The sequence below is a fragment of the Dryas octopetala genome, chromosome 1 (genome assembly GCF_963921425.1).
Source record: "Dryas octopetala chromosome 1, drDryOcto1.1, whole genome shotgun sequence".
Taxonomy (NCBI): Eukaryota; Viridiplantae; Streptophyta; class Magnoliopsida; order Rosales; family Rosaceae; genus Dryas; species Dryas octopetala.
In genome coordinates, this window is record NC_141366.1 from 12,129,514 (window position 1) to 12,200,705 (window position 71,192).

The window sequence follows — 71,192 nt, forward strand, 5'->3', positions numbered from 1 at the left end:
ACACTTCTAAAGTCATACCCTAGAGTTTCTCAAGTCGTGTCTTAGGGCATCTCAAGTCGTTCATTGAGAATTTCAATTCATAGCTCGAGACATTTTAAATGTTTATACCCTTGATGCATTTCAAATTGTACCTAATGACATTTCAAGTCATGTTTTGACACTTTTAAAGTTTTACCCTAGGGTTTCTCAAGTCATGCCTTAGGCTATCTCAAGTCGTTCCTTCAGGCATTCTAAGTCATTTCTTGAGAATTTCAGTTCATAACTTGAGGCATTTTAAATATTTATGCCCTTGATGCATTTCAAATTGTACTAGTGACATCTCAAGTTATGTTTCGACACTTCTAAAGTCTTACCCTAGAATTTCTCAAGTCGTGCCTTAGGACATCTCAAGTCGTTGCTTAGGGCATCTCAAGTCGTTCCTAGAGAATTTCAGTTCATAGCTTGAAGCATTTTAAATGTTTATACCCTTAATGCATTTCAAATTGTACTCAGTCACATCTCAAGTCATGTTTCGACACTTCTAAAGTCTTACTATAGAATTTCTCAAGTCATGTCTTAGGGCATCTCAAGTCGTTGCTTAAGGCATCTCAAGTCATTCATAGAGAATTTCAGTTCATAGCTCGAAGCATTTTAAATGTTTATACCCTTGATGTATTTCAAATTATACCCAGTCACATGCCAAGTCAGGTTTCGACACTTCTAAAGTCTTACCATAGAATTTCTCAAGTCGTGCTTTAGGGCATCTCAAGTCGTTGCTTAGGGCATCTCAAGTCGTTCCTAAAGAATTTCAGTTCATACCTCGAACCATTTTAAATGTTTATACCTTTGATGCATTTCAAATTATACCTACTCACATGCCAAGTCATGTTTTGACACTTCTAAAGTCATACCCTAGAGTTTCTCAAGTCGTGCCTTAGGGCATCTCAAGTCGTTCCTCAAAGCATCACAAGTCATTCTTTGAGAATTTCAGTTCATAGCTCGAGTCATTTTAAATGTTTATACGCTTGATGCATTTCAAATTTTACCTAGTGACATTTCAAGTCATGTTTTTACACATCTAAAGTCGTACCCTAGATTTTCTCAAGTTATGCCTTAAGGAATCTCAAGTCGTTCCTTGAGAATTTCAGTTCATAACTCGAGGCATTTTAAATGTTTATACCCTTGATGCATTTCAAATTGTACCTAGTGACATCCCAAGTCATGTTTTGACATTTCTAAAGTCTTACCCTAGAGTTTCTCAAGTCGCGCCTTAGGGCATCTCAAGTAGTTCTTTAGGGCATCCCAAGTCGTTTCTTGAGAATTTTAGTTTGTAGTTCGAGGCATTTTAAATGTTTATACCCTTGATATATTTCAAATTGTATTTAGTGATATCTCAAGTCATGTTTTGACACTTCTAAAGTCGTACCCTATTGTTTCTCAAGTCGTGCATTATGGCATCTCAAGTCGTTCCTTAGGGCATCCTAAGTCGTTCCTTGAGAATTTTTGTTTTTAGCTCGAGACATTTTAAATGTTTATACCTTTGATGCATTTCAAATTGTACCTAGTGACATCCAAAGTTATGTTTTGACACTTCTAAAGCCCTACCATAAAGTTTCTCAAGTCGTGTCTTAGGGCATCTCAAGTCGTTGTGTAGGGCATCTCACGTCGTTCTTTATGAATTTTAAATGTTTATACCCTTTATGCATTTTAAATTGTATTTAGTGACATCCGAAGTCATGTTTTGACAGTTCTAAAGTCATACCCATGAGTTTCTCAAGTCGTGCCTTATGACATTTTAAGTCGTTCCTTAGGGCATCCCAAGTCGTTCATTGAGAATTTCAGTTCATAGCTCGAAGCATTTTAAATGTTTATACAATTGATGCATTTTAAATTGTACCTAGTGACTTCCCAAGTCATGTTTTGACACTTCTAAATTCATACCCTAGAGTTTCTCAAGTCGTGCCTTGAGGCGTTTCAAACGGTTTTTTAAGGCATCCTTAGTGGTTTCTTGAGAATTTTAGTTCTTAACTGGAGACATTTTAAATGTTTATACCCTTTATGCATTTTAAATTGTACCTAGTGACATCTCAAGTCATGTTTTGACACTTCTAACGTCATATCCTAGAGTTTTTCAACTCGTGCCTTAGGGCATCTGAAGTCGTTCCTTGAGAATTTCAGTTCATACCTCGAGACATTTTAAATGTTTATACCCTTGATGCATTTTAAATTATACATACTAACATCTAAAGTCGTGTTTTGACACTTCTAAAGTCATATCCTAGAGTTTCTCAGGTCGTGTCTTAAGGCATCATAAGTCGTTCATTGAGAATTTCAGTTCGCAGCTCAAGACATTTTAAATGTTTATACCCTTGATGCATTTCAAATTGTAATTAGTGACATGTCAAGTCATGTTTTAACACTTCAAAAGTCATACCTTAGAGTTTCTCAAGTCGTGCCTTAGGGCATCTCAAGTCGTTTCTTAGAGTATTCCAAATCATTCCTTAAGAATTTTAGTTCATGCATAACTCGAGTCATTTTAAATGTTTATACCCTTGATGCATTTAAAATTGTACCTAGTAAAATCTCAAGTCAAGTTTTAATACTTCTAAAGTCATATCCTAGAGTTTCTCAAGTCGTTCCTTAGGGCATCTAAAGTCGTTCTTTAAGGCATCTCAAGTCGTTCATTAAAAATTTCAGTTCGTACCTCGAGACATTTTAAATGTTTATACCCTTGATGCATTTCAAATTATACCTAGTGACATCCCAAGTCATGTTTTGACACTTCTAAAGTCATATTCTAGAGTTTCAAGTCGTGCCTTAGAGCATCTAAAGTCGTTCCTTAGGGCATCTCACGTCGTTCCTTGAGAATTTCAGTTCATAGCTCGAGGCGTTTTAAATGTTTATACCCTTGATGCATTTCAATTTGCATTTAGTGACATCCCAAGTCACTTTTTGACACTTCTAAAGTCATACCATAGAATTTCTCAAGTCCTGTCTTAGAGCATCTCAAGTCGTTCCTTAGGGCATCCCAAGTCATTCCTTGAAAACTTCAGTTCATAACTCGAGACATTTTAAATGTGTATACCCTTGATGCATTTCAAATTGTAGCTAGTGACATCCCAAGTTATGTTTTGACACTTCTAAAGTCATATTCTAAAGTTTCTCAAGTCGTGCCTTAGGGCATCTCAAGTCGTTCCTTAGAACATCTAATATCATTTCTTGAGAATTTCAGTTTGTAGCTCGAGTCATTTTAAATGTTTATACCATTGATACATTTTAAATTGTATCTAGTGACATCACAAGTCATGTTTTGATATTTCTAAAATCATACCTTAGTTTTGGCCACTCTCTGGTGCCAAATTGAGTGCCCCCATTACTCGATCAATAGTGTTTTGAAATGAATGACTGAAATGTTTCAGCCACAGCCCGTGGCCAGCTGAGTTGGTGTATTATTAATGTTTTGGGGGTAGGGGTTATCCACCTATCCCTATAGTGAACCATCCTTTGCATTTGTGTAAGTAGTGTTGTATTTTTATTTCTTCTGGAGGCACTTCTTTGCTGTTAATTTTGATTGGTGTAGGCTAAAGATTCTGTCAATAATTCCTAGTGGCATGTGATGGGAAGGATTAAGGTTTGAACTTAATTAAAAAATATATTTTTTTATGGGAAAGGATTTTGTGCCCTAATCTGATAGTGGCGAAATTATTTACACAAGTCACTATATATTTTTCACATCATAATAATATTGTTATTATTAAAAGACAATCTTGCCCAACCTAATTTTAATTTCAAGGCAAAAACCCTAAGGTAGTTGTCTTATCTAAAATCCAAAACAAACCCAATTCAAAACCTCAAATCTTCTAAAACTCAATTCAATCACAGTGGTAGTGATATAGATTGCTTCGTCTCAACCATTTAATTGAGGGTCATACTCATCTTCCTTCTTATTTCTTTTGTTAATGGTTTTGGTTTTTTTATTACATCTATTGCGATTAGGGTACGTATAATTCTTAATTGAAATTTTTACATTTCTAATGTTTAGATCCTATATCCTTCAGGTCAACCTTGTTATTACCACTGATCAAATGAGATGATCAATCTTGTGCTATTAGGTTGAGTTTTACTGATGATATTGACAGCAAACCCATCTTTGTAAACATGGGTTTCTCTTGGTTCTTTTAGTAATGAATAGCTATGACATATATTGGAGAACAATTGCTAGACTCAAAAATATTTTTAAGATTGGGGATATTTTATTTTTTTTATTTTAAGAGCTGATGTGCTTAATTTGGTAGTGAAATATTTTTTAATTTAATTTTTATAATTTTAGGAAAGGTTAAATGAGTCTTTTAAAGCTTATATGAAAAAATGAATTATAAGATGTATTTAGCAATATTAAATACCCTAGTTGACATAGAAATTTCATGTCATTAGGGCACTCTAGCATTGCCCTGTAAATTTGCGTCAAAAGTTGATCAGTGTTAATAATTTGATTTTATTATAGTTTGTCAGCGCAATTTATATTATTTAATTTGTTAATTGGCTTTTACAAAAAGTTCATTACCCCTCGTAAAATTAGTATGCTTTGTGAAGGTAACAAAGGAAAACACAACCTAAAGTTTAGCAAAAGTAGGGTAACACAGTGCTGGTCCTGAAGGGGGGCACCGAGTGCGATCACCTAGGGCCCACCTTCAAAGGGGGCCCACAATTTTTTATATTATGTATATATTAAAAAAATAGTTGTTGGGTTTATTTATAATGTCTTCGCTGTAATTAGGTCATTCTACTTATTGTGTCAAACCTGTAGTTATCTAGTTTCTTTTTTTGGGATTAGGCCCCCCTTTGTAAAAAAAAAAAAAAAACCAAGCCCTTCTAAGATATAAAGTTTAAGTTCTGCAACCTATTTGTCCTTGATTATTAGTTGAAAACTACATTTTTATTTCCTTAATTTGTGTTTGGCCAATTTGCTTCATTTTTTTTTTTTTGGCTTCTCACGTGAATCACAAGAGAAGCAAGCCAACATCCTCATCTCCATGGCAGTGAGTCATTTTGCCCTTGGGTTTACACTTTTTTTTTTTTAATCAAAAGTATATGCCTTCTTTCTGGAAAGTTGGATTCAAAGAGCATATTTGCTTTAAATTGGCAAAGACGGATCTCTGCCTCTCCATATGGTCTTGTAAAAAACTGGTTTTTTTTTTTTTGTGTGTGTTCTCCACAGGCTCTTTTAATCTGAAAGAAATTAGAGAGGTTCCATTAAGGCAATAAGGTAATTAATATTTGAGTGTGTGTTTTTCCCTTTTAATTTTTCTCTTATATTCCTATAAATTATTTTTTTTTTCAATTATTTTCTTAATGTTTAACCAAAAATTTCTTAATTAATTTTTTATTAATTGTAAATTATTTTGCAAAAAATTTTATTAGAGCCCAATTTAAATTTCGGCCTTGCTTCCAAAAGTCAGGGCCGGCCCCGGTAACACAGACTGCGCATAACTTTGTGACACTACCTGCCACAACCTACAAAACTGCAAATATTTACAAAAAGTACTTGTTCACAAAGCATGCTAATTTATTTTACGAGCTAGGACTTGAGGGCATAGCATGGGGAAGAAAGTGAAGGGGAAGAAGAAAGTCAAAAAGAAGAAAGTGACGGAGAAGAAGAATGGCTCTGGCTTTGAGAAGCAAGGCAAGGGCACGGAGAAGGATGCCGGGCAAGCAAGCTGGAATGATAATGATAAGAGATGTCTATACATATGTACCATTGAGATCAAGGCATATAAGGTTGCATACGTTATACACGCCATCAAATTGAGCGATTTGTTATCATCATGCACCTCCAAATTGAGTGGATTAAGCCAAGTGGCTTATATGGACGGCGAGGATCTTTGCGGCCATGTGGGTTGCGGTCTGTTCGGCTCCAAAATTCTTTTCGCCGGTGGCTTGGAACCCAACAGGGAACCAGATGACGCCCCAAATCTTTATCCTGGGCGATTCTTACCAGGTCGTCGGAGCAGTAAAATTTATGCTTTTGACACCACCGAATCCGATATGAAGCCCCAAATGTTTGAGAATTTCCAAGGAGGGAAATGTGAACCCCTGCTGGTAGAGCTGCAAGGCAAACTCTATGCACTCGCCGGTATGCCCGAGGAGTTGAGAGCGGACCCATCTTTCGAGGTATTCGACCCAACAGTGGGTAAATGGTCGACCCTAGCCGATCCTCCGTTTCTCGATGACCAAGAATTCTCTGACTATTGGGCTCGATACTTCTCTTATGCAATCTTTAGCAACACCATCGTTGTCTCCACTCCAAACAAGCACTACATCTTCTGCTTTGACGTCACCACCACTCACCAAGAATGGGGAATAGTAGCTCCTTTTATGTTCCAAGGCGGTCCATTTCCCTTTCATGGCAGAGCTTTAGTTGTGGAGGATGATGATGATGATGATCAAGCTCATCGTGCTCTAATGTTTACCTATCAATATACTGCGCCTGAGCCTATAGTAGTCTACGTGGTGTACTTCAATAAAATGGAAACTATCAAATCTCTGGAGATGCCAGATGGCTTGCCTCCTGAATTTCAGGACCCGCCATACAGCTACAGGTTTGCCTATCTAGGAGATAAAAAAGTCTGCCTTGTTATCACTCAATTCATGTTCCCATCCATTTCTGCTTCCAAGGATCAGTATGAGAAGATGCGTGTTCTTGTCCTCACCTTACAATTCTCCAAAACAAAGGGCCCCAATTCGGTAAGGGACGTCCAATTTTTGGGTTCTCCTTGCATCTTTGAGTACGACACCAGGCGGTCTGAACCTGAAAAATGTCGCACCGTTGATTCAAAACTACTTGGTTGCTTTGTCCGGTAAGTTTTGTTCAATAATTGATTTGATTTCTATGGTTCATGTTGGTGGCAAAACCTTCATATCACAGTTTGATGTTTATGATCGATTAGAGTTTAATTTCCAAGTAACAGAGCATAAGGTTGAGGTTGTTGGGCAATCTTGAATATTAACTAGAATTCTAAAGCCTGTTGATGGAAAGGGTACATCTGGTTTCTTTGTCCTAATAATATTGATGGTTAAATGATGCTTCATTGAGTGTTCATTGAGTTTGATGCTTGGACTGATCAGCTGGTTGGATAGGATCTATAAACATTGCTTTGAATATGCAATCCCGACCTTTAAGTATTCATAGATATTGATATATAGACTTAGAAAATGGGCAGCTCTAATCATCGAATTACAATATAGAGTGCATCACACAAGTGATATACTTGTATGAGGTTTTGATATATTACAATATACACAAGTGCTCCAATTACAATATACCTCATTATGGTTCAAATGAGATTTGGCACCTGTTGTCCACTTGTATGCCAGGTTTTGATTTATGATTCCTTATTTTAATCTTGCTATTGTTTTACTGGGCTCTAATGTTTTTTTTTTTCTTATATCTTTTTGTTTTTGTTTTTTTGGTTATATGTTTATAATGGAGGATTTGATCAAGTTTTTTATTTGTTTTTAACCTTTTGGAACAGGTAAGTTCTCAAGCGAACATCATACTTGCGAGGACCTTGCAGTGAAGAAGAATTGTTCGTCTTATGCCTCTTTTTGCGACCTATTTAAGACTTCGGGTTGTACTTGTTGTTCTTGCTTATTTAGATATTTAGTTCTTGCTTATTTAGACATTTATCTATATTTATGGAGGACCTTATAGTGAAGAAGAATGCTCTGTCTTATGCCTCCTTTTGTGACCTAGTTAGGACTTGGCTGTACTCAATGATATATTATTTTCCTTGGCCTGATTTGTTGCATTGTATGATAATGCAAGTACCCGATTGCACCAAATGAATCAAACTTTGTTTTATGGAGGACCTTATAGTGAAGAAGAATGCTCTGTCTTATGCCTCCTTTTGTGACCTAGTTAGGACTTGGCTGTACTCAATGATATATTATTTTCCTTGGCCTGATTTGTTGCATTGTATGATAATGCAAGTACCCGATTGCACCAAATGAATCAAACTTTGCAGTCAAAACTAACTCAAAAGAATGGTCTGCTTCGTGCTTCCTTTGTAATCTAGTTACGATTTCTCTGTACAGTTGGTTGGTCCAACTCGTTCAAATATTTGTCGACTGGTTCATCATATTGTTGTCAAAAGGCAATAAGTGAGAAGTAACCTGGCTTGGCTTGGGAAGTTATTTTAAGAAAAAAGCTAATAGAGATTCATCCGCAGACAATATTATTCATTCATAACCCTGTTTCTAGTAAGAATGCAGGATAAAGAAACCAGAAAGGTCTGCTGCAAAAACAAGTGAGCAAGAAGATAAGGCACAACCACTGTAACGCAACTTCTTTTCCGTTTGATACCTAATGACATTTTCCATTTTGGTGCTTCAGATTAACATTAGACCGAGTATTCAAAATGGTTCAGAACATTAACTACAATTTACAATGCATAACACTAGCTCATTACAATGTACAAACTACAAAGACAGCAAGCACATGAATTCAGCCTCCCAACTTTGACTTCAACAATCCTAACCAAGCGTTGGCAGTTCAAATTAACCTCACACTTGTCTCCAGTCAAAGTTAAAATGACAGCTATGTCAACTGTGGAGAAGATTAAGAAAAGAAAAACAAAAAAGAAAACTAACATATCATTTCGAAGTGGAAATGACGAGAAGTAGTTTTCACTTGTGCATTCGTACAAATATGTTCATAGAACTCCACATTAATATACCCCATTCGAAGGACTCTGATTTGCAGCAGTAAGATGAACCACTTTGGATGGTTCCTCTACACGAATTATAGAACCATAAACTTCTCAAAAACTGTGTCAAGAATTGTGATAAAACTTGAATTAGATGTCTTCATAATTCATGCAGAATAAATTAGTGAATGACTGAATATCACATGCATGCACAGGATCATTCAATGACTTACACCTTACACCTGAGATTTAAGCAACTGCTGTGAGCTTGTGGCCCCACGTCAGAAAAAACATGTGAGGAAAAAGAAAATTGGTGTTGCTTGGTGGAAGTTGATTGGTTGGAAAGAAGAGAAGAGAGGTTGTTGACGGTGTGGCTCCTACAAGAGAGAGAATTAAACTTCGTATGGATGTTGAAGTCAATATTTTATACACATGGCTTATCCTCATTGGGTGAACACAAAATTTTAACTTTTGTAACATTGGAGCAAAAACCACAGAAGCTATAACAAAAAGCTAAAATATAGTATTTAGCATAGCTATTAGCAAGGAATAAAATTTCGGGTTTCGAGAAAATTTCGATTAAAATTTCGACGGAAATTTCGACAAAAGACCAATTCACACAGTCCCATCTCTCTCTCTCTCTGGCTCGATCATAAACTCCCACCCTGGCCAACATTGAAGCTCCCAGCCTCCCTCCCCCCCCCCCCCCCCCCCTTATTCACCCGACCCACCCATCATTGAAGGCTTGAAGCTCGCAGCTCACGCATGGTACTAAAAAGGCTAAACCAAAAAGGCTACCCATCTTTTTCTCTGCCACCACCACTTGAGAAAAATCCCAGTCGGGTACCCATCTTTCAGTTCAACACCCAAAAGACTAAAAAGCTGTATTTCCCTATCTCAATCTATAACAAGAAGATCAAGAAAAAGTGGGTTTGTTTGGTTCGATCGATCTGAACACAAGACAAAAGAGCAGGATCGAATTTAGCGAAGAGAAGAAGAAGAGCATGGGATCAAATGCAATAAAGCAAAGAAGACAAACTAGCTATTGGGATTAATATCGGCGTGAGCTGAGAGCTGGTGGTCGGTGCGGAGGAAACTGGCACGACAGCATGGTCGGGCGCGAGCTGGGCAGAGGCACGGGCTTGAGAGAGAGAGAGAGAGAGAGAGAGAGAGAGAGAGAGAGAGAGAGAGAGAGAGAAGGCTGGGTGGGTCACATGAAGGGGTAGGTGGTCTGGTGAGGGAGGGGGGGAGGTGGTCTGGTAATTGAGAGGGGGTGTGCATGAGAAAATTCAATTGTGGGAAGAGTGGGGGTGTGAAGTGAGAAAAAGTGAGAAAAGCGTATACAAATAATAGCACTCTTTGAAAATATGTAACCAATCTTAGGCTTCATTTGGGTAGTTACAGAGTAACGACTTGTTCTATAGCCATTGGAATCTTATTTTGTTATCGTTTCCATATTTATTATTGATTTATTTTCTTTATATTTTAATTGCACCAAGGTCAAATACACATAAATGTTATCAAATGTTTAAAATCAACCACAACAAATACCATCAAAATAAAATTAACCAAAATATAGTCCAATATAATATATTAACCTCAATATAAACCACGAAACAAAAAAGAATAGGGAAGTAAATACTATAATAATTAAATTCAATACACATGAAGAATAATCTCTTACCATTAGGTCTACACCAGCCTGTAGGTAATCCGTGGGCACAGGAGAAGCTTTTAAAGCCATAATTTTTTCTTTAAATGCTTCATCGATCGAAGACCCTGGAACTTCCTATAACATATAAAAAAAATTAGGAAATTCATTTCCGAAATTATTACATAAATTTTTGTATTAAAAATAGTAAGAAGTAAAATAAAGATGAAGGCAGTGCAAATAATATAGATAAAAAAATGTATCTAAAGTAACGGGACTGAGTATGTGATTGTAGTGAAAAACACCTTTCCCGTGACCTTGTCTTAGATGCATTCTAGAGTTAGAACAATTAGCAAACAATCAAAATAGCAGCAAAAATAAAACACAAAGAACACCAAGATTTGTTCTCGAGGTTCGGCTAACTTTGTCTACGTCCACGTGTGATCCTTTGGGAATCACAGCTGCACTATGATTAGAAAGAGTTACAAGATCTTATTGAAAACCCTAGAACTAACCCAACCCGCAGCCACTTTTTCTCTCTACTTGATCATAAAGCTCTCTCCCTTTTTTCCGGTGCTCTCTATGTAAATTACAAGGCTTGCCGCAGCCAACAAACTTATTTATAGGCTGCAGCATACAATAGGATACGGCTAGGAATCCTATTCCTACTAGAATTAGGTAATAGGCCTAATTAACTAATTCTAACCTTGTACACTTAGGAAAACTTAGAACTTCCTTCCTTAACTAGGAAAGCTTTGCGCAAGCCTTCTAGACTTCCTAAGAAAACTGTACACAGCCAGGAATTATCCAAAACTGCTACTTTCCTATTTTAATCACTTTCCAGAAATATTCCAGCGAGCCAAACACAACAGTGATGACTCATGGTCAATTAAAAATTATGATACATGATGTATGCCGTCAAACATACAATAAAGTAAATAATTTGTGTTTACCTCTATAGTCGCCTTCAAGATTGATATAGCTTCTTTTGCGTCTTCTTCAGAGAGCTAGACAAAGTACAACTCATGGAAGGAATAAGCACAAATACTGCAAAAAGGTATCTTTACATAAAGAATGCATGGAAAAAAATCGCACCTTGTCCCAAAATTGCCCTAGAAGATCCCTAATTTTGGCAGAATCCTATAAGACATAAACAATATCAAGCACTATGAGCATTTAATACAAAGGACATATAACTAGCATACTACAAAGAAAACTATGCAAATTTCAAAAGTCAAAATGATAGGAGACTTAAATTAAGAAAATAAAAAAATATTGTAAAATGGTAAGGAAAGCAATTACGTCATCATGCTTTTTGGACGGATGAGGCACACGTTTATGCCTTCTGTAGTTGATGGTTGAACAAAATGTTCGAGAACATTTGTTACACCCCCACATTTTCATTTTTTCTTGCTCCATAATGGAAGAATGGAAGGGCCAACCTGGAAGTTTTGTCAAAAGCAGCAACTGTGTAATCAAAGCTTCCAACCAAAGTACTTTTGATTGTACAAATCAAGCATCATCAAATAAACAAAGCATATAGCAAATCTAAATTTTTCGGAAACACCCTAATGATTTTACATGCATGGTCGCATAGAGACACCGTAGTCCTCATTTTTCTAATACTCTTATTCTTTAAATTATTAGCCTATTCTTTTTGTTCAAATTAGTACTCTATTTTCCTATTTTTTAATGTCACTTCTTAAAGTAAAATACTTTTCGTCGTCGATAACCAAAGATTCATTCTTCTTAAGCAAGTCAAAAGCTCAACCAAAATCAACTGAGAGGTAGCTTGTGATTCATCATTTTAGTCAACAACCAATTCTTATAAAGTGTCAACACAGAAAAGCCAGCAACAAAGGCTTAAGTAATGTTTCAGGAGTCGGAGACAAGTTAGAAAAGGTGGTTAGCTAGTTAGTGTGCTGTCAGTTCATCAATTGTGATGTTATAAAGCTTGTAAAAGAAGCTTGTGCAGAACAAAAGAAAAAAACCTAAAGGAAGAGAGAGACTTCCCAACCTGGAAAAGAAAATTTTCAATGCTAGGAAGAGCTGTAGAGAGAACTCCAACATTGAAATGAAAGCTACAAAAATCTCCAGATATTAAAAACCCTCTCAGTAGAATTATTCTGATGAAGAGAGAATGGAGAGGGTTGACGTCTTTTAAATTCTTAAGATTTCCCAATTTTCTCCTCAAACCCCAAAACCCTCATAATGCCACCATTTACCCATCATACATACATAGATACATATAAGAAAACACATACATACACTGATGATACACATACACATATAGCACAGCTAAACAGAGAAAGCGTCAAAGGGCATGTTAATCCTAACTCCAATTCCAGATGCAGGCAGCAATAGATTGAAGAGGGTAGATGTAGAACCGAGTCAACTCACCTGGCTGCAGGAACTTAGAAGTTTATCAGAATGGTTGGGACTTTCGGTAAACTTAATTACAGCTTCTACCTTATGATGGTGTGCACATAACTGCAGATTAACAGATCTCTCCCTCTGTCCTAAGGAAAATTTCTTAGCTCTGTTTTTATGTTATTCGATGCAGCATTTCCCCGGCCAAAAAAAATAAGATGCAGCATTTTATTTATTTAGGTGGGCCGAGCCATCTTATGACCCAATTTGGAAAAAGGATGAGCTGGACCCAAAGTACGGAGCCCTTAACAAATATCAGTTTTGGCCTTTTGGGCCTTTGGGATTTGAGCCTATTCTCTGTTTGTTTGTTTTTTTGGGGCTTCTATTCGTAACACATGCTCACTACACCCCAACTTACTTTCAAATTCTTGACATTTGCTCACAGACCCACATCTCAACTTCCAAAATTATACAAATAGGAAAATTTTAGCTACTTGAACTTTAATTGTATTGTGGTTTAATATATGAATTTTGTTTTGTCATTTTGTCCCCATCGCTTTCACTTTGGGTCAACATGGTCCATTTTTTCAGTTTTCTATTCAAAAGTGATCACATACGTGGCACCGGATCACTTTTAAAGCTAAAATTATCAAGCAATAATTAATTTTTAGCTACAGTACCTAAACTTTGATTGTTGTATCATTTCAGATATAGATTATGTTAGGGGTGGGCATCAACTTGTCCGAGCTGACGATCCGATCGGCCGACTGACCAAACCACCCGAAGCTGACCCAACCCGATAGTCGTCAGCTTGGTTTCGGGGTTTCCTTCCACCGCCCGTTGGCACCCGAACCGACCCAAGAGAGTGAAGAATGACATATCCAAGAGAAAGAGTGACAATCCGAGAGAGAGAGAGAGAGAGAGGGTGGCAGCTGCTGCCATTTTTTCCGGCAATAGAGAGTGAATGCTTCTCGGCTTAACCCGAATTCCGATTGCTCCGACCACTATTCTGACTAAGATGAACCCGCTTCGACTGACGGATGTGAGGATGGTGGCGAGTTGAGCCCCAAGCCGCCCGATGCCCACCTCTAGATTTTGTTTTTTATCGTTCCGTCAAAATGCCCTAACTTCTATTTTGTGTCAAAATGTCATATTCCGTCAATTATATCACATTTTCATCCAAAAGTGGTTTACGATCACTTTTTGACGGAATATGTGACATAATATATGGAATTATTCATTTTGACACAAAATAAAAGTTAAGGGGCCAAAAACAAAAATTCATATACTGAATTGGCACAATGAAAAGCTACCGTAACTAAAACTTAATTGTGGCCTAACAATTTAACTCTAAGCGTGGCACATGATTACTTTTAGACAACTAATGGAATGGATCAGCTTGGCACAAAATGCAAGTTCAGGAGGCATAATCATAATTTTTTTTCGGTACAAGAGGCATAATGATATTGATTTTAAAGCAAATTCATTTATAATTTTTCTCATTATATATTTATTTTCTTTTATATGTTTGAAAGCTAAAACCTAATTTCAAACGATTAAAACAAAAACAAATAAGGGCCATCATCAAAGACTGGTCACAGCATCATTCCCTACCCCACCCCTACCAGTCTTGTTGTGGCATCCAGATACACTTCACCTCGGTGCACTGCCATACACCATGAAAGAACTAGGCCTCTCTGCTCTTGTTTACTCCACCGAGCCTGTTTACAGATTGGGACTTCACTTTGTATGATCAATATCTCTCAGGCTAGGTAGGTACAAATTAATTCGTAAAGCATGGGATTATGCTATTTAGAATTGTATGTGTTTGTACAAATTTCTGACTGAGCTTTGTGTTGGCACTTGCAACTGTGGCTCTTCTTTTGCAACTGTGACTTCGACCTCTTTACACTGGATGATATTGATTCTGCTTTCCAAAATGTTACTGGACAAAGAGGATGCTATATATGCTGTGGACTTTAACCATCGCAAAGAAAAGTAACTTTTTACTTTTTTCTTTCAACAACCTGCGGCAGTTCAATTTGTATACTTGTAAAAATAAGGTGATTAGACTAAGGAAAGAAGATTAAACTGCCTATTTCTAAGATTTTCATCTGGCATTTGAATGGAATTAATCAATCATCCTGTGTGCGGCCTGCTGTGCTAATAACATGTTCTCTTTGATGAACATGCTTTTCCATATAAAAGTATTTCTTCTTGTTCACCATCATCACAGCCTGCAACATCTGCTAGTTCTCCAATTGTTTTGTCAATTCCTATGCCTGCTCCAACATCTGGTCCTGTACCACCTCCAGTACATAGTATTTCTATCTCACCAGAAGTTTCTCCTTCATCTTCCGCAACTTCACATGCTACTCAGCCTACCACAGTGTCTCCTGCAGCTTGTTATTCACCTTCTCCAGTAAGTTCTTCTATTCCTATCTCCGATTTACCTGTTGAATTACCAACTGTTTCGTCCTCTCAACCATCATCTATTCCATCCCAAAACAAACACTCCATGCAAACAGGGTCCAAATCTGGCATTGTTAAACCCAAAGCTTTTCTTGCCAAACCTGCTGTTGACTGCACATTGACTGAGCCACCCTCTTTTTCTATTGCCACCAAACTTCCTCAATGGCAGCAAGCCATGCTTGAGGAATATGAAGCTCTACACAAACAAGGCCCTTGGAAACTTGTTCCCATGCCTCCACATAAAAACTTGGTGGGTTGCAAGTGGGTTTATCGAGTTAAAAAGCATCCAGATGGTTCTGTGGCAAGGCACAAAGCCAGGTTAGTTGCCAAAGGGTTTAGTCAGGAAGCAGGGTTGGATTATGCAGAAACCTTTAGCCCTGTGGTCAAGCATGCTACAGTGAGACTTAGCCTAGCCTTATCTGCTCAATATCACTGGCCACTTAAACAACTTGATGTGAAGAATGCTTTTTTGCATGGTGAGCTTCATGAAGAAGTGTACATGTGTCAGCCTCAAGGTTTTATTGATCCAAGATTTCCTGATTATGTTTGCAAGCTGGAAAAGTCCCTCTATGGTTTGAAGCAGGCTCCTCGAGCCTGGAATGAGAAATTTACTAGTCATTTACGAAGTCTTGGGTTTCATTCATCTTATGCTGACTCATATCTCTTTGTTAGACATATTGGTACATCTCTTGTCATTTTATTACTGTATGTAGATGATATAATTCTCACAGGTAATGACTCGGAAGCCATTCAGTTTGTGATTTACTCAATTATCTCAAGACTTTGACATGAAAGATCTGGGATCTCTTGACTATTTTCTTTTGCTTACATATCTCTACATCAGATTCTGGCATTTTTGTGAACCAGCAAAAGTATGCTCAAGATCTTATTTCCAAGGCTGGTATGGTAGACTGCAAACCTTGCTCCTCACCTTGTCTTCCTACTGTCAAACTACTCAAAACAGATGGAGTTCCTCTTCCCAATCCAACTACTTATAGGAGTATAGTGGGAGGTCTGCAATACTTAACTTTTACAAGACCAGACATTGCTTTTGCTGTCAACACAGCCTGTCAGTGTATATCATATGACCCCAAAGCTTGCTTCGCACTAGTGGGTTGACATATTTGTTGCATTATATTGTGCATATCAACAACTCCACAACTCCGTATATATAAATTCGAAAGAAACAAAGAAATACATTTGATCCAGCATTGGGTCCTTGTTTCATTGGGAGAATATATAGGTTGGCATCTTTTTTTGGGGTTTGTTCCTGATAATTATTTTGTGCATCTCTAATGGTGGGTTTTGTATTTTAAAAAGAGGAATGTGAAAATCACCTCCCAAAAACAAAAAAGGAAAACAAAAGAGAACAGTTACACGTGTATTATTTTTTATTCCAATTCACCAATAAATTAGAAGTTATTTATTTGTATTGATGTTCAAATCATCTACACCTACAAGTACAAATATTTACAGAACTTGTTATTGACAAAGCATACTAATTTTTGCCCATTTCGTTGGCAACGATTCAATGCAGCATGACAACATGTAGAGGTTTGCGGGCAGGCTGACACGAGTACGATAGGATTAAAATAGACATGGCATGACACGACATGAGTAAATAGTCAAGACGAAGATCTTAGCCCATCAGTGGCATGACACGAGCACGACCCATGACAAGCATGGCACGAGCACGAAATGTGCTTGAAATGTGCTTGAATTAGGCACAAGTCTTTTAACATTATTTTTTTTTAATGTTTAATCAACTTTTTAACAAAAAAATTCAATTTTTCAAACAAAGAAATGTTAATATTTAATTAATAAAAAAATATATGTTATAAGATTAATTTTTACACCTTAAAAAACAAAAAGAAAAAAAAGTTCGTGGTTGGCTCGTTTAAGGCATTTCCCACAGGCTATGGGCCGTACCAAGCCTAAGTCTTAGTTATATGGTTCGACACGAGCTCGACATGAAAGTACGATGAGCCCAACTTGAACAAACTGGGCAGGACCGGCCGTTTGGCACGTCTATCAGCATATGTGGTAGCCATACAACATATAGATGAACCACTTACAAAGGCATTGTAGTCGGTAATGAGTTTAATGACAAACAAAACAAATGATGGAAAGCTCAATTTTAACAAAGTGATCAAACTATTTCAAACAACTAAAATTATGATAAAAAATGCTAAAATATTATAACAAACTCCCAATGAAGTCACGATAGGATATCACTCAAGTGGGTGAAAACAAATGAATTAGGTAACAAAATTGAAGTAAATAACAAAGACAATATATACAACAGAAAGTCATAATTGAAGGCTGCGAAGTGAGAGAACGGTACGAAGTGAGGGCTGTTTTATTTAGCAATAGAGATGTGGCCCAATGGATATTTAACTGAAGGGTCAAGATTAAAGGACACATTCAGGGCCAGTATTCAAGGCCATGACTAGGGCACAGTTGGTTCAGATCGGTATTGGAGCTTATTAAAACCAAAATAAAAATTTTTAGTACTTTTTCAGTTTTGTATATAGTAATGATAGCTTAGTATAGTATTAGTATTAATAGCAATAATATTAATATTAGTATTTCAAAGAGTATATATACTTGTACTATTAATTTAATAATATATATTAGTACATATCAAATTAATTTAGTATGTATATATACAATAAATATGAATTCTATATATGATATATATAAAGTGCTGCTATTCGCGCACTCTTTTTTTTATTTTTGCACACCCTTATTAACTTATTTTGTGAAATTACTTAATTGACACAAAGAGAAATTACCTTAAAGGACAACTCACAATATTTGGAAAAAAAAAAAAAAAAACTCAACACTCCTAAACCACAACTACACACCCCACCCTCAACCTCATCTCCAACCACAACCAAAACACACCCCACCCGTGACCCCACCTCCATCCCAAAATTGCCCACACCCACCTCCCCCCATCAACCCGCCTTCATCGCCGCCCATGCATCCTCTCTCCACCATAGCCACTGGAAGTTGGAGACATGCCCTAACCTAAAAATTTTGGATTTGAATGTAAATCTAATGTTTGCTTATCTAATTTCAATTGGTTAATTCATCATAATACCTTTCTCGTCTTTTTGTGATGATTTGAAGTAAGTTTTTTTAGAGTGCAAGAGTGAATTTTCTGGTTATTCATTTTTGGATTCGCAGGTCGTTCGGCACTGGTCTGCTAAACATTTTGGTTTCGTTCGGTAGTAAGCTGTCGAATCTTTCAGTTTCGTTCGGTAGTAAGCTGCCGAACGAAACTGAAAAGTTCGACAGCTTAGTACCGAATGAAATCGAAATGTTCAGTAGCTTACTATCGAATGAAACCAAAATATTCGATAGACCAGTGCCGAACAACCTACGAAACCCTATAACTTAAACCCAAAATTTCAATCTTGAAATCCAGAAAACCCGCACTCCAAATTTTCTCAAACATAAAAAAATATGTCTTGAGATAGATTAACCAATTTAAATTTGATAAAAAAAAACCTAGATTTGCATATGAATCAAAATAATTTAACTTAAGGCATAACTATGGTGTTGACAACAATGGCTATGGCTATGTGTTCTTGGCTAGGGTTGGGTGGGCGTGAGGTTGGGGGTGGGGGTGTGTATTATCTGAAAGGGTTGAGTGGGTGTGTATTGTTTGAATAGATTGGGTGGGGTGTGTAAGAGAAATTTAGTAAGATTAATGAGATTGAGATTATTTTGGTAATGAGAGAGGTGTGTTAAGGAGAAATTTTACATTTTAAAAAATGATAGAAGGTGTGTAAGAGAAAAATGTGTGCAAAAAGAAAAAAAAAAGTGTGCAAATAGCAGCTCAATATATATATATATATATATACAAGAATGCTCTAAAACTAACTGGTTAGTAAGTTAATACAAAGCTAACCACCCTGTTGGGCTCACTGCATAATGTAATATCAAAATCTGAACCGTCTATTTTTTAGGCCCTACTTAAAAAAATTATCCGTGTAAAAAATCTCTAAAATCGGAAGCCATTTAGCCATTTGATTATAATAACAACTATTTATATGCTTTTATCGAAAATACTTGTCGTCTATTTATTTGATCTTAATTAGATGACTATATGATTTTCGATTTAGTTAATTTTTTGCAATGATGATCTTTGAAGTAGAGCCTAAATTATTGATGGTTCGGATTATGAAATTAGTTATATGATGGGCCCAAAAACATAGTTAGCTTCGTATTAACTTGCTAACTGGTTAACTTTAGAGCACTCCTATATATATATATATGCATTACTTACCTTACAATGAGGTTCTTATTTTCCTAAAAATGATAACATTTACTTTATTAGATAATGACTCTAGATCTCAAACCACACTTTTGATAATACTAGTATGATTAGGCTTCTTCCATTAAGGGATCCCTCATGATGCTCATTCTATATTGTATTTCAATGACTCGAACCGTCTATTTTGTTAGTGTTTATTCAAAAATCATCTCTACAAAAAATTAAACAAATCGGAAATCATTAAAATATCTAATTTTGATGAAATAAATAGACGAACAAAATGTTTTGGATAAATACTTGAAATTGTGACCATTTAATCAACGGTCAAATGGTTTCCGATTTTCTTAATTTTTACAAAGATAATCCTTCAATGGAAAAAAAAAAAAAAAAACCAAAGATGATTTTGATTATAAAAATACTCTATAGAGTAGGCCCCATGAAGGATTATTTGAATAAGCTTATTTAAAGGATCCCTTAACATAAGCTCCTTGCTAGTATGATAACATTATATATTTATATTTTCTTATAGTTGTTAATAATATTAATAATTTAGTATTTATAGTACTTGTTATGTTTATATTAACATAATATTATATAAGAATATATATAACTAAATTTTGATAATTATTTCGATTTTTTTTGTAATAATCAATTTGGTTTCTTTTTGTAACAAGTTTCGATAATTGGTCGGTTTACCAAATTTTTTTGGTTTTTATAAAAATCAAACCAGTTTTTTTAAAATTTTTTCAGTTTTGAATTTTTAAATTGTAAACTGTAAATTTTGGTTTACTAAACCAAAAAATTTTGATTAGTTCGGTAAAAACCAAACCAATGAGCAGCCTAGGCATGACCAACAAAAATAAGTATTTAGGGCCTGACTCTCAGAGTTAGTCCAATGGGCTCTGTGGCCCAAAAGCGTGTGGCGTATTAAAGATTAGGTAGAACCGTAGAAACCCAGAAATCAATCTAAAGAACCAAGGGTGAAAGAGAAATCGGAAAACCTAGCGATCGAGCTAGGGCTTGGGGGCATAGTATGGGGAAGAAGAAGGTGAAGGGGAAGAAAGGCACGAAGACGAACGGGTTCGAGAAGCAAGGCAAAGGTATGGAGAAGGATGCGGGGCAAGCAAGCTGGAATGCTAATGATAAGAAGAATGGCTGTGGCTTTGAGAAGAAAGGCAAGGGCATGGAGAAGGATGCGGGGCAAGCAAGCTGGAATGATAATGATAAGAGATGCCTATACATATGTACCATTGAGATCAAGGCATATAAGGTTGCATACGTCATACACGCCATCAAATTGAGCGATTTGTTATCATCATGCACCTCCAAATTGAGTGGATTAAGCCAAGTGGCTTATATGGACGGCGAGGATCTTTGCGGCCATGTGGGTTGCGGTCTGTTCGGCTCCAAAATTCTTTTCGCCGGTGGCTTGGAACCCAACAGGGAACCAGATGACGCCCCAAATCTTTATTCTGGGCGATTCTTACCAGATTGTCTGAGCAGTAAAATTTATGCTTTTGACACCACGGAATCCGATATGAAGCCCCAAATGTTTGAGAATTTCCAAGGAGGGAAATGTGAACCCCTGCTGGTAGAGCTGCAAGGCAAACTCTATGCACTCGCCGGTATGCCCGACGAGTTGATAGCGGACCCATTTTTCGAGGTATTCGACCCAACCGTGGGTAAATGGTCGACCCTAGCCGATCCTCCGTTTCTCGATGACCAAGAATTCTCTGACTATTGGGCTCAATACTTCTCTTATGCAACCTTTCGCAACACCATCGCTGTCTCCACTCCAAACAAGCACTACATCTTCTGCTTTGACGTCACCACCACTCACCAAGAATGGGGAATAGTAGCTCCTTTTATGTTCCAAGGCGGTCCATTTCCCTTTCATGGCAGAGCTTTAGTTGTGGATGATGATGATGATCAAGCTCATCGTGCTCACCTAATCTTTACCTATCAATATACTGCGCCTGAGCCTATAGTAGTCTACGTGGTGTACTTCAATAAAATGGAAACTATCAAATCTCTGGAGATGCCAGATGGCTTGCCTCCTGAATTTCAGGACCCGCCATACAGCTATACGTTTGCCTATCTAGGAGATCAAAAAGTCTGCCTTGTTATCACTCAATTCATGTTCCCATCCATTTCTGCTTCCAAGGATCAGTATGAGAAGATGCGTGTTCTTGTCCTCACCTTACAATTCTCCAAAACAAAGGGCCCCAATTCGGAAAGGGACGTCCAGTTTTTGGGTTCTCCTTGCATCTTTGAGTACGACACCAGGCGCTCTGAACCTGAAAAATGTCGCACCGTTGATTCAAAACTACTTGGTTGCTTTGTCCGATAAGTTTTGTTCAATAATTGATTTCATTTCTATGGTTCATGTTGGTGGCAAAACCTTCATATCACAGTTTGATGCTTATGATCGATTAGAGTTTAATTTCCAAGTAGCAGAGCATAAGGTTGAGGTTGTTGGACAATCTTGAATATTAACTAGAATTCTAAAGCCTGTTGATGGAAAGGGTACATCTGTTTTCTTTTTCCTAATAATATTGATGGTTAAATGATGCTTCATTGAGTGTTCATTGAGTTTGATGCTTGGACTGATCAGCTGGTTGGATAGGATCTCTAAACATTGCTTTGAATATGCAATCCCGACCTTAAGTATTCATAGATATTGATATATAGACTTAGAAAATAGGCAGCTCTAATCATCGAATTACAATCGAATTACAATATAGAGTGCATCACACAAGTGATATACTTGTATGAGGTTTTGATATATTACAATATACACAAGTGCTCCGATTACAATATACCTCATTATGGTTCAAATGAGGTTTGGCACCTGTTGTCGACTTGTATGCCAGGTTTTGATTTATGATTCCTTATTTTAATCTTGCTATTGTTTACTGGGCTCTAATGGGTTTTTTTTTTCTTATATCTTTTTGTTTTTGTTTTTGTTTTTCCATTATATGTTTATAATGGAGGATTTGATCAAGTTTTTTATTTGTTTTTAACCTTTTGGAACAGGTAAGTTCTCAAGCGAACATCATACTTGCGAGGACCTTGCAGTGAAGAAGAATTGTTCGTCTTATGCCTCTTGTTGTGACCTATTTAAGACTTCGTTGTACTTGTTGGTCTTGCTTATTTAGATATTTATCTATATTTATGGAGGACCTTATAGTGAAGAAGAATGCTCTGTCTTATGCCTCCTTTTGTGACCTAGTTAGGACTTGGCTGTACTCAATGATATATTATTTTCCTTGGCCTGATTTGTTGCATTGTATGACAATGCAAGTACCGGATTGCACTAAATGAATCAAACTTTGCAGTTAAACCTAACTCAAAAGAATGGTCTTCTTCATGCTTCTTTTGTAACCTAGTTACGATTTCTCTGTACAGTTGGTTGGTCCAATTTGTTCAAATATTTGTCGACTGGTTCATCATATTGTTGTCAAAAGGCAATAAGTGAGAAGTAACCTGGCTTGGTTTGGGAAGTTATTTTAAGAAAAAAGTTTTCATCCACAGACAAAATTATTCATTCATAATCCTGTTTCTAGTAAGAATGCAGTATAAAGAAACCAGAAAGGTCTGCTGCACAAACAAGTCAGCAAGAAGATAAGGCACAACCACTGTAATGCAACTTCTTTTCCGTTTGATACCTAATGACATTTTCCATTTTGGTGCTTCAGATTAACATTAGACCGAGTATTTAAAATGGTTCAGAACATTTAACTACAATTTACAATGCATAACACTAGCTCATTACAATGTACAAAGACAGCAAGCACATGAATTCAGCCTCCCAACTTTGACTTAAACAATCCTAACCAAGTGTTGACAGATCAAATTAACCTCACACTTGTCTCCAGTCAAAGTTAAAATGACAGCTATGTTAACTGTGGAAAAGATTAAGAAAAGAAAAACTAACATATCATTTCGAAGTGGAAATGACGATAAGTAGTTTTCACTTGTGCATTCGTACAAATATGTCAAAGAACTCCACATTAATATACCCCTTCGAAGGACTCTGATTTGCAGCAGTAAGATGAACCACTTTGGATGGTTCCTCTACACGAATTATATGCCAGGCTGAACCATAAACTTCTCAAAAACTGTGTCAAGAATTGTGATAAAACTTGAATTAGATGTCTTCATAATTGATGCAGAATAAATTAGTGAATGACTGAATATCACATGCATGCACAGGACCATTCAATGACTTACACCTTACACCTGAGATTTAAGTAACTGCTGCGAGCTTGTTATGCTTATGAATCTGGATTAATAACATTTCACACAAATTGATAGTAAAGGATAGATACAGAGACGCAAATGCATATTCATTTAAAATCCAGTATCTTAAAAATTGCCACAAAATTAACAGGCTCATAAATATTGGATTTCACTGCATTTCATCAGAAATATTGGGTTTCAGATATGCATTTAAAAGACATACATAGCACACAAGCCATGTTTGAAACAAGCTTACTAGGGAACTTGTGCAATTTGAATGCAGAATTATATGCACTAACTTTTGGAGGCACTGACCATTTTCTAAAAATGAATATTAGAGAGGGGACTCTAAAGTGCTGGTCTCAGACAATCAAGAGTTTTCTTCTGACAGGAATTTCTTCATTTATTTATTGACAAGTAGAGCCATTTATAGGGCTGAGAGCAGCATGTTACTAAGTCACCAGACTAATACATAAAAGGTCAGGATTTTACTTTCTTTCATTTCCTATTTAGGGTTACTGAGATACAAATAGCTCAATTATATTACCATTGCCTTATAAGTGTCTATGTATGGTTCAGAATAAATTCACTAGTGACAGAGTGACTTTGATTCAACCACAAAAAGTTTTATGAAGTCTTCATGGTAATATCAACATGGGTCACATGAGTAATGTATTAAAGAATGTACATTCATTAACCAAGATAATGCTACCTACTTCAACTGAATCAATTCAAGTCCTAGGTGAATGATTTGAATCTGATCCACATCCAGAGGAACTATCATTGTCCGAATCTGCATGGCACATAGCATAATAAATCAATTATTGACGTTCTTAAACAGCACTATGACCTTACACTAGGTAAGAGCAATAATTACCACTTGAAGAGGATCCTGATTCACTGCTAGAGCTACTTGATCCACTCACGTCATCACCTCGCTCTTCTCTTCGAACTGGGGAAGATGCATTGTATATGTTTTCAACTGCTAAAAAGCAACAGGTATTAACTCAAACAGTTGTAAGAAGCAGACTGTCATCAAGATCCAACCTATATCAAAGCGCCACTGATGCTTAACAGTTAAATTTATTACCTGCTTTGGCTTCTTTTGGTGCCTCTGCAGTGGATGGTGCCACATTCTGCAAGAATGAAAAGTTGAAAATCATGCATTAGCTGGAAGAAATTAAAAGTAAGAAACAAAGCAGAAAGCTAAATACAATATAACTTTTTGTCTTACCGTCTCCTGGATATCATCATGGCCAGGTTCTGCTATTGATTGACTATCAAGTTTAGCTTTTCTCTTATTTTTGCTCAAGCTTTTTTTGTAATTAGTCACAAACCTATCAAGTTCCCAAAGGGTTTCAGGATCAACACTAGCAATGTCCACCTCAATCTCATCCTCTTGTTGAGAGAGCGCTGGAGTCCTCTTCCTAATAATCTGGACAATGTAATCTAGTTTTTCAGAAGGCAAACTTTGAAGGTTTGTGCTGAGCCTCTGCTTCTCCTCAAAAGTCATATCCCTTTTGTCAGGGTCCTTAGCCTTTGGTTTCTTCGGAACTGACATCCTACCTGGATGACCAGAACTCACAGGTTTCAACTTGGGATCGACAGGCTTTGTCATAGATTCTGCTCTATCCAGAGTCCTCATCTCCAATGGCGGAGCAGGGGCAGGAGCAAGAGCTTTAACTTTTCTTGAAACAGGTGCTGGCAATTCTGAATTATCACCCAATTCATTTCTCCTCTTGAGATTATACTCGGCCTCTATAGCTGTCCATTTCTCTTCAAATATCTTCAGCAACTGCGCTGCCATTACATACACATCCTGTTCTTTCGGGTTATACAACATGGCATTATGAAATGTAAGTCTCACATCTTCTGCAAACTCCGCCGGAGTCTTGTACCAATTCTTGTCCATCTGAGTCTTCACCGTGCCCAAATCCATCGGCTGCTTTACAATCGTATAGTAATCAAGAAGCCCAAGCCCCTTCACATCTACAGGCTTATTAAACACCCAGCCATGCTTATGCTTCATCAACTTGGCAAGCAAAGTACTACAACTCTTGAACAGCCTACTCGGATTCTTATCCGACCCGAACCAGAGCCCAATTTCATCCTCATCTCTCGTCCTTCCATTAGATTTCAGCTTCTTGTTACTCCCTGAAGGCGGGAACTTCTTTGACGACGACCTCTTCTCCTTCTCCACAATCCCATTACGATTCTCCACCAAATCGCGGGGTCCAACAGAACCCACCTCCGAATTGACCCTCGTTGTAGTTCTAACATTACCCACCACATAATCATCAGCTGAAAACTGTGACTGACCATACCCACCAGTAAGCTCAACCTCCTTAGCTTCAAGACTCTTCACCAAGCACCGAACTTGTTCAAGCTCACTCATCAGCATCCACTTGATCTCTCTGATATCAACCTTGGACCACGAATTCAAGCGAATCCTAACCATGTTCCCGAACTTCGAATACCCACGTGGCCCATTGGCTGGCTCGGCAGGCAAGCCATTGTGGCTCGAGGAATCGTCCGACGCCACCGCTTCTCGGAACTGAGTCAAGCTCTGGGGCTGCGACGAGTGGTGGAGGACATGGTTGGGGTTCTTGTACTCGTTCTGTTGGTTTCGGGTATACACCTTATTACTCGTTTCGTCACCAACCAGTGGACCTGAAACCATACTAGCTAAGAAGCACCCTCAAAAACCCTAAATAGGTGTGATCGAAATCGAATTGGAGCTCGGGCTTTGGGACTAAACCCTAGGTGATTACATGCCTTAAAAACCTTGACTTTCCAACTCTGCTCAAAAACCCTAAAAAGTGGAATCGAATTAGAGCTAGGATTTTGGAGCGAACTCCCTAATTTATTGCATCAGTGTATATAAGAGCTAGGGCTTTGATTGGGGATTTGGGGGAATTGGGTGTCACGTGCCAAGCAAGAGGAGGTGGAATGTGCAGTATAGGAGTGCAGGCTGTGCAGCAGCAGAGTGGAAGACACGGTGGCAATGCTAGTGTTGCCAGTGTGTCGTTTTGTGTCTTAATCATTGTCGTTTTATCAGTTTGCTTTAGCTGTGCTCCTTGTTTTTTTTTTTTTTTTTTTTCTTTGGCATGAAACTTTACACTAAGCTGACAAGTCGTGCAAGTTAAAAATATACTTTGTGCCTTTCAAATATTGAAGCAACCGGAGAGTTTTTTTTTTGGTCAATAACCAAAGAGTTTGATGTCCTTCAATGAACTCAATAATCCTCATTTTCATGGTCACTGTCACAGATTCACACACAGTCATAGTCATAGGTATCTTCAAATAGAAGACAAAAAAGTGGCCATGGTACATTGGTACTGTACTGAAAACTTGGAAAGGGTTTGGGTTATTTTGGGTGTTTCTCAGTACCCAAATGGGTTGAAAGTTGAAAGCAAACTATGGTTGACAACATCTCAAGGGATTAGGCCATGTGCTGAAAATGAAGTTCGATCTATAGAATTTCACAAGTTCGAGGAGATCCGGCATCAATGGCCGAATAGCACTTATTAAAATACCCACACAAGCAAAAGTCTTACTACCATATTCCTTAATATATAATATATTAAGTACCATTCTTGAATGCACTTGTTGAAAACAAAACCAAAAACTTGCTTTGAAACTCTTTAGCAATGGCCTTGAAACACCAAACTTCCAAAAGCTCTTCCTCCAACTTCCTCTCTTTTAGATATTCAACCATTCTCACTCTAATTCTGCTTTGTACATCCTTCTTTCTCTTCCTTGCATCGCTTAGGCACATCCAGGAACCATTGTCTTGGTCTGAGCATACCCAATTCAATGGTGATCTTCGAGATGCTAAGTTCCCATGGAACACACTCTGTTTCGGACCGACATTTGAAAGGCTCAAGCTTGCTGTCTTCTCCAAGGCATGGCCGATTGGTGCAGCCCCAGGTGGCATGGAGCGCCACGCTTTCACTTTGTACCATGCACTTGCTGCAAAGGGTCATGAAATTCATGTTTTCACTGTGCCTTCAGATAAGAGGCCTCTCCAGGACATACATGAAGGTAACCTTCATGTTTATTTTGCAGCAAATGATCATGGCTCGGTCAATTGTTCTTTAGCATTTGATATTTTCAATAAGGTAAACGAAAATGGGGCGTTTGATTATGTGCACACTGAGAGTGTTTCTTTGCCTTATTGGCGTGCCAAAATGGTGCCTAATGTGGCTGTCACTTGGCATGGGATATGGTATGAAATTATGCACTCCAAGTTACTGCAAGAACTTCTTTCAAACCCAAATGGGCAGTTGCCAGAGCCTATGACAGAGCTTCAAGAAGCAATGCCTAGGCTCGTTGACGAAATTCGATTCTTTAAAAGCTATACACAACACATATGTATAAGCAATAGTGCTGGTGAGGTTCTTGTTAACATCTATCAACTCCCCCAAAGAAATGTCCATGTTATACTTAATGGGGTTGATGAAACAGAATTTGCACCGGACCAAGAAGCCGGTGCAAGGTTCCGAGAAAAACATGGAGTGCCTGCCAGTGTGAGCCTTGTGATGGGAGTCGCAGGGCGGTTGGTTAGGGACAAAGGACACCCGCTTCTGTATGAAGCCTTTTCTTCAATTGCCAAACGCCACCCTGGTGTGTTTTTACTTGTAGCAGGGTCAGGTCCTTGGAGAAAAAGGTATGCTGAATTAGGCCCAAATGTGAAGGTCCTAGGAGCATTGGAGCCATTTGAGCTATCTAAATTTTATAATGCGCTTGATGTGTTTGTGAACCCCACATTGAGGCCCCAAGGGCTTGATCTTACACTGATTGAAGCAATGCAAAGTGGGAAGCCAGTTCTAACCCCAAACTATCCAAGCATAGTTGGGACAGTGGTTGTGGATGAAGAATTTGGATACACATTTTCACCCAATGTCATGTCTTTGTTAGAGGCCTTGGAGTTAGCAATAAGAGATGGGCCTAATGAGCTGAAGAGGAAAGGCGTGGCTTGCAAGAACTATGTGCTTTCAATGTTCACTGCAACTAAAATGGCATCAGCTTATGAGCGTTTCTTTCTCTGCATGAAGAACACTAGATACTGTCAGTACCCTCTTCCCACAGATTGTTAGAAGTTAACATTTTGGTATACACTTTTGAATCTTACTTACATATATGATGTACTTATCCGGCCAAATAAATTTTTGTAATTTTAAATGTTTCCTTCACAATTATAAGTTAATATTGTATTGGCACTCATTAGCCTGATAATGATTTACAGATAAATTAATACTATTGGATTTAGAGGTTTAATTTTCAACATACTTCTTAGACAAATTTGTATTGAAAGCAGTGAATCTCAGGAAAACCAGTTCCAGTTAATCCATTGTATTGTATTCATTTGCTTGTTATTGATAAAACGCTTTTACCCATTTGAAAATATCAATAGCTAAAGGTTGCAATTCTGGTTGGCAGTATAAACATTTTCAAATTGCTGTTAAAGCAGAAACTCTGTAATAAGAGAACTGAATGTGTCACTTATAACATTACAGCGTCAAAGCTAATCTATTACCAATCAGATTTAATAGTCAACTAGTAATGGACCTAATGGTTATGCTTGTGATTATTTTGGTAGTTACTGGAACTTCTACATGTGCATTGAGTCCTGTGGAACCAAGCATTGAAATCCTGCTTAGAATTATGTCTGCTATCAAAACAACATAATCAGATTGATCAATTGTATTGGTCAATCTACTTTGAATTTCATCGGTGCATTATTGTGTTTAAGTAAGAAATTTTCATGATATAGACAATCTGGCATTATTAATAGTTACTGAGAGTAAACTCAAAATAATCAATAACTCCTTATTGTAAAAATCAAATGAACACAGCAAGAGCAGATCGTTTGTCCTAGATCTCACACTAACTAAGATCGGATCAATACAACAATGGCCAAATATAGCAGCCTACAAAAGTTAGTATGGAGCAAAAAAGAGACAATTGGAGTGCAATCGGCTGCAAGGTTGCAGCATGATGAATTTGGATTTTCCAGCTCGATCGGTAACTATAAGAGTATGCCTTTTGAAGAAGTATGAGTTTATTCTTCCTGCTAGTTCATACTCGATTACAAATGAGGCCTAAGGCGGCCTAGGGGGAGGAGGACGACGACAAGGACAATAATTGAACTCTGGCCTTGAGGACAGGTAAATGATGTCTACCACACTGGAGTTACAAGCCCTCAAGAACATTCTTTTCATATCTTGGATTGTGCATGCACACAATGAAAGAGCTATCCTCCCTAGCAAAGACATGCACTTAAAAAGTGGCTAATGATGTTGAGGATCTGGTCCTCCGGGTGAGGCTCTCGATATTTCTCTACCCTCCAGAAGAAACCTGCTCTTATAAAACTCAATTTTCGATACAGGATACCCCAGTTTACTCAAGGAAAGGTGGCTATCAGTCTTACTTGGCAGGGTTGAGAACACAAGAGAAAGATGTGCCTCTGAACTCACCACAAGCATTGACAGAATGATTAAGAATGGTACCAACAAGCCTTCCCTTAGAAAACTAGGCATAATGATCATTGAAGGGCTTGAATTAAATGACAAGCAAAGAAAGGAAGCAGCTGTGTAAAGCTTGGATCACCAAAGTGAAGCAATTAAGCAGCTTTGAGCATAACAAGAGGTCCCTAGTATATAACTATATATAGAGTGTCCCTTGTATATATAGAGTGTGACACAGGGCAAGCTGTGATTAGTTCTAAAGCTCTAATGTGTGTAATTGAATAGAGGCTAGCTGTTAATGGAGAATCTTATAAGCAGATAACAACAATTCAGGAAGTAATGCTTGTCTTGCTGATATGGAGTTTTTATATACACTTTCTTAAGTCACTTCCAATCACACAGATGATGTTTCCTATGCTTATTGGTTGTGCTCTTCTCTTACTGACTGTCATGTCTTTGTTTCTTTCCCCACATCTACTCATGTTTCACTGTCCCCTTTATATGTCCTAGCTAGTCTTAGGTATGAGCAAGATTGACCCCAGAAAACACACAAAGACATAAAACCCTTTGCATTAGATTATATTGTTATCAATTGGTTCACTTTTGTTTGTTTAGGCGTTTTGCACCATCAGATAGCCATATGCAAATGCCATGACTCTTTCTGAAATCGGATTTTAGGATTGTGCATAGGCGGCGGTGCCCTTTCCCTCACCTACATAGGTAATAGGTTAGGTTTAGGTTAAATTGTTTTGATACCATTTTTTAATTACGAAGGCCGTCTCTAACAATGTAATTCCAGTAGATATTTTGATTATTAAACAATGTCTACGTACTTTAGATCTCCCCAATCTAGAGGTTATGAGTATCACACATACATTCTAGAATCCATTTGCATTAGCTCTTTTCTTGTTTTGTTTATACTTCATAGCCAACTATATAACTTCTTTTCATTGGCCTCACTCTTCCAGCGATTATATGTATATTATTATATCGGGGGTGTAATACAAGAAACCAACTTTATTATAAAACTTTTAAACTTTTACTTGTTGAAAAAGTAATAGTGGAATTAGAGGAAAACAAGATCAACATGAATGATACAGAATGGCAGAAAGGTCAAAGAACACATCATTTAGGAGTTGAGAGAGAGAATCACATTTTCTCTAGCAATTTGGATATGGCAAATAAAGAGACTCATGCATGCAACTTCCTAAGACCCATCTAATCCACACAGAGGAAAAGGATAAGTATGAAAGCAATTATGCGATTATGCATGAAACATCATGTTCTCTTGTTTCTTCCTTTATCGTGGGCCACCTCATAGGTCAACGAATGAATTTAGAATTCCTAAAATCCAATTAGGGCATCATTCCCACCATCTCTTTCCAACAACATGCTCATCCACCTCCAATTTTCAAGCATATTATTGGCCCCCAACTCAAATAAACTTTAGACTATATTATCTTAGGTTCAATTTTCAAGCATTTCACGTGAGCGTGCAAGAAAGGCCCAATTTGCATGGTTTGCCTCATGTTCTTTTACTCTTTAAACAGTTTTTACCATGTTTTCACAGCTATGCTATTGTTAGCAAACAAGTCCTGGACTTCATGTATTGCCATTATGTTTCCTGCAATTTATGTCAACCAGATGTGATCAACTAAAGCACTCTAGGCGAGAGTCAATAAAGATAGCAAAGTTATTGATTTGTCAAAGTGCTAAATTAATTTCACTTCACTTGTATTAACAATGAAAAATGATTTAGAAAAAATAAAAAATAAAACCTTGCTATAATATTTGTTACAATACACAAACACAAGCCATGAAGCCAGTGTTACTAGTGGAAGTTCGATTCTGCTGTTATTTCAGATGGTAGGCACTTTGCTGATTACTTAATTAACGAGTGCACTGACCCACCTTCTATAAACAAGAAATTACTCTGTCCTCTTCTTCACATTCTCAGTGTTAATTACTATTATGGGCACTACTGAATGTGCTTGCTTGCTTGCTAGTGATTATTGATGGGATATAAACTAATAAAATACTTGTTATACCGGTACATGCATCAATATCTTATATAATTTCATATAACAGCCCTTCTAATTATTATTTTATTTATTTAGATTCTTCAAACCCAACATCTTTTGCAAACATCAACATTCAAGTTGTGGAGAAAAAATCAGCTGATGAATGAAAGGTTGCGCCTCATATGCAAACAAGAAAGGACTTAACTGCCAAAGCCTCTACTCCCTTTACCCTCCTTTGTACCGAAACAAAAAACAGAGTAAAAACATTGAGTCTGCCAAAGTTTGGATCCTAATGAAAATTAAGTTAGGCCTCGTTTGATGCACAGTATTAGATTAGATAGGTTAAATGGCTACATTCATGTGTAGTTGTAAGGGGGAAATTATCAATTCCAATCCCCACAAAAATGGTTGGATTAGTGGGGATAATCCATCTTCTTCGTTGAATACACATCAACCCATCCGTTTAACCTATTCAATCAAATCTTATGCATCAAACAAGGCTTTAGTGATGGTGTCCATCAGGTCCACCAGGACTGACTCGCTTGGACTCCGACCAACTACCTGCGGCAGCTTGTCTTGCAATGCTGGCGTTCAACACTTGTATGGCAGTCTCCATCAATGCTGGCCGGCGGCTTGTCTTGTTTAACAATGGAGCAGGAGAAGTACGAGATTCAGAGCAAGAAAATCTAAGAAAGACCAGGAAAAGTAGACATACCCAGAATTTGAGGGTGGCAACAGCCATTGTTGTCATGAATTAGTGAGTCTTAAAAATTTGCCCAGTTGTGTAGAGACTTATGAGCCAGGATGGTTTGAGTTATATAGACTTACATATATATACCTCCAAATTCCACTATATATTGCCTTTACTTTTCAGTATTAAAAACGGATCCATAATTCCATAGGGTCAATGGGACAAATTAAGAAGCTGTTGATCATCTAGTGCATGAATTCCACTTCATCGAAAATAAATAATAAAACTACGTACTGTATCACATCTTTTTTATTTCACGTTAGATGTGATATTAATGTAATACTAAACAATGTGGTACATCTAGTGTTACTAAAAACCCAAATTAACACGCATACATGTCCATTAAACTAACAAAATCCCTAACTATGAGGGAAGTTCTAATTAATGCACATTGATATTAAATTTAAATAGGATCATTTACACTTTACACCTCTCAAGTATAGGTCATTTTTCATTTTGGTACCCGATATTTAAAACGTTTCAATGTAAAACCTAAAGTTTATAAAAATTACAATGTGCCTCTTCCATTAACTTTTTTGTTAATTTTGACTGCATATATATAGCGTGTGTGAGATTCATTTACACTAATGAGGATAATAAATTTACGCTATGTGGAAAAAAAACAAATTAAAAAAGTCAGCTAAAATTTTATAGGTTAAAAAAAATAAAAATCAATTTAAAAATTTAAAAATTGAAAAAACAAAAACAAAAATCTGGGAACGAAAGAGAGGGGGCAGAAGGGAGAGGTAGGGATGAACGAGATAATTTCTATATTTAGTTTTAATGTTATCTTTTAATTTTTTAATATATAATAATTTAACTACTTTTTTCTAATTTTTTTTTTTTGTTTATTTGGTTTATTTTATTTGTCCACATGACGTAAATTTAGTTTTCATAACAGTGTAAATGAATCTTACACATGATATATGTAGTTAAAAGTAACAAAAAAGTTAATGGAATGAACACATTGTAATTTTCATAAACTTTAGGTTTCACATTAAAAAGTTTTGAACATCGGATACTAAAGTAAAAAAGGACCTATATCTAAGCCCTAAGGGATGCAAAGTGTAATTCACCCATTTAAATAATTCATTTGGCATTTCCATCAATCAATTCATCTCAAATTCGATCGGCGGCAATTCACAATTGGCAAATTAACCGACTTTGCCACCAGTTTGCTTTCAATTAAAATAAGATGCTGCCTCTCGATCATCAGTTGCTTAATTTTTAACTAGCTAAGTCACCAGGTCATGATGATTAGATATATATACCAAAGAGTTTTCTTCAATGTGTGGTTAGAATATACTAGTAATTGATGATATTCATTCTTGTACATATATAGATATATATGCCATGTCTGATTTAGCTTTGAAAAGTTGTTGCCAACTTGCCAAGTCATCCCTGTTGGATTTACGCAGCATGCATATGAATTATTTTGGGAAAAAGCCAAAAAATAGCACGTCAATGGAGCTTCCTATCTGCAAGTGATCCTCTGAATAATGAACCATCAATTAAACTTTCCAACTGTATATATATGTATATTTGCCTGACCTTCTTATTTGGTGGCCGGGAAAGTCGAAATACTTTTTGACATTAATTAGTATTTTGTCTTTTGTCTCTTAATTTTAATATAACTTCAAATTAACAATACCCACTTTTTTCTGGTGTAAATAAGACCACTTTAATTGTCACTTTCTTTTTATTTCTGCTTATTGATTCTTATATATTGTTCTCCTGGGTGTGCTTCAATACGATTGGGCTGTAGAAATTGAGAATCCCAGTTAACCAATGCGTTGCCAGACCTCTTTACCACGTAATTAAAAAGCTTCTACCAGACTTAAAAAATTCATATATATATAATTAATTTGCTAGCTAGATAAAATGAACCCTGATATACATGGATATTTGTTTTCTCTAACACAGTTCTTTCAGGATTTTATTATTGATGGATTGTGATGAAACTTGCAAAAGAAAAATAAATGGGTGAACAAGCAACTAAAACAAACACACCAAAGATTTAACGTGATTCAACAATTTGTGTACGTTAACAGAGAGTACTCAGAAAGATTTCATTAACTTGAGAAAAAATTACAATGATCACACAAACTCTTTCTTTGATCCATAGATCTTAATCTCTCTCTCACACCCTTTGGCTAACCCTTGATTTCTCCATTCTTCAGAAACTCCATCAATTCCTATGCCCTAAGACCTACCTATTTATAGCTTTTAAGTTTTAGGTTACAATCCTAAACAAAGTAGGAAACTAAAACTTTTAACTTAACTAATAAGAATAATTTGCCCAAAAAACAAATTGGATATAAAATCCCAACCTTGATGAAGTATGAGTCTTATTCCCTTTAGAATTAGGAAAAACACTTCAATTTGGCCTACAAAACGCGTTCAGCCCGTTATGCACTGTTTAATTCTTTTACTACACTTGTAATGGGGGGGCCGGATAAACAAAATCTTAAGGAGGAGTACTTTAAACCTTTACATGTCTTCGAAGCATTAAATCCCTCATTAAATCCCTCATTAGTCATAACCCACCAACGTATAAAGTGTTTTAATAGTTAAAACCTGTGGGTAGAATTTAGTGGCCAAAAAAAAACCTATGGGTAGAATTTATTCTTCCAAAATAGGTGTATAAAGAAAGGGTGTTCATGTGCTCATATATTACATATTCCAAAGGTACTGAGGCAATAAATATTAATTGGGACTATACACTCTCCCTCAGCTTGAAAGGCTAGAGCCACTCGACACTCCCCTCCATGTACGGCTAAAGATACGAACCCAACTCGATCATTCATGCGGTGCATTTGCTCTAATACTATGTTAATCACATGATACAACTTATCCTTATAAAATTATCTTATATTGCATATTTCAAAGGCTTATTTGCACATGTACTCTCTGAAATTATAGTTTTGTCTTATTTTATCCCCTTAAAGTTTATTGTCTCAATTTACTCATGTAAGTTTTTCTCGTATCTCACATAACCCAAAATTGTCAAATCCGTTAATTTCACCGTCAATTTGCCCCTACCACATAGATACCACGTCAGCAATTCAAATGATGGAATGAATAAATTTGACGATTTCGGATTATGTGAGACACAGAGAAAACTTACAAAAGTAAATTGAGACAATAAACTTTAAAGGGTGAAGTGAAACGAAACTATAGTTTCAGGTAGGGCTTGGTCAGTTTGACCAAAAAACTGAGACCAAACTCGAAGGGGAACCGTCTCGGAAAGGAACCGAACGGGAGGCCGGTTTGCCTACCGAACTGGTATGTCTGATTCCGATTCTTAAACCCCATAACTGACGGTTTACCGAACAAGACCGAGAATATATAACCTTTAATTTAAATAATATTTTTTTATACATTTCTAATTTTCTATACCTTAAAATACCTTTCTATAATTTTTATAAAACATTTCTAAATTTATAAACCCTAAACCCTTTCTAATATCTATACCCTAAACCCTATAATTAATAATTTATATTTTTTTTAATTTATATAATACATTTCTATATACAAACTAATTAAAAATACTCTAAACCCTAATATCATATCATATCCTAAACAATTTATACCATATAACTATAAACTAAATTCTAAACCCTATATCCCATACTCTAAACCCTATTGTGTATTTTAAAAATTACCTTATATCGTATACGATATACCATATACCTTAAGGCTATAATTGATAATAATTCAATAATTCATAGTTGGTATATAACTAATAACTATAATCTATAGAAATGTTTAGTATGGTATGATATGATATAATTGCAGTCTATAACTAATAACTATAGTCTATAGAAATGTTTAGTATTGATAATAATTCCATAATTCATAGTTGGTATATAACTAATAACTATAATCTATAGAAATGTTTTATATAAATTATAGACATGTATAGAAATGTATTATACAAATTATATAGAAAGGTATTTAAATTTAGGGTATAGAAATGTATTATATAAATTATAAAATATGTTTTAAAACATATGTAATATATTAAAAACTTAAAAAGCTAGTAAAAAGTAAAAACTCCAAACCCCAAAACCCAAAACCCCACCCAAACCCCAAAATACCCTAGCATCTTATATCTAAATTAATAAAAACGAAAAGACTTAAAGTCTTAAAATACACCTTTTTTCTCTCATTTTCATTTATCTCTCCCTGATACCCATTCTCTGACTCTCTATTCTCTCCCCAAGCTCACCACTCACCAGTCACCACTTCTCTCTCTCGGGTTCCTCTCAGTCTGGCACATTCGTTGGCGAACCAGGCAGCGAGAACCCGGCCAAACACTCACTCTTTCTTCCCTCTCCCTCCCCCAGCCTTCGGGTCACCTAGAAAATCCAAAAGCTCAGTCAATCGGAGCTCACCGTTGACTCTTTGTCCGGCGACATCTCAGCCGATCATCACTACCGATCGACTTCTCTCGATGTTCTAAGCACATTGATGCCATCACCCAGCCCATACGACCACAGAACGCGGCCAATCGAAGCTCCACCAGCCGCGACTCTTCTCCTTCTCTCTGCTGTGATTTCTCATATCCTATGTTTCCGGTCTAGGCCCATGACCGAGCCTAGCCGACCGGGTTCTTGGTTTGACCGGCCACCGGTTTACCCGTCTTCCAATATCGATCACGGTTGCGCTGGAGGCTTACTAGGAGGGTCCGATCCGATCTTCCGGTTTGAGCTTTCTGGTTCGGTTACGGTCCGAACTCACCTTTAGTTTCAGGGGATAAATGTGCAAATAAGCATATTTCAAATGTATCTACATATAGATAATACTAACAATAGTTTCAGGGGGTAAATTAAGACAATAAACTTTAAACGATGTAGTGAGACGAAACTATAGTTTCATGGGTAAATGTGCAAATAAGCCTATTTTAAATGTATCTACATATAGATAACACTAAGGCTTATTTACGCAAATTTCCCTTGAAAGTACCTTTCATTCTCACTTTGTCCCTTTAAACTTTAATATTCTCACTTTACCCCCCGAACTTTACAAACCTCATATTTTGTCAAGTCTATTAATGGCTCCGTTAAAAAATCTGACCATGACAAGTTATTGACGAACTTGACGAAATATGGCTTACTAAAAGGATTTGTAAAGTTTGAGGGACAAAGTGAGAAAATTAAATTTTAAGGGTGCAAAGTGAGAATGAAAGTTACTTTCAATGGGCATTTGTGCGAATAAGCCTAATACTAATAATAGGTCAACCTAGGATATACACAAAAATAAGTTGGATCCACATGTTGTTTTGTTCATCAGCTTTCCGGATAGATCTCCATCGACCAACAAGAAGATAATGTTAATGATGCACTAAATTCTGGTGGCCACTTGCACTTGGTAGCATCAGATAAGTTTCATTGATTTTAAAACTACTTTCATAAAGTCAAACTGATAATTTAGATATATATATGTAAATCATGACCGGGAGTTGAAATTCAATGTCGGTTTAGGGTTTAGATAATTAAGTGGAAATCAATCTTCAGAGGCTCCACTGAAGCACAATATAATCCAAAATTTATTAAATAAGTTTGAATGCTAGCTAATAGTCACCGAAAGCTATATGGCCATAATTTAAAGCATGCATAAATGGTCAAACTGCTCTTATTTGTAATAAAAGAAAAGGCAGGCAATTCAACTCATTTTCTAATTACCAACTACAAAATATTAATGGGCCTTCTGATAACTAATAGTGCTTGAATTTGAGAGCGCATATATTTGATGCGGCCATTGTTATGGTAACATATATGTATATGGTGCACAAGAATGAGTTCAATGGGAGTGCCCCACCATCAATAGAATGGCTATTTGTTCCATGCATGATCCATATATTAATTATCCTTATATCGGAATATTTGCAACAATCAATGGATTATGGAGCACAAATGCACAATATGATGGGTATCCGTACAATTGTTGGAATAAACTATTCGAAGATTTCAACGGTTACAAATGCAGCACCTCGATCCCTGTCTTAAATTGCAAACATTAGGTAAGTATAAGAGTATTACTTATCAAATTAAAGAAAAATGTTTCTAGCAATTGGTGGGTAGGCTTTGGAATGGCCGTAGAATTGTCCCTTATGCACTCATATTTGATCTCATGGCACTTATTATAAAAAGTACGTATTATTGTTTCATGAGACCGACTAGTGATGGTGCGGATCAGGTCCTCCAGGACTCACTCTTTTGGACTCAAAAGGCTTTCCGGCTTGTCTTTCGATGGTAGCCTTCAACACTTGTTTGGCAGCCTCCATCATTGTCCGGTGGTTGCTCTTGTTTAATAACAATGGCACAGGAAAACGAGTTTGATCAGAGCTTGAAAATGAAAGCAACACCAGGTAAAGGCAAAAACAAAATTTGAGGCTACCCATTGTGCGTCTCAGAGCTTCTGAGTGTTAATTAAACTTGAAGCTATTAGGGTATATATAGAATCCTCTATTTACAATGTGAAATGGGATCCTAATACTTTAATTGAAAGCATACTTTGGTTATCAACTTATCAGCTAGTCCATGAATATTCCATTCCTTTTTATATTGTCAAGATCGATTTTCCCTCAACAATGACTTGTAAAGGTTTATTTGACACGTGGCCAAAAAAAATAACAAAAAAGGTTTATTTGACACAAGTTGCGAAAAAGACTTTGATAGTTCACATTCATTTCCGCTAAGCTTTAGAAACTTAAAGCTTTTAGGATTGTAGGTTCCAATAGTAAGGATTTGGATTATCTGCTCATCTAACACTAAAAAACTTAAATTTTTTTAGTGTTGATCTTACTTAAGTCCAAAACCACGTAATTTTTAGTGTTTAAGATAGTTCTTGGTTTCTAGTTTTAGTATTTAAAATTTATATTGAAGATTTATTAATGTATAGAATCTTAAAACAATGTAATCTTATACATAAACACAAGATCAACACAAAAAAAAAAAATAATCTAAAAATCTAAATTTATAAAAATATGCACAACAATGTGATCAGTAAAAGTGTGATATATAAATAACTACTTATATAATATAATGCGCGCCGACATATATTTAAATTACATTTAAAGCATTTTCTATCCTTGGCAAATAGATAGTGCCATATGTCTCCTTTTTCGCCTTTTTTTGGCTTTCAAAAACAACATAATACCCCACAAATCCATCTTCAACTGTGTTAATTTTCTTAAAACTTAAAGAAATATAGATGCCAATTAAGGGTCCCAAAATTTGTCTTGCGCAGCGCACACCATGTCAATTAAGCTCATCAAAAGGTGGAGTTATATATATATTTGTGTGTGCGGGGTGTGTGTGCGCCAATTGTCAATGAATCTCATGAACCCACTAATTTGACCTTATGCAGAATTGCAGATCATGCTTGTATTTTTGTCAGGAAGTAAAAGTTGCTTAACTGCCAAATGAAAATTCCGTCTCTACAACTTTTCCAATGAGGCATTGAGAAGGGTTGCTATTTTGAACCTTTATCAATAATTGACAACCTACCTCCAATATCAGCCTCACAAATTGGAGCAACATGTATCTACACTTAATTAGTTCCCAATTCAAGAATACCTTGCTGAATCATAAAACCATTTTATCAATATAGCAAGTGATCGACAAAAAGTTGATGTCCTCCAGACGTGTGTGTATATATGCACATAGATTCAAAATTTCTGAGTCATCAAGATCGCTATATGTATATATGTATGTCCTATCTGCATCTCCTTGGTTTAGACATTGGCTAAACTTGGAATACTATATATATGACTCCGAGTTTCCATTTGTTATTGTGTATACTCAAATTCCATTTGCAATATTGTGCTACTTTAATTTCCCTCCTTAATTAATTAATTGTCGTTTTGATATAATATAATCTTCCTAACACGTATAAATCTACACTACTGGTTAATTATATATAAACGAATAAAAGCTAAATTAGCTTTATTATAACGATAATTCGCTTTCATACGCATACAAATTAGATGAAGTGTCATTGTTGGTAATTGCTTCATATATCTAATCTAATTATCTACTTAGATATTTATGTCTTTATCTTGTCGATTTTATACACTTTCTTACAGATTTCGCACTAGCTGAAGCTGTTCATTTGTTTTCTATCATTATCAATAGTTTTCCTATATTTCTTTGAATCTTTCTTAATGTATATATGGACCACTTCATATTAGGACTAAAAAGCATTACTTTTCTAAAATTAATTATCACTTTAACGGCACAAGCCGCACAACAAGCTAGAAAGCCTAGAAGACATTTGGAGGTCAAATTACAAGAAAGAAACTCCTCTTTATGTGGCTTGAATATTTATAAGGATGAGGTGTGTAAAAGAACATGTTGTGGAGCTGAATAGGATTAAACTAGTGGACGCTTGGACGGGTGCTTTTCTTATACTACCTACAAATGGATTGAAATAAAAGCACCACCGTCCTCAATAGTTGCTTTTCTAGGTAAAATATATAGAAGCAATTGAAGTAAATAAAAAAATAAAGGGCAAATTACAATTTATTATCTCAACTTTACATTTTGTTTCAACTTAATACGCAAACTTTGAAAACTTGTAAAAAAGTATCTCAACTTTTATTTTGTGTCAAAATAGTACTTCCGTTAATTTTTCTATCAAATAAATCATTATCTGCTGACGTGGTAGATATATTTTTATTTTTTTCTTCACATTTAAAAAATAATAATATTTTAAAAAACTTTTGAATAAAAAAATTTCTTAAAAAAATTAAAACTTTTAAAATAAACATTAAAATAAATATTAAAAATAAACATTCAATTCCCTTCCCCTTCCCCTTCCCCACCCCACCCCACCCCACCCCACCCCACCCCACCCCACCTCACCTCACCTCACCTAGCCTCAGCCACCCAATCCAAGCCCCATTCACCACTCATCCTCCCCCCTCTCCTTGCCCAACCCAGCCCCAGCCCCAGCCCCGTCGCACCCCCCCCCCCCCGCCCCGCCCCGCCCCGCCCTGTTTCTTCTTCCCCACCTAGAACCACCCCTGCCTTTCTCCCCCAAACGGAGCTCCTCCCCAACCCACCCCCCCTCACCCAACCCCAATCCCAACCCAGCCCCCTCACCCCCCTTTACCCAACCCCAACCCTCCATGCCCATCTCCCCCCAAATTTTTTAAAAATTTTTTTAAAGTTTTAATTTTATTCGAAAGTTTTTAAAAATATTATTAATTTTTTAAATATGGGGAAAAAAACGAAATATCTGTCACGTCAGCAGATAATAGTTTATTTGACAGAAAACTAACGAAAGTACTATTTTGACACAAAATGAAAGTTGAAGTACTTTTTTGCAAGTTTTCAAAGTTTGGGTACTAAGTTGAAACAACATGTAAAATTAAGATACTAAATTATAATTTGCTCAAAAATAAAATAGTACCCATATATGTAAGTCTCAAACTCGGCCAAAATGAAAGATGAACACCTCTATAGATAGCACGAATGACAAATCCTTGCTTCCAACAGTGCAGAAATCATATACATGAAGTTTACAGATTTGGCTATGGTAGAAGATAATTATAATACAGTTCATTAATGGATCATTTGGTCTGGAAACTACAAGCTTCTAACAGTAATGCATTTGAATTGCTTGACTGTAGTACATAAGTAAGGCCATTGGTTAAAGATCAGACTGTCACAGTGCAGACACTCTCACCCAAGCTCGCACGGTAGCCTTATGAATTTTAGCAATAAAGAGTAGCAATTTTCTATGACAACATCCTAATAACTACTCAGGAAGTAATGGTAATTTGTCCACAATGTAGAGTGAACCATTTGAGTTACCATTGGTACCGAGAAAGTCATTAAATTCATCATCAGCATCAATTATTTCGCTAGTATCATTCTCTTTTATCATCGTAGTATCAAATGGAAGAATACGGAGGCGCACATCTGGCTCCTTACCGATTCTTTCTGCTTCTAGTTGGTACTTACGAATAAGTTCAACCTGGAGAGATAAAATGTGGGATGGCCTTGGAAGAAGTTCAGCAGGTTCTCCTTTTGGAATTACAACCTGTTCAATGGCTATTCTTGCCTCCTGTAAGATAGAGAACTATTTTATGGAATTGTATTGCATGCAGATTTATTGAACTGGACATTGATTACATCCAATATCCCAGAGGGACTATAAATAAATCAACATTCTCCAGGGCCTCTATTGAGGCATATTCTTGTCTAGACCATACTATTGAGGCATGTTGAAGTGAATATAGAGAAATTTGAAGGAATAGGACTTTTATGAGCCAACCTAGGACAGTTACTAATGCACATGCCTGAGGCACTGAGCTAAAAAGAAAAAAAGATTTGTGGAATAGGACAAAATATTAAGAAGTGTGTTATGCTAGTAAAATTAAAGCACGATTCCTGTTAAGTTATCATCAGATTTGAGCTTCAGTCTTAATGACATTCACACAACTTTTAACTGTCTGGCCTGGCTTGTGTTGGCGGATTATGCGGAGCTGAATATTGGGAAAAGATAGCATAGTCATTTCTTGCCTACTTAAAGAAATCTAATCACAGAATTTTTTTAAGAATATGTAAGTGGCAGAGAAGGTCATAATCACCTCTAAAGCATCAATCTTCTCAGACAAGTTCATCTTGTCTACTGACCCGTAATCCTTCAAACCATCTTTATGATCACTCATTAATGCCCGAACTGCCTTTCTTATTTCCACCAACGAGCTCGTCTTGAACAAAAAGAGAAATGAATGATGAACCATAACAATGAAGAGTTACTAATAAAAATAAAAAAGCAAGTGCAATTTTGATTACCTTAGTCACATAAATGGGTGTGCCACGAGATTTAGCTACAGCTTGAATCCGGGGATTCTTTTTGAGCTTCGCTTGCAAGGCAAGTAGTGCATCTGCCTCACTGAGATCATCTGTAAACTGGACAGCTGATTCATCCATCTTCAACTGTTTAATCCCTTGTACTACACTGGCTTCTAGGATCTAAAACAACTGCTCATTTTGTAAGTACTATACTTGAAATTTACTTTAATAATCAGACTCCTGCTTCTATCATTCAAAATTCAACTTTAATTTATTTTATTGTTTTCCCTGAATAATGCTGCAATTTCACTAAACCAGGATCAACGGAGCAACAATGCAGAAACAAAATCTACATTCAGTTTCAGTTGACAGAAAACCTATGATCTATGGCGAGAATAGTTTTCTCTTCAAGGAGAAAAAAGCAGGAATCGTTTTTACAGAACATCATAAGAGGCTAATCACTGAATCAATAACCACTAAGCCAGCAGTTCAAGGTAATTTCAAATTTTGCCTCCATTTTTCAGTCATTAACCCATTACTCATTAGCCTAAAAGTGTTATGCAACAAGTATGAAAAAACTGATGTTGTATATCCAAAAGAAAAGACAAGCAAATGCTACTGTGCTAGTTAACTTGCCATTTCATCCTAGGTGTAAAGATGATCCAATTTCGAACATTGTCTAATTTTTAAGGTGATGGTGCCTTACCCCATAAACAAATAAGCGAAGTTGGACCCTTTCATCCCTAGAATCCTCTCGTGTATTTGGAGAGACCTCAGGAGTGAAATCAATATAACCAGGTCCTTTATCAGTCATATCTAGAGCATCTTCAATAACATCTTCGTCTTCTTCATCCAATGAACTGCAAGGGAACTTTTCCCTTTCAGTAGTTTCTTCTGATCCCTGAGAATGAATTTTGCGAACTTCGAAATTTGGGAAACGACCTTCACCAACATAACATGATTAATAGATATAATTCACAAATGATGAGAAAGAAAAATAAATAGTAGAGGTTTTACTTCATACCTGCGAGGATAGCATCCACTGTTGTTTCTAAGCTACGATGAACTCTCAACTCAGCCTTTGAAATTATCTCCACCCCACAACTAAATGTTGCAGGCCCTTTCCTTTCTAGCACTGTCTTCTGAACCCCCCTTCGGCTGGCCTCTTCATCCCCTAGTGTCACGCTCTAACAAATGATTGCAACAATGTTACTGAACAAAAAATAACTTTAACTTATACATTTAAAATAAATAAATCAGATAGAAGTCAGGGAGAAAATCATAAGAACTGGAAGTATGAGATGGATACAATGCCACTACCACTTTAGCACTATACTGAGATCAATAATTGAGTATCAAGCTCAACAATCAAGTAAAAAAAATTGAAAAACCAAAGTGAAGGGGGAATATAAACATATGCACAATAAAGAAAAAATAATAATTATTTAACAATGAACTCAACATACTTAAGTTTAATACAAGAATATAAACAGTCCTTATAAATATGCAATGCCATGCCAATGTTGTTGAATGTACCATATTGATCAATTGCAATATCATTTTGAGTATGGGCATCTCACCTGTATTCCTCCAACAAGCATCTCTAATGAAGGGTTCATTATCAAATTCTCGATAGTTACTCCATGAGCAGTGGCAACTAGCTGAATTCCACGTTGTGCAATTGTGCTTGCAGCCATTGCTTCAAGTTTAGTGCCAATTTCATCAATTACAATCACTTGTGGCATATGATTTTCAACAGCTTCTATCAAGACCTGAATAAAAATAGATATATAAGCATAGGAATCATATAAAGCAGAAGATAAGAAAATAGCTTATTCAAAAACTAGAATAAGAGAAGATTTAAACGAAGATTGAAAGCATGAGTATCATAGAATGATGCTGTGATACTCTAATTCATTGGCCTAGACACTTTATATCCATCACTGGAAATTCAAAATACATAGAAATTTTGAGCTTTTCAACCTCAACTTGTCAATTAAAATAACAGGAAATATCGACACTCTATTTAACAAAATAATTGATATCCCACATTTGTCCATCGTACCTTATGTTTTTTTTTTTGGTCTGCATCGTACCTTATGTTGCATATCAGAGAGGGGGACTTGCATTCGTCGAGCATTGCCTATTCCCGCATGGGGTATATCACCATCCCCACCAATCTCATTGGAGGTGTCAACAATCATCACGCGCTTCTTATAATCATTTGCAAGCATCCGAGCTATTTCCCTGCAAATTAGAGTATCACAGTAATCAGATTGATACACTCATCAAGAAGTAGCAAAAACCGCATGTTCAAAGATAACACATAAATACCATTGGGAAAAAAAAAAATTAACTATGTACCCCAAGCCGTTGGTTGGGCATTTCAGGGCTGTTGTTGAAGCATGTAATTTTGCACCGCCATAACATAAATCCCTCATAGTACACTACATAATCAGTGAAGAAGACATGACCACAAGGCCTAATTGCTTTCTCTATGAAATCATACGATTAGGTTTTAGGGATGTAATGTGGAGTTCTCTCTGCAAGTGTTAAGATCGGGGGATTCACATTTCATCCTGGAGATTTAAAATTGCATGATTTTGAAAATTCTAATTCCCTAAGAAGCATCCCACATCTCATGTAAATTACAGTGCAACTTTTATCTTTCCTGCATTCCTAGTTTTACTTAGATATTGCAACAGGGTGCAATCAATTCAAATAAAGACTAACCTGATAATTGTTGTTTTTCCTACCCCTGGAGGCCCAATGAGCAACAAAGAACCGCCGTCTTGAACCAAATCTCGCAGCAAACTAGCACTACCTGATATCGCCCTACCAACACGACAAGTTAGACCAATAATGGCACCCTTTCGATTCCTAATGGCACTAATGCGATGTAATGTCCTGCTAATGCCTGCTCGGTTGTCGATGGCAAAATCACCAACCTACAAAGCATGCAGCTAGTAAGTGGCAAGCATGGTATTCTCTTATAAAATCAATTAAACCAACAAATGAAGCTCTTCGTTATCCACCTAAAACTCCCACCACACACTAAACTTGTACCACAATCCAAGTCATTTTCTCAAACAGTGAGTGGGCAAAAATGTCTCACCTGAGAAGTGGCATGTTCAAGATCCTGAACCGTAATCGGGAACTCCGACAACACAAAGTCCCCAGAAGGGAACCGGGCCAGTGGCTTTCGACCCAAGTCCATAACCACTTCAATCAATTGGTGGAGCTCCGGGTGCTCGCCAATTCTCTGCCGCATTTCTTCGGGCAAAAGCGCCAAGAGCCGGTCCAGTTCCACGTCAGCATCTTCTTCGTCCGGCGAAGCAGAGCATGATGAACTTGGAGAACAGAGAGAACCCAGAAAAATTCTTGGATACCCAGAAGGGGTGTTGGTGAGAAAGTGAGGAAAACATGGGTTTGATGGGGGTTTAAAGCCAAAAGATTGGGTTTTGCATTGGAATTTGGGAGGTGAAGCTAGGATTTGGAGTTGGGTGATTAACAGAGGTTGTGGGTGAAACAGATGAAGACAGTTATAAAGCATCTGTTTTGGCGGGAAGAGTAGCAGCATGCATGAGTTTACAGAGCTTTTGATTCCAAACTGTTATTCCTTTTTCCTTTTTTCTTTTAGCTTGAGAATTTAGAGAGAGGTCTCAGTTCTGAAAGGTGGATGTGCTCATTTTTATGCTTTTATTCTTTATTCTGATATGCATTCTCAGCCACAATTGATTGCGTTTCAAAGCATAACATCTTTTTAGTCGATAAAAGAAAACGACCAGCTTGGGCTTGTATCGAAGTAGGCCGGCTCAAGCCCAGAGTGAGTAAGGCTTGTACATGAGGCTCATATTGACTAAAGGCCTTTTTAGAGTAAAATTGTTCCTTATTTGGGCCTTATATCAGAGCCCTTCCAGTTGTCCAACTAAACTTACACATAACAGCCCAATTAGCTCATTTCTTAAACAACTCCCATCCAACATGCAGCACTTACAAATAATAGACTTGCCCTTTTTTCTTTAATCAAAGATAGAACTTTATTAATAGGATGTAATCTCGGATACAGAAAGGTCATTTGACAACAAATCCGAAACACAACCTCATTCATTTTCTTCGACCATAACATAAATCAAAGAAATTTGTAGAGAAATTTTATCTCATTTCCTGTGTATCAACAGCAATAATTCGTGGACTTAATCAATAATTAAAAATTAAATTCTTTCAAGAAATGATTCTTCAAATCTCATGAAGGCTGATGGGTCAGTTGAGAGCTGTGTTTAAGTGGGTCCAAAAGGCTTGACAAAAGCTATACCTATAAAACTTTTTTTAAGCTCCCAAGTCAACATCTTAACTCTTAAGAATTGTATCATGCCTTACGCACATGATCACTACCCCCTAGTGTATTTGGTTTGCAAAAAAGCATGATTTTGAAAGTTCATTTTATAGTTTCCCTTATTTATTTATTTTTTTTAATTAAAACATGTGTGAGGCTTTGTTTGTTTGAGAATGCGCATTCCTCCCTGGATCTGATATATGGAAAGTTTTTCTAACATTAGTCTTTTGTATGTATATAAATTTCAACTGTAAAATTATTAATTGATATAAGTCTCATAATGAATTTCACATTAATCAATGCTTAATAATCGTTTCTGCATTTGCATAAATAAAAACAAGATTTTTCACCCAAAAACTTCAAAAGAAGATAAGGGGATGGGTTCCAAGTCAATCTCACTTTAAATTTGTGTTCATGCATTTCTATTTATTACCAAGACAGTTAGCCATGAGTGGTGCATTTAAAACCTAACATGGAATAATGGAAAGTTTCTTTTTTGCCACTAGAATGTCTGTATGTACATAAACAAGTTTCTTGGCGAAGAGGAAATGATCCATTTGTTCTCAATTGTCAAATTCCTTAGACAGGCGCATGTAGAAAGGGAGAGATATATTTGACCAAAAAAAAAAAGGGAGAGATATATCCATCCATCTCTATCTTAATTTCACTATCAATTGAAAGTAAAAGGGTTGAAAGCAATTTCGAATTTGCTAAGCACCCGAAAAAGGAATGGCTGTAACGGAATGATATATAGTAGGACTGTAGGACTTCGGGGCTTTCTGGTGGAAAAGGAATCAAAATTATTATGACAATTCATTTTTTTGCATTGATAATATATTTTTAATTTGTTTTATACTTTCCATGCAGATCGAATATATACTCTTAATAAGTAGGACATGCTTTATGACATCTTCTCTATTGATCTTACTTCAATTTAAGCTATTTATCAATTAAATTATACCGATCAAACATACATATATCATATCATGGTATGACTAATCGTTACTAAACTCTTATACATTCATGTTTGTACTTCTATATTACACATATCATTTCATTTACATACTTTTCAATCTACTCTATACATGTATCCAAATAAATACAGACAATATTTAAATCCCATTAGCTTCTAAATTAAGTTAATTAACCCATCTCTCTCTCTCTCTCTCTCTCTCTCTCTGAGCAGCAAAAATCAATAAGGCTAACAATGAGTGCAGAAGGTGCAAGTATTCTGTGCATGTGTCACCGTCTCGCAGCACATGAGAGCAGCTTGCTGTGTGACTACTATTGCTCCATCGCATGCATATATGCGCTTTTTGACAAAATCCCTTTAATTACTACCATTATCATCATGTCCAAAAAGTTGCACTCCAAGCAATGGCATGCCTTGAAACTCACCACCACACATCATCTGCATGTCCCTCTCACACCTCACTCTCTGAAATCAACAGCTATATATATGGACCCTAGCTAGAGAGCTATTTCATTTATACTACTACAAGATATACATACTCTAGCTAATATTGACCTAAAATTATAAGATTTTGTGATGATTTTCTTGTTGTGTATCTAATTGATTGTTCTTTGAAGTCACAATAAATACCAGACAACAACCCTAAGAAAAATGTTCTCTTTGTTAAGTAATATGATATATTCTATGAAAAATATTATTTTGTTAAATAGTTTGATATGTTAAGAGAAATAATTCACATTAAAAAATAATAGTTTTGCACAGTAGTTTATAAGATGTTGAGTATTTTTATTTATTACCAATAATTTTGAATTAGATATTCTAATTTTTTTTCATAAAATTATACATGTTTCAGGTCTAACAACTACACGTATTCTCATGTTACTCAATTTAAATTGTTCACGTATTAATTTTAAGTGACATCGCATGTGCATAATAGTTTATAGGTTTTGAGCATTTCCATCATGTTATGGACATATAAACAATGTAACATTCTTTTGTCTGTCAAATCTTCAAATACGTGCTCTTTTGGCACGTCAGGCAAATGGTCACATTAATGATGGACAAAGACTCGAGTGATTTACACCATCCACATAGTTTAAAGTTTAAACGCGTGAAACAATATTGTGGTTGTCAATTGCACAAGAAATGGCCGGCCGTAGCAGAGAGCTGGATTCTAAACCATGTTGCAAAAATGAATTGCCCAAAAGCTAGCGATAGGCAGTAAGGTGCTAACAAACTGATTGAGCTTCATAAATTATAAATAGTTACACAAAAAAATTGTAGATGTAAAATATCAAGTTCCAAAATGAAATTACTTTATAACAAGTAGTAATCTCAATTCCCAAATCAAACAGGATGAATTTGAGAACAAAAGAAATCATATAGAATGGACATTCCTAAATCCTAATCCTATGCATGCATACAATACATTGTACCCCAATGATTTCCAGTGGACCTTCCCTCACATGCCCAAAAGCCCTTTACTTTTAGCAATCTCAGTAGCCTAATTGGGAGCATCCTAGACCCATTTCCATGACCCCACACAATCAACTCCCACGTGATGAGAAACTGCCACGTGTCACATAACTTACTTTGAGAAATGATTATTGTTTGATTAAAACCATTATTTATTTATTTATTTACCCATTATCCCATATGAAAAATAACTAAATAAATACGTGTGTGTATAATAAAAAGGTTTTTTTTACCCAAATATCACCTGGACTATAAGAGGTGTATTTTTACCCAAATATCACCTGGACTATAAGAGGTGTGTTCCTATACCATCTAAATTTTTTTTTCTTGCTAATTTACTACCTGAAATATCAATATATGTCAATGTGGTACTTGCATCAATTTCTGTCAATTTTTCTGTTAACTTAAAGGGTAATATTGTCAATTCATATTATAAAGTATCTGAAAAAAAAAAACTAAAATCCAAATATACTTAAAAAAAAAACTCAACCAACCCACCCTCACTCCCGATGCCGACCCATTCCCGACGATGCCAGCCTCCCTTCCTCTCCTTTCCTCTTTCTTCTTAATTATACTTAAGGACAAATTAGAAAGTTTGAGAAAAAAGTTGATGATTTAACAGAAAAATTGTCTGTAGGTGTCACATTAGCACATATTGATATTTTAAGTGATAAATTGACAAAAAAAAAAAATTGGATGATATAGGAACACATCTATTATAATTTCAGGTAGTATTTGAATAAAAAAGTCTAATAAAAACTAGACCAACTGTAAAGGGGTTGGAAAACTATGCGGCAGTGTTAACAGTACCCACAAATAGATTATTTTAATGTTGCTCGTTTTGTACTCTTCTCTCTCACTCTCTCTCGCTCTCGCTGCCTGAAAAAGAAGGGGCGTCGAATAATAAAAAGGGACAGAAGTCACAGAACAATGAACAATGAACAATGAACAAGTCACACACACACACCCCACTCGAACCTTTTTCTTGACAGAACACCACACGTATATAGGTACAGGATAACCCAAAGGGTCCTCCTCCTCATCAAGTCTCTCTTGTGGACTATGTTACTTGTCCCTCTCCCTCTTAGGTGTCTTGTGTTGCTCTTGGAGACTTCAGACTTGGTCTATATATTGTCTATAGTCCATACAAGTATACAACTTACAACAAACTTTTAGGTACACAAAGTAATCAAATAATGCTTCTCATCTTTATGTTTAATTATTCGTAAGACATTTGAGATCATGCTACTTCATCTCATACTCATCTTGCATTTTTTTTTTTTGGTAATTGAGGGTGTCCTGCGTCAGTTTTCGCACACCAAATTAATTTTTTGGGCCGGTCAAATGCAAGCAATCTACGCCTGGCCTAGGAAATTCACAAGCGATTTTACCTCCCTTGTTGTCTAGCTCCAAGGATCGAACTGGAAACTCAAACTCGGGTGCCTAGATTTACAGTTACACCTTCGAAACAACTCCTCCACATCTTGGAGTTATCTTGCATCCTATTGGTGCACCTACAATTAGTTTCTTTGCAATTTGTGGCCGATAGTTACTCATATCATATTAGCATTATATCTAAAATTTGTTTTCATAAATGTCAATACCTTACATTAAAGAGTTAAGATCTTCTGTTTATGTTTTTAGTACTTGTGTAATTTGTGTTCAAAATTACATTGATTTAGAATTTAAAAACTACGACATTATCGTATTTCTACATTGAAACTTCAGAGTTAGGTTTGAGATGAAATTATGGAAATATATATATATGTGACAAGTCTCATAGTAATTGAGTTGATCTAAAATGCTGTTTAATTTTCTTTTTCTTGACATCCCTGACCAAATAAAAAACATATATAATCTTCAAAATCAGTGAATTCTGTCTCTTGCATTTTATTCATAACTGTACGAGCACATTCGTTTCCAATTCTCCATGAGATCTCTACTTTTAATTTTTTTTCCTTTTTTGCTAAGTTCAATGAGATTTCTACTTAAATAAAAACAATATATTTTCCTATTTCTTGGCATCACTGACCAATAAGTAATAACAGAATTCAAAATCAAAGAGTTTGGTTTTTTGTGTTTTATTCACTGTACCAGCACATTCTTTTCCAATTTTCCATGATATTTCTATGGTCTACCTTTTTTCTTGAGCTTTCTATTTTTTTTCTTTTGCTAAGTTCCATGAGATATCTACTTTTTAAACAATGATATTTAAGTTCCAAAAAGGCATTGTCTCTTGCGTTTTATTCACTGTAGCCGCACACTCGTTTTCAATTTTCCACAAGATTCCCTTTTTATTTGCTTATTTTCTATACAATTGTAATTAATTATAGAAATAAAAAAAGGAAAAAGGCACAAAGATTCATTTGGATTAAATTAAAATATTAATTTCGTGTCATTAGTGTTAAATAAGCTAGTAATGGTTATGCATGCAATTCTAAAAGCTAAAGTGATTACTGTTACTGATTAGATGGAGTTGCATACCACATGCTTAAACTCATACTAATTAAGATATTTATCTAACTAATGTGGATTTTTATTTTTCCGTGACACCTCCTCATGTTTAGGTTAGATTGAAGCAAACGAAACGAGCTTTGAGCACCGATAAAGCCTAAACAATGGTGGAAAGGCTAAAACCATACTAGTGGAGCAATAGAATAGGTAATTAACCTCCTTTCTATATAATATACATATATATAAGATTGAAGAGTGGTTTTATTGGTACCCATTCTGAGTTGCACTCATATTCACAGCTTCAGTCTTTTAGGGTTCTATAGTTACAAATCTATATAGTATCAGAACTTTGGTTTGAGGTCTTATATTTGAAACATCTTAACTCTTCATTCATTTATTTGTTTCTTTACATGCATATTGAGATAATAAATAAATAACCTAAAAACTATATATTAAGTGGAGATATTCGTACAATATTTATATTCATATTAAAGATTGTATCTAACCAATATGGCAATATACAATTTCTCTTAAAAATTAAATTAAGCCTTAATTTAATGCATCCAACTGCACAAGTAGTACTCAAGTACAAGAAACATTTCCATGCTAGCTAGCAACTTGCAAAGGTTTACATGCTTATCAATGAATTCTGACTCTTTGTAAAGCCCATTCTAGGATTGCAATTCTGTTTCCTAGCTTCTTGTTTGTGTGTATGAGACAAGATCTACTTCTTTCCCCAAGTTTATTGATTTGAAGCTTTCAACCTCTCACTTCCATAGCCAATTTTTTTCCGGGAAAAACAAAAAACATATGGTGGGAAGAAAAATATGTGAACCTTAAAATTTGCGAACATGCACTTTAAATTGATCCCATCTTTTAAGGTTTTGTCTGTCAAAAAAGTAGTTGAAATCGCATTCCCCAACATATCAATTGTGACTGCTCTATGCAGCTTCTTCTAGCAAATTTCGTGCGTTGGCACCTTGTTTAAATCGATCGACTGGATCGAGCTAACTACAATCGATGACTAGCTGCTAGGCACAATCTTCTAAGCTTCACGAGTTGCAAAGACGACACAGGTAGCTTTTGACAAATTTGCTTGATTTCTTATTCTTTCTTTCTTTTGTTTTTTGCGCAAATTGCTTGATTTCTAGTTTCACACACACACTACTATAGTGGGCACCAGCTTTAATAAGTACACGGTAAATTACACATTTGGATCTTTTTTTTTTTTTTGCCCAATAAATTACACACTTAGATCTAATTATTCAAAATCTATAATTTAGAAATGAAAAATGTGAATTCATCAAATTTCAAGGGTCAAAAATGTGTACATAAAATGTGTAGAGTCCACATATTTAAATTTTCCACCATACTCATCAACTTAAGCCAAATTTTCAGGCATAATATAAGAGGGGTTCGAGCACTTCTCGATGAAAGCTCGAGAACTACTCGAAAGTTAGATGTCTAATTTATGAAAAATCAAATAAAATGAATTTTTTTTAAATGAAACAAATTGTGGCTAGTTTTTCAATTTCTCAAGAGACTAGCTAATAAGTTACTAGATAAGCCAAATTAAAATAAAAATTTAAAAAATGCAAGTATAATGTTTTTAGTAGAGATTTACAATTTTAATTAAAAATGTATGAGCACAATTAGGTAATGAGAATGTAAGCAATCCAAAAAAAAAAGAAAAAGGAATGAGGATGTAAATTAAGAACCTAAATTATAACAATAATGCTAGGGATCTTAACTTTTTTTTTCTAATTTTTTTTCCTACTTTATGTGTTATTACTTTACTAAGTATGATATTTTTTTTTTTTAGGTTTTATTTTCTATTTATTAGTATATAATGTATGAATATTACGTAAGTTGTAAAATAAAAAGTTGAAAAAATAAGTTGAGATCCCTAGTACTAGTACTGCTGACCAAATTATACATTAGTGATTTAGAAGATCACAAGGTTTTAATAAATGAATGATTCAAAATTTTAAATTAAGAGATGACATTATGAGGTGAGTCTAAAATAATAATTAGTGTCTTATTAGATTACTTACATGATGAATTGAAATGTGATATTGTTTAAAAATTAATTTGACCTGTATTTTTATCTTAAGTTCTTAACTAGTTCTAATAATTTAAAATGTAGACAACAAAATTGGTTTTTCTTTCTGTTTTTTATTTTCCCGACTGTTTCAAGTGGCATATATGCCAAAACAGACAACCAAAAGAAATTATTAAGGTGTTTAAAGCTAACTTTGATGATGCATGAGGATCTAACCAAAGCAAATAATTTTCGATAGAAACAAATTAAAACAAAACAAAAGACTTGAATTCAAAAATCAAATGTTTAATTAATGATGAAAGTACTAATTAATTTCCAAAGATTTGACATCACTTGAACCAGATGTGTCTAAAATTCCTACGCGTGCACTTCCTTGTATCATATATATTTCTTGTCATTGCTTGCACCAATAGGTCCAAAATCCAAGTGCAAGTTGGATTATCACCTAACACAACTATAAAACAAAGCTTGAAACATATATAATGATATATGCAAGACTACGATGTGAGATTTACAAATCTGGGTTAATATCCTTGACTCCTACAGTCCTACTTGGTACTTGGTGCTAGGCTGCTAGCTAATTATATATCTATTATAATCGCACAAAATAAATCTCATCTTAATTAACTATATAAGAATATTCGTTTATTACTGTGATGGGACTTCGCTATTAACCCATCAATGTCAATTTTATATGTTGCATGCTATGGTTCCCTTGATGCAGACACATCATATGCTGTTCTTTAAATTCATTCAGCTATATACGGGCAACGTTATTAGTGTTTAGTAAAGACAAATTATCAATTCTATTAGGAATTTCGTTGAAAAATAATTACGTGCCTCGTACGACCATTAAATTATAAATGAGTGCATCAGGAACATTTTGAAATCTTACATCAAGTATGTTAAACCTTGTATCATAATATATAAGATCTTAGGCATTTTCCCTCTATTATCAATTCAATTTAATTATTGTCTTCCCTCTCCAGAATAAAACAAGGTTTTAATTTGAATAATGTTAATCCTATATTTTTTAGTTTGTGTTGGCAGTTTTTTTCCTCAATCTAGTTATGGTAATTAGAGTGGTTAGGAAAGAACATTTACATAAGCAGCATAGCTTGGAGTCATTGAGCCCTCCCTATTATCGTGAATGTCAGACACATCTATTACAGGTTATAAGCCTAAATATAGCTTACTCTGTATCCTTATTCCCAAAGGGGGCCTGGAGAGGAAAATATTTTCAAGCACCAAGTTATACATCAATGATTGAAATAGTATTATACATCTTTTCAAGCAGAAGAAAACATTGAATTTAACACTTCATTGTCTACCATTAAATAGGGAAAATTTAAAATGTACTCTAAAAAGTCTGGACAATGAAAATGAGACCTAGACAAGCATTAGCCATATCTTTGTTTCTTTGCAATCTTTTGAAGTTTTTTTGATAAAACAAACCATTGTATTAAAACAGCCAAAAAGGCATATAAAATACAAAGTTGACCAAGATTAAGAGGCTATCTAAGTTAGAATATTCAACTCAAAGTTATTGCTATACAAGATTTGAAATTCGACTGTAATCCTATATTTTGATAGTAATCAATTTATTATTAGGCTAGTTATTTAATCAACATGTGTATATATATATATATATATATTGCACTGTAGGTCCCTTGATTAGATGTACCTAATCTTTTATTTCAGTAAGAGAGTTGCTAGCTATCTTTGCCTTTTTACATTCTTTCTTATAATTCTCATTTTGTAAAATAGTCTCATGATTAGAATCAGTTTTTTATAGATTATACTCATATATTATTTATGCAAAAGATTCAACCAAACTAGAAATTGTTTAAACATGTAAATATTATCAAATAAATAGATGATAAATTTAATTATTACCAAAATTGTCTATCTATTTAATAATATTTACGTGACCAAACAATTTATGGTTTGTTTGATATTTGCATAAATAATCTTTAAAGGAATAAAAAATAAATAGTTATGATCATGAAACTAAATTGTAGAATAAGAATTATAAGAAAAAATGTAGAAAGATAATATAAAAAAGGGAAGATAACTAAGGCCCCGTTTGGGATTGCGGTGGAGGACCCAAAAGCTGCTGTGATGACAATTCTCAATTACCTACATCAGTTTTGATGTTTGGTAAAAAAATAAAAAATTACTTTTCCCCACAATTCTCAACTTCCTAAAACAAAAACAGAAAGCAGGTTTCTAGGTGCTTTTGAAAGCTGCAATGACTCACAGCAACAATAAATATTTTATTTTACTCATAATACCCTCGTTGATTTCTATGATTTTTATTTGTTTATTTTAAATTAAAAAATATGTCCATTGTTAGTTATATTTTATATTGTGATAATTAATTATGATATTTTATTTATAGGATTAAAATTATAATATACCTAAAAAATAATAGGCATACTTATTTAATAATGTTGTTCTTAGAAAAATTAATGCTAATAAAAATTTGTAGTCAAAAATTTCAAAAACAAGTAAAAAAACATATTATTTTTACCAAATAAATAAGTGAAATGCACTTTCAGCATCATGTCTATTTTAGTAATTATACACAGTCACAACATTTTTATATTAACATTTACCAAATACTTTGATACTGTTTTTTATACTCACAACACTTTTGAAAACATAGTTTACCAAACACTCAACTGCTTTACTTTACAGCTGACTTTACTTCACAACTGTTTTTTCTCACAGCAATACCAAATTGGCCCTAACATTCCTCTTTAAGTAAAAAAAGAAAGATAACTAGCATTCTTCTTTAAAAAATAAAAAAGATATTAATAACCCATATTCCATTCCAGTCTATGTTATGATCCACTTAATAAACATTAAATCCATAAAAGTCCAACAAGGTTAGTTAATTCTAATTTCTAGTCCACATTTAGTGATGCATCGTCATTCTCATTATTTTGCATATTAATTAGATGGATTATTGCAGCCAATCAATGGGTTTGAAAAGCAAGTTTTAAGACAAGTTTTAAGAATGGCAGAAGATGAGGACCAAGAGAATATATATAAATTTTTTCACCAGAGAAAAAGAGAATATAAAATTTATTCTACCTTTAATTAACAACAAAGCGTGGGTGCTACCTAGATGTTGTAAGGAGCAACGTCCAGGGCTTTGATGACATTGATTAGGGTTGGTGGTCACTGACTCACAAGTCAAACATAGATTTATTTTTTCTATTATTTTGTAAACTTGTAAAATAAATATTGTTGCTGGTATATGGATTTTTGTTTTTGGCCATTGGTGGTATATGGATCTAGTCGATCACAGAAGTTACAAAACTAATAATATTAAAGACGCCATTTTTTTTTTCTAAATTTTAATATTCAAATAATGTGAGAGGTGATATGACACAATGATGATATGAACAAATAAAATAAAGGAGGATTTAGAGTTCATTCTATTTTATAAATCTTTTTTAGAATAAAATTGGTAATGATTTAAGGTTTTTGATTAAGTTCTTTTATTTTTCCTCTTTGACTATCTTATGTTAGGTTTTAACTCCAAAATTTTGGGCAGAGTCCAAAATATCGAAGTTAAAACTTAACATGCAGCCTCTACAAATCTCACTCTACACCATAGGAAGAGAAATACCCATCAAATCGAGGAAAGATTTTATTATGAATTAAAATGATTTTTTTTATAAATTAAAAAAACTTTATTATAAATTAAAATGATTTTTTTATAAATTCTTTTGAATTAAAATAATTTTTTCAAAAATTTTAAAACACCCTCAGTCTCTATATAAAAACTATTTTTTATAAAGGACGTAACTCTAATTATCTCTAAAATAAATTAAATTGAGATTTATCTTAGAGTCTATAAACTGTAGAATAACTCATAACACTGAAAGACAATTGTGCAACAACAGATGTGAATGTCACATCCAAACAAAAATATTGTCATTTTCTTTTGTAGAATTTAAACATAAATATCATATTGTCCATATAAAAGAAGTAAAAAGAATATTGATAATGGTCCTTACTCCTTAGTCCTAACCCATTTTTAATATGCAACAATCATGCACAAAATTGATCATATTTCTAATTTTTTATAATTTAATAGTATAAGTGAATTTTTTTGGGTAAATTAATAGTCCATAAGTTTTACCTGCATACTATTTACATACATTAAATTGTTAGAGTACTATAGAAGAAGAAAAAAAAAAGGCAGGTCCCAAAAATGCCAAGTAAAGAATCCAATAAACCAGAAAAAAAGTGGTTGGAAATCTGAATGTGAAAGAAGGAACATACAATAATTTTCCAGGAAATTGAAGCGTAGCAAAAGAAAAGAAGAAAAAAAAGAAAGAGGAGCAGGAAATTGAGAGAAAGATGACGTGGTTTCTTTAAAGTGAAGCGAGAGAGAGAGAGTTATTTTCGAGAGAGAGAGCATAAAAAGGTGGAAGGAGGGTCACTTTTAAAAGGCATGGTGGTGGCATATAAAGGATGTAATCTACTACCAAAGCATCCAGACAAGTACCCTTTGAGCTAAAGCCAATGGTTCTAACTTGTACCCAGCAAGTAAAAACCTGAAAAACAACCCAAGAGAGCTGAGCCTGCTGCTGGAGAGAGAGAGAGAGAGAGAGAGAGAGAGAGAGAGAGAGAGAGTTTGGGTAATTGGTATTTATTTACCAAAAGAAAGAAAAAAGAAGAAAAAGAGTTTGGGTAATTGGGCTGGTATTTTGTGTTGTGTAGTGTAGTGGTGCATATAGTACAAGAAGCAGAGCAGACGCAATGATGAGATCACAGAGATCTTTAATCCTCTTTCTGACCAAACACTGCCACCCTTACCACTGGCATCATCAACCCCTCCTATAGGCCAAGACAGTATTTCCTTTCACTATTTCTCTCTTCCTTGCCTTCACACCCAATATTTATTTACTCTCTCTCTCTCTCTCTCTCTCTCTCTCTCTCTCTCTCAAACTTGCCAAGAAGGCCGCTTTTGAAATTGGGATTTGGGGTGGTTGTCTGTGTGTCTGGGTTTGCCTGCTCGACTGGGTATTACCCATACAACCAGTTGGGTAAGTACAAAGCACAAGGCAGTATTACAGCACCAAATTTAAGAGGCACAGATACCAAAAGTTGTGTGGAGGAGGAGAAAGATTTAGAGTCTATTAGAAGATGGGTTAGGCTGGCAATAAGGGAACTGGTTAGCCTCTGTGGGTCTGGTTTTATTTCAGTTTAATTAGAGGGGGAGAGGAGAGCTATAGCTTTTGGTGGTGGTGGGTAGGTGGGTGTTGTGTAATGGAACTGAAAACATTGAATGGCAGAGGCTTTTGGGAGAGGCATCATCATCAGCAAGAGCAGCAGAGGCAGAAGTTTCAGGTTTCAGAGAGGTGGCAGCAGCAGGAGCAGCAGTTGCAGCAGCACAAGAAGCAACAAGATCAGGAGAGAGGGATTAAGCAAAGCAGCAGCAGCAGCTGGGAGAGTACTAAAGAATCCGCAACCCCAACCCACTACTAGGAATAGGATTATTAGCAAAAAGTATAGTAGAACTAGTACTTTCACTGTTCCATTAAAAGCTGGAAGAGGAAAAGCACAAGGGCCTGAGTCTGGATCCTCAAAGGAATCATCATCATCACCATTTTCTCCATCATCATCATCATCAACAACATCATCTGCACCAAAACCAAGACCAAGACCAAAACCAAACCCAAAACCCTGTTCTCAATTTAAGGCATGTAGTGGAAGATCAACAAGGAGGAGGAGAACAACAACAACAACAACAACAAGACCAACAATACCATCAGCACCAAGCTTTCAGTTTCCAGCCTTTTCAGCTCCAACAAGACCACCACCAACAACAACACCAACATTTCTTTGGAGGCTTATTAGACAACACTGCACAGCTCCAACCCCCACAAGCTGCTCCAAAGAAACGCGCGAGTACCCACGTCCCTTCTTCTTTCGCGGAACAGAGCATCGAATATGCAAGAAAAATGGGAGAGTCCCACCACCAAGCAACGACGTCGTCTCGACTGGGGATAAGGTCTACGGGAAGCGGCGACATCGTGGAGGTCCGAGGCCACATTGTGCGGTCGACGGGGCGAAAAGACCGGCACAGCAAGGTCTGCACGGCCAAGGGCCCAAGAGACCGCCGGGTCCGACTGGCTGCTCACACCGCCATCCAATTCTACGACGTGCAGGACCGCCTCGGCTACGACCGCCCCAGCAAGGCCGTCGACTGGCTCATCAAGAAGGCCAAGGCCGCCATCGACGAGCTCGACGAGCTTCCCGCATGGAACCCAACTTCAACCACCAGTGTAGCAACAACAACAGTTCCTACAACTTCAGTCACCATGGACACCTCCCAAAACGCAAGTACCCACCCCCGTTTTGCGGCGGTGGATACTGCAATTGCTTCTGGTAGTCGAAGAACAGCAACAACAGCAACAATGGTGGGTAGTAGTGCAGAGTTTCAAAACCCCAACAACAACAGCTCGAATTTTCTGCCGGCTTCGCTGGACTCGGACTCCATTGCAGACACCATCAAGTCCTTTTTCCCAATGGGTGCTGCGGCGGCTGAAGCTCCATCGTCGACCATACAGTTTCACCAGAACTTCCCACCAGATTTGCTGTCCAGGACCAGCAGCCAGAGCCAAGATTTACGTCTCTCGTTGCAGTCTTTCCAAGACCCAATGCTTCTTCACCATCACCAGACTCACCAAACCCATCAAAACGAGCAAACCCTTTTCGGGTTTGATGGGTCCTCCGCCGCGTGGTCCGAGCATCACCAGGAGCAGCAGCAGCAGCAGGCAGAGATCAACAGGTTCCAGAGAATGGTAGCTTGGAACAATGCAGGTGCAGATACTGGTAATGGTGGAGGTGCCCACAGCGGATCAGCTGGTGGGTTCATCTTCAACTCGGTGCCAATCTCACAGACTTCTCTATCTCCTTCGCCACCGCCTTTGCAGCCGCTGCTGTTCGGCCAAAGCCAGTTCTTTTCTTCTCAGAGGGGACCCCTTCAGTCCAGTAACACGCCTTCGATTCGTGCTTGGATGGACCAACACTCCATTTCCGACCATCAGATCTCACAACCATCAATCCATCACCACCACTCTTCCTCCATCTCCGGCATGGGATTCGCCTCCGGCGGATTCTCCGGCTTCCACATCCCGGCACGAATCCAGGGCGAGGAGGAGCATGACGGCATCTCCGACAAGCCGTCCTCTGCTTCCTCCAATTCTCGCCATTGAAACAAGCTGAGGCTGAAGTTTCTCTCTTCTAAAGGTGCTACCTTTAACAATTTTCTTCACTCATTTCCCATTTTGATTATTTTTACTTCAATTTTACACATTGTCTACTTGTTGGTTGATTTGTTATTGCAGGGCTCATCTACCTTCCACAGGGAGATAAAAGAGTTAGCTGTTTGATGCCAATTCAGACACAGCCAGAGAGAAGAATTTTCAGTCACTTTGATTCAATGGCGTATGCCTTGGGAAGAAGAAATCTGAGTGCATTTCGGGTTTTTTCGATCCCTCGGTTTGTTTTACTTCCATTGCTTTTCATCAGTTTGCATTTCGGTTCTGCTTTTCATGTTTGAGTTGAGCTTCTAAGGCTCAAACTTTGCTTAGTCCTTTGTTGGATTCGCTCTTTATTTCAGTTGCTAGACTTGCATGTTGCATGTTGTTTGCTTTATTTTTCTTTCCTAGAGTTAAATGGAAGTTCTATGCTTTAATTCATTAGTACAGACTTGTGGCACTGAATTTGGTATTGTTTTTAAAATTCAAAGGAATCCCATGTCACCAGATATAGGAAATTTGCAGATATTGGGTATTTGTCATTCCTATATATATTTTGGTTTGAGAGGTGGTTTTTTTTCCTCATCTAATTTTAGAAGTAGTAAATTTCTCATGTAGGTGAAAGAGAGTGTTAATTCTCTTTGTGGATGTTTTGTGCTTTATTGCTTTTCAGTTCATGCCTCAATAGCTAGTTCAAACCTGCCAAAAAAAATTGGTAGAAGATGTATATATTTGATCTTATATATCTCTATCCTTGGTCTGCTCTCCAGAGTCAAACCCAAGTCATTGTCCAAAAACAACCCAAGTCCTTGTCCATAAACAGTAGAAACTGTTGGGGTTGGAGTAGACTAGTAGCTGATTCCTCAAGTCCAAATCTTCCCAAGCTGCTGCAAAATTGGGAAATTCCCCAACTTACGAAGGGTTTTCCCTTTTAACTCCATATTGCTGCTCTGCTTTAGGATTGCAGTATATAGTGAGTAAACTTGAGTGTGCAGACTAGGAATACGAAATAGCCAAAGAGCTTCAATATAGCTCCAATATAGCTCCAATTTGAGAGTGATGAAGACCCACCATTTACCCAAATTAGTGTCAATTGAACATGCTCCTGTCGGCTCTTTGGCTTCAACAAGAATCAATGTCCACCCATCTTGAACCCCATTTTACCCCAACTGGTAGAATTTGGTTCAACCAGCTAGTTTGGCCCCATGTTCCACACTCTGCTGTTTCCTCAAACGGTCAAACGACTCAAACCCATGTCTTTTTATTGTAATTCAAAGAGGGCAGTAAATGTGAGTAACCAAGTCCTCAAAATTACTTTTGACATATACATAAGACCAGGTTGTGAAGGAATCTAAGGGTCACGGTCTGTATGATCTATAAGGAGACCAAGTGGGGCTAAGTGGAGTACATCTACAGGAGGAGGAGCCATGAAAGGGGATTGGAATGAACACAAACTCAATTATGGAGAATACACAGATGGATACCACCAAAATTATGGTACTTGCCCATCTGTCTATGGTCCCCTACCCTGTAAATCTCAGTGCCTAATAAAAATCTTATAGAGCCTAGCTGGAAACTTTGCTTTTTTTTTTTTTTTTTTGGCTTCAAGATAAAACACTTAGGCACTTAGCTTCTATTGAGATGGTGGCATTTCGTTTTGGTTGTTGGTATTGAGTGAGAAAAACAGAATAAGTTATGTAACACTGCAATAGACCCATTAAAAAAATAACTATGGACTCTGATAGAATTAGAGCATCCAACTCAAAATCAATTGCCAATGGATGGAGAGGACCATGACTTATAAGGCACATATACTAAGCTCTAGTTTTTCGATGTGGGACATTGCTCTACATTACTCTCAACACGCCCCCGCACGTGTGGTGAGATTTTTGAGCCTTACACGTGAACAAATTGTATTGGGTGACGTGGGAGCACGTGTGGCCGTTGGGCCTTACACGCGGATAACTAAGCTCTGATACCATGATAGAATTAGAGCATCCAACCCAAAACCAATTGGCAATGGGTAGAGAGGCACATGACTTATAAGGCACATATACTAAGCTCTAGTTTTCCGATGTGGGACATTGCTCCACATTACTCTCAACAGACTCTAGCTATGGCTGCAAATATGCTGTGGGTTAATATGATCATGGGTCTTGGAAGATGCCAATTAAGTACAGAGCTTATTGTGTAAAGGTCTAAGATCCTTGTCTGGATGCATATGGCCTAACAAAGCATGAGGATAATTAATGAATAACTGATACATTTTTAATTCATAATGGACATATTAGTTGTACTGTGGTGAATCTAATAACTTATCTTTTCTCTGCATGGACGTTTTCTGCCCCACAGCCTTCAGCCCATCATCAACCCCACATCACATAACCCTTTCTTATTCTCTTGTTAATGTAGCATTAAAGAAATAATTAAAAGATTAAAGAACCCAAATCATTGAGTTCAGCATTTATGATCATAGGCTAACGACACACACAAGAATCTATAAATTGCACGGGTGAACATTAAAAATGCAGATAAGAAATCATATATGCATCATGCATGTTAAATATTTGCGGAGTATAATAATAATGATAATAAAGAATGATTATAACATTCGACAACACTAATTAAGCTCGGTACAATAAATAACTATAAGGCAGACATGCAGTCCATTTTAAACTCACACCAACTACAAATCTGCAAAAGCAGAACACAGAAATGATAAAAGGAACCATTACACCAGTGTCAATAAAGCCATATTCTACGCGAGCTGATTAATTACCTCTTTAATTCCAATCTGAAAATTGATGGACGCAAATTTGGGAGTAGTGATAAAGTGATATGAACTTATCATGAAATCATAACTTCAACACAGCTGTGAACTCAACAGTAGTTATGTCATGCAATGAATGCCGGATATCTCAGCTTCTGAGAATATCTATTATTTCCCTGGCCTGCAGCAGCAAGCAAGCATCTGATTAAGGCTTTTTACAAAGGGTTAGAAAATGGGCCAACAGAACTGAAAATGGTTGACAGACTCCATCTTTGGTCCCAGTTCTGATTGATGATTAAGTTCAAATTAAATGACATTAAAAGAGGGCTTTTAAAAAGTAGATAGCAACTTGTGGCTGAACTGCTGCTGGTAAAGTTCTAATATTGCTGCAGACACAATAGTAAAACAGAAGAGTGAAATATTGATGGGTAGCCAACCTTATAATATGAAACCAGATAGCAAATTAATGTTGCAGGGATTCCACAATAGATGTTTCAGTTTTTTAAGCTATGCATTGATACATGTACTTACATGTGCTTCACATGCGAAAGCAAAATAGATGGAGCAAACATAACTAACAGCAGAACCAGAAATATGGTATATTGATGCTCTCATGCATTCAAATTCTGCATTTCATGACCAATTGGTGAAGATGAAAGGCAACCAAGAAAGACATTCGAAAAGCACATGAAAAAGAAAAAATGATTGCTTTCAATTGAAGGGTAACAAGCCACTTTTCTTTGAGACTTCTGAACTGCTTTTTTTACTCATACCTTACAAGCACTAACAAAATCAAATGAAATTCTTCAAAGCTGTTAAACGAAAAAAAAATGCAACATATCAGTCCCAAATTCTCAATTCATGTGGTTTCATTTTTCAAGGTATCAGAGGCAATATCTATTAAGATTATCATAAGAGTTAACTATAATAACGGCCCTTGGACCAAACAAAAGAGTGTAACCATTGTTATATCACAAGTAATTTATGTATTATATAATATAGGTAAATGTTATTAATATTATCCCTACAAGTATCAATCCATCGTGGCGGTTATACACAATAATATTTCCAAATACTCGAGCAAAATTATCACATACAACCTACACTACTTTGCCCCACATTATATTAATGCATGATTTCCATACATGCCCAAAATGCAGCTTGAAAACAGAGTGGCAGCTATATCTTCAACTGGCCTTTCATGCACACCAAGATTTGTTGTACCCAAGGTCCATGTATTATATGGATAAAACCCAAATATAACAAAGAGAGGGCCCACGTCCAAAGACAGGCCGGCCCAAACAACAAACAACAACCAAGAGATAAAACCCTAGCCCAAACACAAAGATAGAAACATGGAACACAAAAACCTGAGCCCTTAGATAGCAACACTCCCGCCAAAAGGGAGACCGCCACCAACTACCACCTGGTAGGGGTGGGCACGGTGCGGTTCGGCTCAATTCACCCCGAGAACCATGCACCGCGCCAGAAATATTATATCGGTTTGGTTCAGTGTTGAGAACCGGACAAAGTGAAAAAAAACCAAACCAAACCAAACCATTGCAAGAACGGTTTGGTTCGGTGTGTGCACGGTTTTGGGCCAAAAAATGTGGGCCTAAGTCCAATTATTTTGTTGGTACTTACATTTGGTTTTTAAACATTTGGCCACACAATTGAGTTTTTGAACTACCATTCTACAAATTAAACAAATGCAAATACAATTTTGAACTTTATTTAACTTAGTACTTAAAATTTTAAAGTAAATACAACCTGCTTAAGTTATAAGTTATAACTATATATAAGATTATATATAACTATTATAGAGTAATGAGTATAGTATATATATAACTATATACTACTATAGTATATACTAGTATACTACTATAATTATATATTACTTATATAGTTATATATAACTATTGTAGTATGTATACAACTACTATACACTAAGTTACTAACTATATAGTTATATATAACTAACTATACTAAGTTACTAACTATATAGTTATATACTAAATTTATATATAACTCTATATGCATAAAACATTATTATATAGACTATAGAGTATACTAATTTTATTATATAAGATATAACTAAAATTATATACTAAAACATTATTATATATATAATATTAAACTCATAGGGTTATATAAAATATATTTTAGGTTCTAAAATAAAAATGTATAAAATGTGTATAAAAATGTATAAAATATGCATAAAAATATATAATTATATTTTAAAAAAATTACACGGTTTGGTTCGGTTTGGTTCGGGTAATATGAGCATGAAACCGGAACCGGAACCGTCTATATACGGTGTGGTTCGGTTTTCTCTTACGGTGTTGACTTTTTGGTCAACTCGGTGTTTTTTCGGTTTTTTTACGGTTGGTTTGGTTCGGTGTTTCGGTGCGTCGGTTATTATGCCCACCCCTACCACCTGGAATGATGCAAAATCACAGAAGAGTGGTGTTATTCTCACCCACTGTCCTATTTTTCCATCCATTTGTAATCCTTTTTTAAGAGTGCTGCTATTTGCACACCCTAAATTTCTCTTTGCACACCCTTTCTTGAAAAAAAAAAAAAAACTCAAGGGAAAAGACCATTTGGCCCTTCCCTCACCCACACACCCCCATCCATTTTTCTTTTTGCACACCCTCCCTAAACAGAAAAAAAAACACACACACACACCCAAAACTCACACACCCCATCCCCATCTCCCCCCCCCCCCCCCGTACACACCCCCTCCCCACCTCTCCACCATGCTGCACCACCCTCCCCGCGCGCAGCACCACCACCGTGCGCCCACCACCCTGCTGCACCACCCTCCCCGCGCGCAGCACCACCACCGTGCGCCCACCACCCTGCTGCACCACTCTCCCCGTGCCCACCACCATGCACCACCCCTCTCTCTCCTCCCTGCTGCACCACTCTCCCCGCGCCCAACCCAGCCCCGACCACCCCAGCCCTCCAGCCACCGCGCGCAGCGCTCTCTCTCTCTCTCTCTCTCTCCTTCCCTCTCTCCTTTCACCCAGCAGACAGCCAAACAAATTAAAAAAAAAAAAAAATGCAGCGGGTTCGGCGGACCAGTGCCGAACCCGGTGGTTTCGTTCGACAGGTACCCGCCGAATAGAATAGGATTGTTCGGTGGGTACTTACCGAACGAAACCATCGGGTTCGGCACTGGTCCGCCGAACCCACTCCAATTTTTTTTTTTTTTTTAAGTTATCTTCTCTCCGGCGCGCGACGGTGAGCTAGCTGCGAGGAAGGTGGTGGCGCGCGGTGGTGGTTCTGCGAGGAATGTGGTGCTGCTGGTGCGAGGAAGGTGGTGATCGGCGGAGGGAAAAAAAACAGAGAGAGGGGTGGGGTGGTCGGGGCTGGGTTGGGCGGAGGGCTGGGGTGGTCGGGGCTGGGTTGGGGGCGGGGAGAGTGGTGCAGCATGGAGGAGAGAGAGGGGTGGTGCAGCATGGAGGAGAGAGAGGGGTGGTGCATGGTGGTGGGCACAGGGAGAGTGGTGCAGCAGGGTGGTGGGCGCACGGTGGTGGTGCTGCGCTCGGGGAGGGTAGTGCAGCATGGTGGAGAGGTGGGGAGGGGGTGTGTACGGGGGGGGGGGGAGATGGGGATGGGGTGTGTGAGTTTTGGGTGTGTGTGTGTGTTTTTTTTTTCTGTTTAGGGAGGGTGTGCAAAAAGAAAAATGGATGGGGGTGTGTGGGTGAGGGAAGGGCCAAATGGTCTTTTCCCTTGAGTTTTTTTTTTTTTTTCAAGAAAGGGTGTGCAAAGAGAAATTTAGGGTGTGCAAATAGCAGCACTCTTTTTTAATTACAATTCTACTGTTTTATGAAATTACTAAAAAAGACAAATTTAAATAAATAAAAAAAAACAAAAAAGAAAACTAGGGTTGCCATGGAGGCCTTGAGAGTCCATCTATCATGTTGTGTTGTACATTGTAGCCTCCACCGGGGCCGGGGATTGATTTCAGTAGAATTACAATATGTTTGGAAAAGAGATTCCTTAACAAATTTATGGACTAGACATATATATTAGACATGATATATATATATATATATACATTCATACAGTAACTCATCTATATCTTTTTATGATTGATCAACCTTGTAACCATTAGGCTACTTGAGGTCATTGGCATTTACCCACTTGAGCTAATAAGTAACTTTATTAGGAAATTTGGGGGAGAAGGGAGGGAAGACCAAGGGAAAGGGATAGGGGCAATTAGGAATAACAAGGGTAATAAGTGGATAAACATTTTTAAAAAAATTTGAAAGGGGTTGGAAAAATATGTTGGGTGGGAATAAAAACATTCATATATACATATAAGATATACCATGGTGTGTACAGTGTATGCCTAACTTAGAAAAGCACCCAGAAAACAGAGAGCCAAATTACAAAACTGATGCTGGTGTTTCATCTTCGGAGGATCAAATGGTTAAAATGGTAAATTCAGAATGATCAAAAGCAAAGATCACAACCATGTGGTCCCGGCGGGGCTCGAACCCGCGACCTTCGGCTCATAAGACCAACGCTCTAACCAACTGAGCTACGGGACCTTGCTTGCTATATGAAACCAATTTCACTACTTATCATAAACGATAAACATATGTAAAGTTTCAAGGTAAAACGTTAACAAGAACAAGATTACAAAATTGATAGAGACAGCAAACTATCATTATCTATCACATATGATCCACAGATTTAATGATTCTCAAATTGACCCATTTTTCCTGTAATATATGAAATTGACTAAAAGTTTACATAATGACATTTTTGTTTACCAATATGTTATGACATTTAAGGAGGTGAGAGTTTTTTCTCTTATTCAAAGATTGTAGGGTTATGGCCAAAAAAAAAGATTGTAGGGTTAAGTTAGACAATGAGGGGTAACCCTTCATTCTTAGCCTGAATATTGCTTTCCTAGATCATAAATGATCTTTCCACAAAGAAACCAGCAAATAAGTATCAAAATCTGGCCTATGAAATTTGAATTTTGAATCTAGAACCTACTCCAATGAAATAAATTATAATACCAATAACTAAATAGTCACCAACTATAAGGAGGGAAGATTTGAACTTAAATTTCTTTTCTCAAGATTTAGCCTCAACTAGGTTGCATTTCCATTGAATGTGTGAATGGGAGATTTATTTCACAACTTTAGTAAAAATCTTATTATTTATGGTGCTGTATGGTCCTCAAAAGAAAATTCACTGTGATCCTAATTAAATTCTAATTAGAGCTAGAAATAATTTATTCAATTATCTACGAAGAAGGGGTAAAAAGTAATGAGAAAGATTATATAAGATAACTAAATAGGCTAAAATTGAGTGAAAATGAAGTGAGAATTATGAAATGATAAACGATAGTGTAGAATTGAACTATAAATGGAAGCTCCCAATCTCATATCCTAAAATTGAATTTGTCAAGAAAAAGCTCAATCTAGAAGAACCATGAGATCATCATGCACTAAAAAACCTCACTCTATAAAAAATAAATTTTGTATATCATACAAATAGATTTAATAATGATTTTCAAATTTAAACATTATCATTAAAAGGTGAACTTATAGATTTCAAGTAAAAATACAAGATAAGTCCAAAGTTTGATTCCGTATAATATAACAAACAAATAAACTCGTAGATTTCATATTTAAAAAATATTTATATGGTACGTCGAATTCCAAATATAGAATTTTGTCCTTGTATATATCTTTTTATTGAAAATCAATACCATATAAATACTACAATTTTGGACACACGACCCATTAATATATAAGGTCCATTGACTTTAGGTACCAAATTATAATGTTTTTTCATTTCAACTACTAAAAAATTTATGTCATTTCACTTTAGGTACTAAATTTCAGTTTAGGTACCAACTTTAAAAAACATGATTATATCGAACTGTGACTGTCTAACAGTCATAACTTTTTTATTGATTTATTGTTTTTTCAATATTTGCAAGGCTTAAACTTTAATATTTAGTCTTTGGGTTATAGGACTTCATCCCCCAAACATAAATCAAAAGTATGAAACCCTTAAAAATTTTGATTTTTTATAAATTTTAAATAG

The 71,192-nt window shown here is 36.2% G+C and overlaps 7 protein-coding genes and 1 non-coding gene across 15 annotated transcripts; 4 read left to right on the forward strand and 4 right to left on the reverse strand.

Annotated features, from left to right (window-relative positions):
* Nucleotides 1-5,577: 5,577 nt before the first annotated feature.
* LOC147297938 (uncharacterized) lies at nt 5,578-7,775 on the forward strand. Its single transcript, XM_086241597.1, has 2 exons — nt 5,578-6,836; nt 7,512-7,775. The coding sequence occupies exons 1-2, from the start codon at nt 5,578-5,580 to the stop codon at nt 7,513-7,515; spliced, it is 1,263 nt and encodes a 420-aa protein (XP_086097723.1). The 3' UTR covers nt 7,516-7,775.
* Nucleotides 7,776-8,320: 545 nt separating this feature from the next.
* LOC147297939 (uncharacterized) lies at nt 8,321-12,921 on the reverse strand. Of its 3 annotated transcripts, none has more exons than XM_086229756.1 (7): nt 12,736-12,921; nt 11,638-11,777; nt 11,431-11,475; nt 11,289-11,342; nt 10,369-10,473; nt 8,927-9,061; nt 8,321-8,805 (listed from the first exon to the last, which is right to left on the reverse strand). In XM_086229756.1, exons 2-6 carry the CDS (start codon nt 11,752-11,754, stop codon nt 8,966-8,968), a joined length of 417 nt encoding a protein of 138 aa, XP_086085882.1. In that variant the 5' UTR covers nt 11,755-11,777; nt 12,736-12,921; the 3' UTR covers nt 8,321-8,805; nt 8,927-8,965. The 3 variants fall into 3 exon arrangements, with proteins under 3 accessions (XP_086085882.1, XP_086085881.1, XP_086085880.1); XM_086229755.1 differs by having other exon boundaries at nt 8,918-9,061; XM_086229754.1 differs by lacking the exon at nt 8,927-9,061.
* Nucleotides 12,922-20,422: 7,501 nt separating this feature from the next.
* On the forward strand, nt 20,423-22,740 carry LOC147297940 (uncharacterized). 2 transcript variants are annotated; one of them, XR_015122923.1, is made up of 2 exons: nt 20,423-21,988; nt 22,499-22,740. XR_015122923.1 is itself a non-coding variant. In XM_086248242.1 (2 exons), the coding sequence occupies exons 1-2, from the start codon at nt 20,496-20,498 to the stop codon at nt 22,500-22,502; spliced, it is 1,317 nt and encodes a 438-aa protein (XP_086104368.1). In that variant the 5' UTR covers nt 20,423-20,495; the 3' UTR covers nt 22,503-22,740. The 2 variants fall into 2 exon arrangements, 1 of the variants encoding a protein (XP_086104368.1); XM_086248242.1 differs by having other exon boundaries at nt 20,423-21,807; nt 22,498-22,740.
* Nucleotides 22,741-23,087: 347 nt separating this feature from the next.
* On the reverse strand, nt 23,088-26,659 carry GTE3 (global transcription factor group E3). 4 transcript variants are annotated; one of them, XR_015122921.1, is made up of 6 exons: nt 24,939-26,659; nt 24,795-24,840; nt 24,582-24,689; nt 24,421-24,497; nt 23,705-23,747; nt 23,088-23,583 (listed from the first exon to the last, which is right to left on the reverse strand). XR_015122921.1 is itself a non-coding variant. In XM_086248229.1 (5 exons), exons 1-4 carry the CDS (start codon nt 26,382-26,384, stop codon nt 24,436-24,438), a joined length of 1,662 nt encoding a protein of 553 aa, XP_086104355.1. In that variant the 5' UTR covers nt 26,385-26,657; the 3' UTR covers nt 23,088-23,583; nt 24,421-24,435. The 4 variants fall into 4 exon arrangements, 2 of the variants coding, with proteins under 2 accessions (XP_086104355.1, XP_086104362.1); XR_015122920.1 differs by having other exon boundaries at nt 23,696-23,747; XM_086248229.1 differs by lacking the exon at nt 23,705-23,747 and having other exon boundaries at nt 24,939-26,657.
* Nucleotides 26,660-27,354: 695 nt separating this feature from the next.
* Nucleotides 27,355-28,803, forward strand: LOC147297942 (UDP-Glycosyltransferase superfamily protein). Its single transcript, XM_086230095.1, has one exon. It carries the CDS (start codon nt 27,355-27,357, stop codon nt 28,801-28,803), a length of 1,449 nt encoding a protein of 482 aa, XP_086086221.1.
* Nucleotides 28,804-42,387: 13,584 nt separating this feature from the next.
* LOC147297943 (P-loop containing nucleoside triphosphate hydrolases superfamily protein) lies at nt 42,388-47,451 on the reverse strand. 2 transcript variants are annotated; one of them, XM_086228785.1, is made up of 9 exons: nt 46,873-47,450; nt 46,491-46,705; nt 45,854-46,004; nt 45,338-45,529; nt 44,782-44,944; nt 44,464-44,699; nt 43,758-43,937; nt 43,550-43,672; nt 42,388-43,023 (listed from the first exon to the last, which is right to left on the reverse strand). In XM_086228785.1, exons 1-9 carry the CDS (start codon nt 47,335-47,337, stop codon nt 42,715-42,717), a joined length of 2,034 nt encoding a protein of 677 aa, XP_086084911.1. In that variant the 5' UTR covers nt 47,338-47,450; the 3' UTR covers nt 42,388-42,714. The 2 variants fall into 2 exon arrangements, with proteins under 2 accessions (XP_086084911.1, XP_086084913.1); XM_086228787.1 differs by lacking the exon at nt 42,388-43,023 and adding an exon at nt 43,053-43,444 and having other exon boundaries at nt 46,873-47,451.
* Nucleotides 47,452-59,728: 12,277 nt separating this feature from the next.
* Nucleotides 59,729-62,785, forward strand: LOC147297944 (transcription factor TCP4-like). Its single transcript, XM_086248728.1, has 2 exons — nt 59,729-62,333; nt 62,432-62,785. Exon 1 carries the CDS (start codon nt 61,043-61,045, stop codon nt 62,297-62,299), a length of 1,257 nt encoding a protein of 418 aa, XP_086104854.1. The 5' UTR covers nt 59,729-61,042; the 3' UTR covers nt 62,300-62,333; nt 62,432-62,785.
* Nucleotides 62,786-69,602: 6,817 nt separating this feature from the next.
* On the reverse strand, nt 69,603-69,676 carry TRNAI-UAU (transfer RNA isoleucine (anticodon UAU)). Its single transcript has one exon. It is a non-coding gene; the product is annotated as a tRNA-Ile (tRNA).
* Nucleotides 69,677-71,192: the final 1,516 nt, after the last annotated feature.

Excerpts from the sequence above, each read along its gene's own strand:
- LOC147297938 (XM_086241597.1), top strand. The coding sequence starts at position 5,578 with ATGGGGAAGAAAGTGAAGGGGAAGAAGAAAGTCAAAAAGAAGAAAGTG.
- LOC147297939 (XM_086229754.1), bottom strand. The coding sequence starts at position 11,754 with ATGGAGCAAGAAAAAATGAAAATGTGGGGGTGTAACAAATGTTCTCGA. Across the intron at positions 10,474-11,288 it reads TCTTGAAGGCGACTATAGAG|GAAGTTCCAGGGTCTTCGAT; the intron begins GTAAACACAAAT and ends TATATGTTATAG. Across the intron at positions 8,806-10,368 it reads AGGCTGGTGTAGACCTAATG|TTTTTGAGAAGTTTATGGTT; the intron begins GTAAGAGATTAT and ends TTCTTGACACAG.
- LOC147297940 (XM_086248242.1), top strand. The coding sequence starts at position 20,496 with ATGGGGAAGAAGAAGGTGAAGGGGAAGAAAGGCACGAAGACGAACGGG.
- GTE3 (XM_086248229.1), bottom strand. The coding sequence starts at position 26,384 with ATGGTTTCAGGTCCACTGGTTGGTGACGAAACGAGTAATAAGGTGTAT. Across the intron at positions 24,690-24,794 it reads ACCAAAAGAAGCCAAAGCAG|CAGTTGAAAACATATACAAT; the intron begins GTAATAAATTTA and ends GTTGCTTTTTAG. Across the intron at positions 24,498-24,581 it reads ATCAGGATCCTCTTCAAGTG|ATTCGGACAATGATAGTTCC; the intron begins GTAATTATTGCT and ends TGTGCCATGCAG.
- LOC147297942 (XM_086230095.1), top strand. The coding sequence starts at position 27,355 with ATGGCCTTGAAACACCAAACTTCCAAAAGCTCTTCCTCCAACTTCCTC.
- LOC147297943 (XM_086228785.1), bottom strand. The coding sequence starts at position 47,337 with ATGCTGCTACTCTTCCCGCCAAAACAGATGCTTTATAACTGTCTTCAT. Across the intron at positions 44,945-45,337 it reads TGCTTGTTGGAGGAATACAG|AGCGTGACACTAGGGGATGA; the intron begins GTGAGATGCCCA and ends ATCATTTGTTAG. Across the intron at positions 43,673-43,757 it reads CACCCATTTATGTGACTAAG|ACGAGCTCGTTGGTGGAAAT; the intron begins GTAATCAAAATT and ends TTTTTGTTCAAG.
- LOC147297944 (XM_086248728.1), top strand. The coding sequence starts at position 61,043 with ATGGGAGAGTCCCACCACCAAGCAACGACGTCGTCTCGACTGGGGATA.